The sequence below is a fragment of the Anopheles stephensi genome, chromosome 2 (assembly GCF_013141755.1).
Source record: "Anopheles stephensi strain Indian chromosome 2, UCI_ANSTEP_V1.0, whole genome shotgun sequence".
NCBI lineage: Eukaryota > Metazoa > Arthropoda > Insecta > Diptera > Culicidae > Anopheles > Anopheles stephensi.
Genome location: NC_050202.1, coordinates 52,506,602 through 52,563,161, shown reverse-complemented (window position 1 = coordinate 52,563,161; position 56,560 = coordinate 52,506,602). Strand labels below are relative to the sequence as shown.

Genomic DNA, 56,560 nt, shown 5'->3' with positions numbered 1-56,560 from the left:
TCCTTGTCTCGAGATGTTTTTTACCAGCAACAATATGTGTTACGAACGCGACAGCGCTAGGAAAAAAGGAAGGTAACCTTGGGCATAATCAAACCAAATCTTGATTAAACATGTTGCATGAAAGAAACACTTCTTTCGATAGAATGTCCCACACACCGAGAAGATTTCAGCTTAGGCAGCAAATCAGCGCGGATAAGGCACAAGCAGCGCGCGACCAATGTTTACGATACAGTGTGGCGTACACAACGCCATTAGCGCGGTGCTAGAGCATCGAGAGTGTTTACAGAACAAAGCGCGCCTCAACATACGCATTCAGCGCGATTAAAATTTACATTACAGCATGTGACAAACGGCAAGTGCGTCCAGCACGATGAATGTTTACCTTATGTGAAACGAAAGTCTTCCTGATCAATGAACAAACATTATAGCATTGGTTTGAACTGGTGGTTTGCGACCACGATAGTGAGTTAAACTTTAGCATAATGCGGCGTTAGCATAAAGGATACGCAAACACAAGCTGGAAAGGAAATAGTTAAACAAGAAAGAATGATCTTTCGTCTAGTTCTAAGGTACCCCAAAATTTGTATATAAGGAATCAACTTATTCAATAAAGAGGACACAATTCTTAACCGGCGAACCGAACACTTCGTAAGAGTTTCAGGGTTCTTTTCAGGCACGAGATCCGAAATAATCCTTCCCCCCGGAGAACGGATTCGACCCCTCAGCGGTGACTACTTCTCCGACAGAAATTACTAGGAATCGTGACTGTGAGAACCCTCCGAAAATCTCCCCTTGCTCCCCTCCGAAGACCGGATCCGACACCTCAGCGGTGTTTACCACTTCGTCGGAAGCTAGGAAAGAAGCCAGTGTCCAGGCGTTGGTTAGCGGAAGATTCGACCTCGTCCTCCCTACGGAATTCGGGCCGGTGCTCTAGTAGTACCAACTGCTCCGTCGGAGGAATTGGAAGAATCGCGACCGCCCCTCCCATCAGGTCCACTTTTGGAAGATCACCCGGTAATCCGGGAATGAAGCCACTTGTCTGACCTGTGCGAGGTACGTTGCATCCGTCGATTCAACACCCGAAGGAAGGTGCGCGACTCCTTTTCCGAATCGGCCATACCTTCGCGTGGCCGGTTCACCAACGGGGACGTTTTACGTCCATTGTTGTTCCCGTAGCAACAAAAATATGCGACACAAGCCTGCCTTCAGAAGCAGCTTGGAGATGTCGAAATAATCCGTTAAAGAAACGAAAAAGCTGTTTTAAAATCCAAAATAAATATGTTGTCATCACTATTCAGTAAGAACAATGTGCATTTTGTTTTCAATATTTATCATGTATATATTTATATATATATTCATAACATATCTTTTAAATATTCATTAATATTTTACCGTTTTTTTGTTTGTTTGTTGTTTACTTTTACTTTTCCATTCTTCATTTCTTCCAACCCCGCACTTTCTTACTCCGTTCAATTGTTCTCGTGTTTCGCATCAATGCTCCTTTTATGCGGGATTGATCGTGGTTGGTTGTAATTTTACGCGTTTCCTTTCCTTTTCTGAGTTTTCTTCTCACGTATTTCTTTTGCTATTGTTGTTTGGGTTTTTGCTGTTGTTTTCTTCTTCTTCCTTCTCGTTCGTTCTATTTCCTCCACTAGTTATGTTAATGTGTGTATGTAGCTGCTTGGGTTTAGGGTATTTCACTAATGTTTTTCACTGTGTTTCGCATTTCATTCACGTGGATTACTAGTGATTTTTGTTTTGCTTCAATCGTACAGCGGTATTTGTGTATGTGTTTCCTTTTTCCTCTCTCCTCTCATTTTGTTTCTCAATTTCTCTGCACACTTTCGCTCCTACAATACATTAGCCGTAGCAGTTTGCATGTACTGTGACGATCAATTTTACCACTTGTTCTAGCTTTCTCCTCCTGTCTTCTTATCTTCTTGCTCCAATTCGGTGTAATTTTGTTATCTTCTTTTATTTAATTTTGTTTCTGTTTTCTTTCTTTTGTTCCACTACTGCTGCTGCTGTATGACGATAAAGGGAATGACGATTTACTTTACCTACCTTTCCCCACTCGCTAACCCCATTCGCTCGCCAACTGGTGGTGGTGGTAAGGGTTAAGGGTTTCGTTTGTTTTTGTTTTGCTACATTAGTATTTTTTTTGCTCCTTTTTTTCTCTCGCAAGTCACAATTCGTTTCGGGAATGTTTTTTTTTTAAATTATTATTTTGGTTTTCGTTTTTGTAAGCTGCTTCTTTTACACGTTAATTATCTTCGTACGCTGTGGCAGTGGTTGAGACATGTAGAGTATTATCTCCTGCGTTCTGTTCTGTTCGCCCCCTGCTGTTCCTCTTGCTGGTCTGCGTTTCGTGCCAACGCAGTTCGAGCTTTAAGCTGTGTTCTGTTACCGAGTGTCTGTGTCTGTGTCTTTAAGAGTTTAGTTTTTTTTATTTCTATTCGCCTCTCGCCTTTTGTTTAAATGCATTTGAATGTGTCGATTTGTGGTACATTCCGTTTTTGGGGTACATTACATTCGCTTCTGTCCGTATGGCGGAATGGAACAGTTTTTGAAAGGGGAAAACATTGGTCAACAACTCAACGAAATGTGCTGCTTGGTTGGTGAGCATTTGAGCTTCGTTATTCGCTGTCGTGGAAGGATAACTGATAATAACGGAAAACGAACCATAGACGCCCTGAACCACATGTTCGGCCCATTCCAGCCCTGTTACCATGAACGATTCGATTTTGCTTTACAGTGTCGCGCCCCAGTGCATAAAGGGAAAAAATGGGAATAGGTCATTACGCCTACGATTCTTTTACAATTTGCGCTTTGAGTGTCATTTGTTCTCCTTCGTTTGCATCTTGTGTATGCAATTTTACGGCTTCTTTAGCATGATTTTAATGTTATTGATAGCGAGGGTTACGATAATGGTGATTCATTTTTTATGGGTGTCGTCGTATCGATTTTACGGTCGTAACATGTAGTTGCATTTCAAATCAAATCATTTATATAAAGTACGCGTGATTGTATTTTGTAACCCTCAAAAATTGAGTCAAAATATCTTTGTCTAACACTTTACACATTTTTGTGCAAAAAAAAGCCGAAAGAAAAATAAATTAATCGCTTCAAAGCGCTTTTGGTGCATAACCGTACAAAAGACTTCAATGCTTAAACAGACCAGAAACCTTTTTTATTTTCATCTTGGGGATTAATGAAAAATCGTTGTTTGAACATTATTACTCTAGCAAGTTTAATTTAAAAAAAGTATCAAAAAACGCGTAAAGGAAAATTCTTAAAAGAAACCGATTTGAATGTTCTGCCTCGTTTTTTTTTGCGATCTCACGGCTCACCATTCTCACCATAGTATGTACACACTAAAACGTGTTTCAAAAGCTGTAACTGTTGCACTCGCTCCCAAGCCTTCGCAAGGAACAAAAGAAGCAGATAGCTAACAAACCAAACCTACAAGCTCTCGGGCAGTTTGCCAAAAAGTTTTTCCGGCGCCTTGTTTTTCTTTTCGTGACTGAAATGTTGTGCCTGTTAAACGTTCTTGCTTTCTGTCGCTTGTCATTAGTTACCTAATTTGGTTCCTTTAGCTGTCCCTTTCACCCTGAAAACACTAGAAAGGATACTTGTACAGTGTGATGCTAACGTTTAATATTCTTCCTGCCTTCCTATCCGCCTCACCGTCTTCGCATATCCACTTGCACGAAACTAGAATGCTGCCGGACCCCTATCTGAATGCCGACAAATCGTTACCGGCTGTGGTCTGCTTTTCACAAAGCAATTGTGCTGCTGTTTTCTTTTTTACTAATCGCTTCACTATATTCTTTACCTTTCGTTTCACACACAACACTAGCGCTTGCTTTACCGCCAGTAGCCTAAGTTTGCTCCGCTTGAATGTGTGAGTGTAAGAGTGTGTATGTGTGTGCATATAAAAATGTACGAACAGTGTACAGGAAAATGTGTGCGCTGTCTAGAAAAGATAATGTTGGCAAAGTAAGACTTCCACCCAGGGCTTCCTTTTAGACACATTTGTTCGTGTGTCTCTGGGGACAAAAAGGCTCTAAACTCACAAATGGTTGCAATAGTTGTAATATTAGTAGTAGTAGTAGTAGTAGTTGTAGTATTTGTTGGTGAAGAAGATTCGTTGCAAAAAAGCAATGTCCTAGCCGTTTCAAAACAATTTCTCTATTCTATTGTGTGTTTCATTGTTTTCATTTTGGTTTTCTATTTGTGAATAGTTTTTTTGTTTCGTAAAAACAATACAAATAACGAATCTTTGGTGCTGTGGTAGTAGGTAGTAGGAAAAGCGTACCAGACAGTTTTAGGATGAGCGTGTAGATCATGCAAATAAGCTTCTAGCACGGGAACCATGAGAGGAAAATACCTGACCGAGGGCATGATCGAGACGCCCGTTAGCTTAGCAAATGAGCACACTGCATATTCAATAGAGACGCATGGTACTTCATGTATCGGGTGTACTGACTGAACGATGGAGACGCATGGTACTTCATGTGTTGAGTGTACTGACTGATCGATGGAGACGCATGGTACTTTATGTATCAAGTGTACTAAGAATAGACACATGATATTTGAGCGATCGAGTCTGCTTTACGTTTGATTGAAACGCCTGCTAACTCATCAATCGAACATATTTTAGTACAGTACTAGTAAAGTTATAGTAGTAGTAAGTATAAAACACAATGAATTGAATGTTCAACTAATATTGAAAGTTTTTCAATAAATGCTTATCAATAAAAAAGAATGTAACTTAAAAATTAAATTATCATTCGATTTATGACGCTTTTACATTCATGGTTTTAAACTTTACACCCAATTAAAATTCAATAACCAGGCCACCGCTCAAGATATTTTCCTCTCATATTAGCTCCTGTCCTTTGCTAAGAATAGTTCATTACAAACACAAAATCATTTTTCCATTACGCTACCTCCACCTCTCTTCCGTCTCAAAAATTTCTACCTCCTGAAACGCTAGCGAATAGCGAATTCACAATCGATTCGTTCCGCATTCGTTCCTGCTGCGGCGCAATGGCCAATCGTTCGTTTCGTTGCCCCATTGTTGGCCCCCTGCCATGCGCCATGGAACGTAGTGGTGTATGCGTGTGTCTTATCGTATTGTAAATTGTTATCAAAAAATAGGTTAGTTTCACTGACGCGCTCGCTTGTCGTGTGCAATGGCCAACCTACTTCCTTGCTTACTTCCATTCGCGCAACCCATTCACCTCGGAGTACTAGCTGTTCCTTCTTCCCCTAGCGGCGTCTGCGTTAGCGGTATTAGTCGTGTAAGTATGTTAAGAATGCCTACCTCTGCCTACCTGTCCTTGCTGCCCGCTGCTGCCCCATCGCTATGATATGCTTGTAAGTTAAAGCTCCCATCAAAACCGCATCAACCGGAACTGAGTGGGAAAGTGTGTGTGTGTGGGAGTATGTGTGGCTTGGGTTAAACCCCTCGAAGAGTTCGTTTCCCACAGCGCTTCTATGCACTGCCGCAGACGTAAGTGTAAATGTTTTGCGAGGGAATAAACGCGCTAGGCGGGGCGGATTGCAAACGATTCTGTGTATGTGTAAAATTGTAAGTGTAATTCCCTCCTTTTTAAAACAATGAGAAAAACAACTCACGATTTCTGCACCTCCCAGTTTGCTTAGCACTAAAATTCTTCTGATGGATGGATGTGAGTGGACACAAAAAGGAACTGAAGCGATTGTGGACTGTTAAACTCACGCCCTGCTTGCATACTCCTCAGGCGCTGTACCATCTGAATGTGCCCCTGAAGGTATGCAATCATTTGCCATCATAACATCCCTTACGTCCTATTTCCATCGGTTGTTCCTCGGACTGGTGGATCGATAGTTTGTAGAATCGTGTTTTTTTTTGGTGCAAATTTTTTGGTGGGATTGCAAAACCGACGCACGCGATTCGCTTTCACGTTTTCGGTGTTCCAAGATGGGATGCGTACGGCGCGAAATGTATCATGTAAACGTTTTAATGAAGTAAGTGCGACCGAGAGACAAAAAACCTAACGCAAGTCTTTACGATCCGTTGTACCGTGATTGCAACAACCCCCTGATTGCAAGATCCTTCAAAAGAAAGAAGTCGAATATTACTTATAGTTGTGTGTAGAAAAACGGTGTCCTTTTCTTGTGTGTTCTTGCGAGCTAATACTTCAAATGCAAAATTCAGTTGCTGTAGGCTGATTGTTCCGTTTTGTTTCCATGTGTTCGTTTGGTTGGTTTTTGGTTGGTTTGTTTGTTTGTTTCTTTGCTTTGCTTTCTCGTTTGCTCTGTTTTTGTATCCAACTTTTTCTTCGTTTTTCTTTTCCTTTATTTCGAGTTGCGCCAGCTGGATCAAAAGTTGTACATTGAAGCATGTTACCGATGCACACTCAGACAACACAGAAACAACGCTTCACCATTAACTTAAATGCTACCTGCATCAATACATCGGGTTGTTTCGTTTTGTGGTTTTTTTTCAATTTATTCCGTTTCTTCTGTTTTCTGCCACTACCAGAGCGTTGGTATACATCGAGTTGTAGTTTTTTCTCTGTTTTCCTCTGTTTTCTTGGTTAGTTATTGATGCTGTTTTGTGTTAGATTTCTTTAAGTAGTTAAGTACTGTAAGTTTTGCGCGGACAACTTATAGTTTGCTTCTTACCGGACCGTCTTACCCTAATAGCCGTGTGGGTTTGTTGTTTGTTCCATTAATTACAGTTTGAATTCTTTGGTTTTTGGAGTTAGATTTGCCCTTCAATAAATGCATTGTTTTGTGGCTGAAGTGTGAAAAAATGGAATGAAAAATGTTAAAATGATTTTCGAAAAACAATGAAACACGTCATTTGGTGCATAAATTGATGCCTCCGGAGTACATCAATTAAATGGCATGGAAGCATTGGCGGGTGCTGTTACCTATGGAGGAGAATGCGTGAATGTTTGTTTGTTAAGTATATTGTAAAAGGTTTGCCTGACTTTCCTTTCACCGCAGCGGTCTATTACACCTCAATTGCACAGGGTGTGGCTAGAAAAAATGCACAAACGCAATGCTACATAGTCTGGTATTTACGGTCGATTTAAACCAAATCACTCATAGTGTCCCTTGCTTTTTATCAATTTCAGATAACTGTTGGTAGAAATATTTTTAACGATTTCTTAAATCTTCACTCAAATTTATTTAAGGTTCAGGTCTTATCATGAGCCCGAACTGAAAAACCCAACGGATAGTGTTTGGATAGAGACCCTCTAATCCTTTAGCCAAAACTGGAATGAACGTTACACAAGTTGGCCTATAGGCAAGACAGGTGGTCTTTCACACTATGAGACTATTTCAAAATGTTTAAGGTCATCAAGCCAAACCTTGAGATGTTAGCTAGAAACTTTCTCAAGTAAGGCTGGTAAAATGATGCGATCATCACGATTGCCTTAATCATGTCACTTCATTACTGCACATTTCCACAAATTTTCAATCAATTATTTCAAACCCTCTCGAGTGCAGCTTTCAAGGAAGCACGAGCAAATAATTTGCTTTAAAAAGAGTCAATATTGACACAGGTTGACCGAAAGATTCACATTGGTTCGTGCCACACCCTGAAAGAGATGCGCCTGACCGGTATGCAATATGCTGGATACGTTGAGGACGATTTCAGAACGTTACGCATAGCATACCTTCAGGCGTAACTAAGTTAAAATTACAACCCCTCTCATGTAATTCTGCTGGTGCAGCTGATTTCGATTACTGCCAGTTCCCAGTTCCTTCAATGGTAAAAACAAAAGCCTTCCTCTCACCTTCTCACAAAGGAACCTTGTTAACGATAGCGACCTAATGTGCCTCTAACGTAAAAAACACGAGGTGCTTCTATCGATTAATGACTAACGAATGGTTTCAGTTTATGATCATTACTTCCCACCATTCATTCCCATACATTTTCCCTACCTATCTCTCTCTCTCTCTCTTTCTCTCACTGCTGTTGCTGCTGCTGCTGCTGCTAGAGGTGCATTTTAAAAAGCTCCTAAAACTGATAGCAAAAAATCTCTTTCCCCTTGTGTCCTTTATACCATTTTTTTTGCTACATTTTCCCCACCCTTATACTTTTGTTTCCCTCGTTTTGCGTGCATACCGAAATAGGAAATACGTATCGTTTCGCGCTTATAGTTTGCTGATTGGGGAGGTTTCCTTTCCTGGTTGTTCTTTAGTTGAATTTTTGCTTCTTTTTTGTTGCTAATATATTTATAATGTACGTTGGTGTATATATATATATATTATGTATATATATATATGTATATTTGATACCTATCATTCTCATCACCAGTTCGTTCGCAAAGGGAGTGTATGTGTAGATGTATGTATGTGTGTGTGTGTGTGTGTGTAAACGGTGTGTAAAGAATGTGATTTGTAGAGTTGACGATATGAAACGGTATGATATTCGGTGTGTATGTGTTTCCTCCTTTCTCTCTCACTTCCACCAAGAAAGTGGATTCTTTCCTTCTCCAGTTCGCTTTTCACTTGGGATTTAGATAGGTGGTGCACAGTTCTCTGCGGTCGGGACACTTACCATATTCAAAGGGGGTTTTGCTTCACTTACCAGCGTAAACTAAACACGTTTACCAGTAATTTTTCACGAGCACGAGCAACAACAACACACAGCAACAGCATGATGGAACAACGACGAAGCAGACAGGCAGACAGACGTTCACGGGGCTTTGGGCGATTTCGGAGCGACCGGTCTTCGATGGTAACACAGACAGACGGCACTAGTAACGACTTTTCAGCATTCAAATCGTGATGGCAGCTTCGAGTGAGCATCTCACAAATGGCAGCACACACGGTACACGGTTCTCCACATCGAATGCATCCTTAAGCATCCGGGACATACATTGGTACTGTGCGTGGATATCCCTGTTTGAGTTTTCATGATCCTTTCCCATCTATTTTCCCAGTCAGAATGATTTTGTGTTTTTTTTTTGTGAGTTCGATCGATGATGAATCGTTGTGCGAACAGGTTGTGTAAGTGATTGAATTGAGCTGTAATGGCACTCAATCACAAGTAGTAGTCAATCATTGGCAGTAGTAGAAACGTAAATACTGTTCAATAGCTCATCATTATCAAGTTCTTCTTATCCAACAACTTCCCCTCCTTCCCCATCCCTCTCTTCCACTCCCTCTCTCGCCCCTCCTCCTTTGCAAGCAGACAATATGTGAGATAAAAACTATTGCAAAAAACCTTTTGCACGACTTGTAACGGTAGTAACGGTAGTTGGGTTTTCTTTATGGAGTAGTAATGGTTATGCAGTTTTCAGTTTTAAATGGAGTTTCGCTTGTTTCTATGCGTTTTTGTTTTAGTCTTCCTTACCCTCGTTCGTTTCTTTACTTGGAATGATGTATGTTTTTGGTGTTAAGAGTCTGCCCTACAAACTACAAAACTCCACATAGCGCACGCAACAAAAATGGGATCATCTGACTTGTTTGTTCTTTGAAGAGTTAGTTAGTAGTTTGTTAAAATTGTAAGATGATGGATAGATGTTGTTTCTTGTTAGAGCTAGTTCGTAATTGCGTAAGTATGTTTGTTTGCCACTATCAAGATGGATTTTTCTTCCCTCTCTGTTGTTCTCTCTTTCTAATATCATTTCCGTCAGTCAGCGTATTTCTAAGAGTCCTATGTCCAATTTGTCTGTCCAGTTTGTCTATTTTTTTCCAGCACCGCAAGAAATTGCTCCTCAATTTCCGACGGTACACAATTCTAACGAAATTGACTCCATATTTACAGCTATCGATCGAGTGCGGATTAGTTCGTATAACGGCGAGGATACTAATGAGACGTACGATTATGGTGTTTAACGTGGGGTGGGGGATATTTTTCCCCCCATTTTCCATCCGAACCAGGGGAAGAAAGCACAATCAACAAGCGTCCAAGCATCGGTTCCAGGCTTCGGTGTTTCTTCTTCTGTGCTTGCTTTGCTTTGCCCTCATATTTTTCTCTCGATTAGTATTATTAGATTAGTGTTAATATTGTTAAAGCTTTTGCGTAATTGTAATGATCGTTCCGAACTTGGGGGGGGAGAGGTTGAGAAAATTTTGTCCACTGTAAAGTTTTCCCTTTCAACGTTTTCTATTTAAAAAAGGCGAAACATAAAACGATCATGCTTTAACATTCCTGTGTATATGTTAGCCACACACACACACACACATACTAACAGTTTAAAATCAAATCAACAGGAAAGCTTCAAGTGCCCTTAGTACACGGGATAAAAGTTGAAGAACAATTAGGATTAATAATTTTGATTCAAGACATTGCATTACTGCCGTTTGCTTACTGCTTACAAGACTGTGTGTGTGTGTGTGTGTCCTTCCTGGCCTTCCAGATGACTTCAACTAACCCCACGCCTTCAATTCCTTCGCCGCGGTTCAATTCTTAGGCAAAACTCCTTCAAAGTAACGCAAGACAACACATAACGCTTCAGAGTTATGATGAGATTCTCGCTCTCTCGCTCTCTCTATCTCTCTCTCTTTTAGTACTAAGAAACAAAACAACAATCTACCACCTTTCTTTTAATCATCCCTGTTCTTCCGCTGGCTGCTCTAAACACGACATAAAATTGACATTAAATGCGCAACATTAGTACGGTAGTGTATGGCAGCGATCTCGCCTTGGAGATGGTTTTAGAGGAAGCAAGTGGACAGAAAGATGTAGTGGTGGTGGTGGTGGTGGTGTGCGAATGTTCCATACGATTATCTATACGCTCAACACGTCCTCCGCCGACCATGACACCATAAGATAAGGGGAACAAGGGTCTGCATAATATGACTTTAGAATTACCATTCTTGCCTAGTATTCTTGTGCTATAAAAGTGTTCGCACAGTGCCATAAAACGAGTATCTCTGTGTTTAAATCTGAATTGTGGTTTGATTCGTTACGCCAAAATCACACACTGTTTTAAGCAAGTAGACACTTGTGTTATGGCCCCCGAGAAACACTGTACGAGAGATGATACAATGAGCGACTGATCCGTCTGGAGTAAATGTGTGTATGTATGTATTGTTTAACTGTTATTCGTTGCCTTGTTTTTTCTTCATTAGTTTCCTTCCATTTTCCCTCATTTCATGAGCTATTTACAGAGAGAGAGGAAAACCAAGGAGCAAAGGTACTAAAAACCAAAAAAACCTCAACATTGATACCGTCGTATTCGCTAGTCTATGTATGTAGTACACTAACAGAAACTGCCACACACACACAGTCACACACATACACCTACCGGGCGCTTTAACAAACTTAACACACGCACAACACGCATCGTGTTTGTGGCTTCGCTTTTGATCGAGATTACTAACTTTTGCTACTATTTTTACTAGACTGTCGCTACTAACTACGCATACTCATAAGACGAAACGAAAGCTCTATCTTCTGTTCTATATCTGCCTCTCTCTCTCTCTCTCTCTCTCTCTCTTTCTCTCTCTTTCACACACGCATTACGAATAAACCGTGCTGCAAGCAATGAGGGGATGTTTTCTTTTCTAACTGTAGGCTGATGGATTTAAAGCCAACGTTTAAAAAAGGTAAACAGTGTTTAGCATTGTAATTGTGTTTTGCTCAAGTCCGGCCAAGCCAAGTACCGCCCACGAGCGCCGGTGACGCAGGCAAATTGTGTTGTGTTAGTCTTGTTCGGTTTCACTTTATATTATTGTATGTGTCGCTTCTCCTAATTGTGTTTCGTTTTTTCTCTTTCTAATTTTTCCTGTTTGAATTTTCCTTTTCTCAGCGTACGCACGCTCTATTCTATTGCACTTTTGCCCTCTGTTTGCCTTTTTCTTCTTTTCTTCTTTTGTATATGACTATTACTATGGCGATGTCGCTAGAATTTTTTTTTCCGCAAGTTTTTTTTTGAATCAATATTGCCTTATATGCTCCCTTAATGGGCGTTAGGAAAAAGATGGTTCACGCGGCCATCCCGCAGCAAGCACATGGTTGCTACTGATTGCACACTAGTTAGTCCACATGGTCACGGTTAAAGCGTGTATCGAATATACGTGAAAATTTGTCTATGTGTTTTCGTATTAGCGATCGAATTTTGGTATTTTTTTTTTGTTGTTGCTTTGCTTTTCTTTACCACCTTATTTATGATTAAATGTTGTATGTGTTGTTTCGCTTTTCGACTATCGGAGACTTCCGTTTTTGAAGGGGGGAAAACGAACGATTTTCCTTACGATTTCGACTCGCATCAATCTTTGACGAGACAAAGTGTCACCTTAATTATGCTCAACAATTATAACACGAACATAACTCTTTTAGGTTTACAACGAAAGTAAACAACTAACAGTAATTGTATGTTGATGTGGATGTTTCGCTCCACCATTGGGAAAAATTCGAACTAGACGAACTTTCACTCCAAGAGCGGTAAGATCATTTAATAGAACTACAATGCTTTTTCTTACGGTTTGTTAGGTCAAACTGGGTTTTTTCGTCCACTCGTGTCCACTACCTCTCTTACACTATCGAAAGTAATTTAAAATAACGAATAATTGATTGTTTTGTCTTAATGTGCTCTATCTGAACGCAAAAATTCAAACATGTCCTAAGGGGGTTTGTCTTGGTAATACTGACTGTTGGTTCGCACCCTGCAACATTTACTTCATGTCAAATGGTTCATCGTCGATGGATGTCTTTGTGTCGCCACGACTACCGTTACTACCATCACTCGGCGGATTAAAGCTAGGCAGGAAAGGATTGGTGGAGGCATACTGGACCCGGTACGGGTTTGTGTCCGCGCCTTTCGTCCCAGCGCCACCGCCCGACACCGTAGCAAACGGGCTACTGTTACTTCCGGTGCTAAAGTACGACGAAGACAGACCACCACCGGATCCGATCGAGGCCCCACTCGTAGCCATTCCACTGTACGATGCGGACGAAAAGCCGGACGATTCGTAATCGTACCCGCTGCTTTCGAGATCACCGGCCGACGATCCGGCGGCGCCACTGTCGATGCTGGTCGAACCGGTGCCACCACCGTCGCCACCACCGTCGCCACCAACGCTACCACTGCCCGAAGTGAGCGCCCGAAGCCGCTCACTGATGCCGTACGAGCTGGTCGTACCGGACAGCAACCCTGAAAACCCACTGCCCGACGTGCTCACGGACGTACCCGAACCGACGCCGTACGACGAGTAGATGGACGAGTTCTTGGGCAGTGTGCCGTACAGGTTCATGCTCGTAACAGCGGCCGCTGTCGTTACCGAGCCGGACCCACCCGCCGACATGCCACCATCGAGCACGGACGCCCCACTACCGATGCCCGTGTACCCTAGCGAAGAACTCATCGTGCGAAGTCCACTGCCGCTGTTGCTGGTGTTGCTGGTGCTGCTGCCACCGATGCTGCTGCTAATGCTGCTGCTTATACTACCTATTCCGCTGCTACTAGAGTAAGCTCCCGCTGAGCTACTGCCAGCCGCGGCTGTTCCAGACGGCCCTGTTGAGGACAGTTCGGCCAGCTTTTCCCGACCCAACGACAACGGTAGAGTGCCCGTATTGCTCACGATCGTACGCGAAAGTGATGAGGTGAGCTTGCGCAACAGCGACGATGTACTGCCATCGTCCGACGTGTCCTGACCGGAAGATCCACTGCTCAGCTGACTGGTCAGCTTCAGATTCGTCGACGGGAACTGATAGCTTCCGAGCGTTTGAGATCTTAGCGACGACATAAACGAGCTACCACCGCTAGAGGAGGCCGCCGTCGTTGATGGTGCTGTCGCTGCAGCTGTGCCCGACGTGGACGCGGTAGACGTACCGGTAGCGGGCAAGCTATCAGCTCGATCGAGCGGATCCTGACGACGCAACGGGGAGGGCGATCCCGACTTGTTCGGTGACTTGTCACGCTGTATGCTTGAGGCTGGACTGGACGATCGGTACGATGACTCGGAAGCCGACGAAGGTGACGGTGATACTACCAAGTTGTTCTTCTCATCCAAACTGAACGTGGTGATGTTGAGCGTACTGGTCACCGGGGCAGAGGTTACTCCGGACGCCGAGCTTACCTTACCGTACAGACCGGCGGAAGAAGACGAAGCAGCGGCAGCGGCCGATGTGGCAGGCCCAGCACCTGCCGCTGACGATGCAACGGACGACGCGATCGACGATGTCGACGATAGGTAGTCGGACCCGGCAGACGCTGCAAACAGCGAGCTAGTACGGGCGTGGAGTAGATCCGTCGCGTACGACGTTGAAGCAGTCGTTCCGATGCCTCCGTTACTGCCCGATCCGTTCGAGTATTGGGAGGTGCCGGGCGGCTGGTGCTGTCTCGAGCTGGCCAAAATGCGGCTCTGTGTGTCAGACTTGAGTGAGTAGCTGCTGGTAGACTCCTTGAACTTGACCGAGGCAGGTGATGCTCCACGTTTAATTGTATCAGTACCTGGAAGAAGAGACTCGCATGAGAAAGAAGGCATGGCAAGACTTGCGCGAATACCTACCCGACCCCGAACCGGATGCGGACGAAGTGGAACTAGAGCTTGGGGAGGGTGTGGCGTGATGTGGCGATTGGACGCGCTCCGCCAAGCCCGCTGAGACCTCCGATTGATGGGGCTGCATGAGCGGGAAAGAGAATAAAGCCCACCGTTAGCAACGAGCAAACCCACACCAGGACAGCCGCCGCGTATGTCATTAAAGGGTGCTTGAGAGTGCTCGAGACCACGAGCAGATACGGAAAAACGAAAACAACAAGCCGGCAGCTACGGCCCATGAGAAGGATGGCAAGTTGTGTCAGTGTTGGTGTAGGTGTTTGTGTGTGTGTGAGTTTGTGAGGTGTGTGTGTGTGTGTGATTGTGTATCGTACACGAGCAGTAAGTGACCAGTCTCCAGACAAGGCAAACGGAGAGCGGAGAGAGTCGTCTCAGAGAGAAGTAGTAGTAGTAGTGGTAGTAGTAGTTGTTGTAGTAATAGTAGTTCGTAATGTTGGTTTGAATCGCTTCGTTTGGTTGTTAAGTACGTGTGGGATGTTGGTTACCTGTTGGCCCGCTTGTTGCAAGGCTCGATGCGATTGAGCTAACTGAGCCACTACTGATTGATACTGAAGAGTGCTGGGAGTGGCTGAGAGCAGATGCTGACCGAGCGTTGAGGATGTGGTTGATGGATTGTTGGCTGCTGAACGGGGCTGTATAGACGGTGGTACCGACGACTGGATGTTGCTGCTGCTGCTGCTGCTGGCCAGGGCGTGCGGGCTGCGGCTGCTGCTGATGGAGCTGATGGTGCCCGCCAAGTTGGTGCTGCTGCTGCTGTGCAGCTGATGCTGGATGTTGGAGCTGCTGCTGCTGCGGTGGCTGATGCTGCTGCTGCTGCTGGTGCCCAGCTGCTGCAGCGCCGCCGACGATGCCGCCGCCGCCGCCGCCGCCGATTTGCCCGCTGGCAACGCACTGGCTTTGTTTCCACGCGGCTCGACTGGCTCGCCGCGCCGACCTGTCTACATAGGACTCTGAATTAACCACGAGATATTGCGAGTTCGGTGTTGAGAAGAACAGTTTGGCTTCATCAGTGTGGTTGTCTTTGTCGGCAGTTCATTAGTATCGCGCTTTTGGGATTTTTTTTTTCTTTTTGGTGTTGTTTTCAGCATAGAATCGTTGTGAGTAAACGACGAAAGGAAGGTTGCTTCAAGGAACAGGCGAGGACTTTTGGATGTATTAGGGCGGTCGAAGTAGGTATAGGGAATAGAATAGATAAAAGGGACTTGCACATCGAGTCACAACGATTGGACACATGCTTTGGCACAGTGATGACATCATACTTCCACGCGCGCCCTTCTGATTCCCACCACCACGAGGTTGGGTAGTGCAAAACGGCAAGTCATGCGTCTTGTTTGCTCTCTGCTGTGTGTGATGCTTCCTACCAAACTTCCAACTACGACAGGGACATACACACACACATTATATTCCGTCAAGGATGGAGAGCTCTGCTACGATTAGACGTGTACTAAGAGGATGGCAACACAACAACACTTACGCTAGTCTTACGGGGAACACACGACAACATCACAAACAGGGCATTTGCAAGGAATAACGGAAAGCACAACAAACGTAACGAAAACGGTAACATGTAGAACTGATCCCGGACGGGCAGTAGTCGCTCGCAGCGTTCCAGCACCAGCCACCCAAACCTACGGACGAGTCCACACCCATTCCATCTCCATCTGTTCTCCAGGCTCAGGCTCGATCTCACTCACTCACGCTCAGTGTACGCATCGTCGACCTCACCGGAGACCTCACCACTTCCGCTCGATCTCCGCTCCAGGGGTAACAAGGTGTGATTTCGTGTGTACGCTCGTGTGTATTTTAGAGAGTCTCGTGTACTGTTTTGGCGAGTGAGTGCTGTGGAGATGATCCGGGTTTTTTTTATAGTGCATTTGTACTGTTTTTATCCAATCGCTATGTTTTGGCAAACAAACCAAAAAGGGTAACAGAACGGTAAAGGGAAACGTAAAGCACGCCCGCAGGCACCGTTCAGCCGGAAAGCATGGCGCAAACGAAAAAACAAAAAGAAGAAGGACTTTGTGGAGTGCGATTCAAATGGCTAGCGATTATGGGGTAGAAAGAGTTTTCTAGCACAGGTGGATGACACAGGTTTGCACGAGTGAATGTTGCGCTGGCAAATCTACAGTAAATCATACAACATCGCATTCCACTCGCAACCTCTATGCGTGCAACGCAATCGCCACGCAGTTACAAGATGTGCACGGTCAGTCAGGCTGGTGGTAACGGGCCAGAAATCTAATTCCACTTTCTTTTACAAACGAGCAGCCAGTTAAAAAAAAAGTGAGAGAACGTGTGTGCATTCCTCTAGCCTTCTAAAAGCAGAAGGAAATTGGTTGACGCGTGGTGAGAAGAAAATAGTAACGAACGTTAGAGTGGCTGTGATGTGGGAAAAAAAGGGGCATGTTGAAGAAGATGAGAGCAGACGGGTTGGTTTGGATGTATGTGTGAGTGTGTGGAGTTTCCCATGTTATTTGGCACGTCCAATAGTTTTGGCATCTTCCGGTTTCGGGGGTTCGCCTGTGTGGTTCGATGAGTGCGAGCATGAGCATGAGTGAGTGAGCGAGCGCCCAAAAACAAATTGAGACACGAACAACCGTATGCGGGTACGGCCCTCACCGGAAGCATGGTTGATCAGTATTTGCTGTCTATCGATCACTCTTTTATTACTTTTAATTTATCATTCTCGCACACACACTCGAGCAGTTGAATGATTTGGATGGTGAGATGGAACGTACGAAGGAAGCGATCGAATCCCAACACAATTCGGTAAGCCATACAGCAATAACAAGAAGAAAAAAAACTTATTGAATGAAACCCAACGCGTTCGACATTCGATTATGGAGGCATTATTTTATAAAGCGAACATTTGCTAAGATTAACACACACGCAAACAACACACAACTAAAAGCGAAACACTTAAACTGGAAACGTGACTATTTTTATGTAAAATGGTGGCGCATGCATAAACCAATAGATGAAAAAATGTGATTTGATTACGATTGTACATACAGATAAACTTAAGGGATCTGAACAAGATCTTCAATTCAAAAACAAAATCAACTCCTCAGAAGAAGCTTCACCTTTTTTTTTGAAGCTCTATCCTCGCTCAATACCTATGTTCTCACTGTAAAGCTTTGCTCTCGCCAGGGAGCACCAAATGGACAAAGTAGCTCTGCCCTGAGCGTCGATTCTCAAAAGTAAGAGAACAGATGCCTACTTCTCTTTAAAAAAAAGTTACTTCAAATAATACATCTCTTGGCCTGCCATTTCTGGTTTTCTGTGACTTGATTTTATCCCTAGCAAGGAAGTCAGCTCTGCGTACGGGGAGGTGGTCTGGATGGGATTTGAAACCCGATGCTGCCGTGTGAAGGTCGGTGTGAAGTCCGGCATAGTCTCGGCCACCGAACTAACCCCTAAATACTAGTTGATTGTAATTGGATACGAAAATATTATTTTTTGGACCCTGGCAGTCAAGTATGTCCCAGGGAGTATGGCTGGGAGGCACAAATTCTAATAGAAACTGGACATCTTAGTGAGTTTCACATGCAGATAATTTGGAGTGTCAAATGACCATTAACTCATCACACCAAGAACAACTCAGCAGCCTTTTAGGATGTCTATAGTTCTCACGGATATCTAATTATTGCATATGGTCTAAACACTGATCCTGTATATTCAAATTCGTTACTTGATGGTAAGACGAATTTAAGAAGCTACATTCACTCTTTTCTTGCTCAGTTTTTCGTTGAGATCTATGCATCCTCAAGCAATTATCTGACTTTATTATGGGGTTTCAAAACTCTCTTGGGGACATTCTTCTGAAACCCATCCCCATTACAGTACAAAGTATAAATAGAACATATTCGCTCCGGGTCTGTCTCCGCTTGCTGAGTACAGTTTGAATGTACAAATTATTTAGATGTCCACAATAGTTAAGAAAAAAAGGTGCAGTGCATTAAAAACAACGGCAAAATGCATGAAACTGGAAACCAAAATACATTAGCGATAAATTAGAACAACCATACTGCAGGTTACTGCACAGAAACAAAGAAGATAGATGATACGGTAGTGCTTACGGATGGTTCGGGTTACGGCTCAACACAACGAATAACAGCGAGATAACGAACAGTGTGTAATCTTTATGTGTGTTTAGCTGTGATTTCGGTATTTTGTTCTTGACGAAGGAGGGTAGCGGTTTGTTTACGGTTTGTTTTTTTTTTTTACTGTTTATGCTTGCTAACGGGGCGCATAAGAATTACGTTACCTGAAGTAGGTGCGCCCGTGCCCGAACCCGGCTGGGGCCAGATCTGCAGCAAGTACTTCAGCACCGCGATCGGTTGTGCGTGATCAATCTCCTCGTTAGCGCCGACGCTCGCCGAATGTAGCATCAGCGGTGGTCCGAGCGCGGTCGCCAACGCCTGGGCAGACATTTTGTTACGCTCGGACGCGGACACGACCAGCGACAGATGGTCGAGGAGAAACACGAGAGTGGCCTAAAAGCATAGGGTCGATTAGACGAGTGGCGGGTGAGGGAGTTTTTTTTCCCCCTTTCTACTTACCCTGTTCGCTCGTGGCAAGCAGTCCAGAATACTGAGCATAAGTTTGGCATTACCCTCGGGATCGTCCGGCAGGCAAACACCTGGTTGGGAAGAAGAAAACAGATTGTTAATACGGATGCTTTGCACTGAGCGACATCACTACCTAGGGCATCCACCGTCATCTGGAAGAGACACTTGGTGAACAGTGGCTCCGGCAGTTCCCTGAGATAGTCCTTCAACACGCCCGTGATGACGTTAATGTCGGGCACGTGTTCCGGTGTCAGTTCAACGGCACGACTATTCCGCTCGAATGCCTCGCTGCAAGGTGAAAAGCTTCATTAGAACCGACGAAGAACGAGAAGAGATCGGATATCTTGAACTTACCGTAGTAATCGCTTCTTGGTGGCAGAACCACACAGACGATACAGACCAATAATGTCCAAACCTCGTCGCTCTACCTCCTCGACGCAACGGCGCAGTATGATCGGGACCGGAGCACTTCCTGGCGCTCCCTTGGATTCTCGCGTTACCACCGTCTCCAGATCAGCACCGAACAGAGCCGGAACGTTGCCTCGGAGGCTTGGCAGACCGCGACGCCGGAACAGTTGGAATGGATCCGTGTGCCGGAGTCGCAGATAGATGGTGCCTCTCGGTTCAACCTGCGTTCAAGAAAGTTGGCGAGATCTTCACTACAGAGCCAAACGACTCAAACGTTTTCAAGACTCACCTTAAGCGCTAGCTGATGTATCGGTGATTGTCGTAGCAGAGTCGTGAGCGAAAGCGCACCACGATAGCACAGCTTGTGTCGGTGCTGCGGGTCCCACGAGTAAACGAGCACGTCCAGCTGCTTGTTGCACACGAGATCCAGCTCGAACGATTCGTCCCAGTCAAACTGCAGATCGCCCGACCGTACCACCGTGCGTGCCTTGTGGATGCGGTCACACTCCAGCACACAGTACAGATCGCGTATGAGCGGCTGCTGTATCTGGGACGTTTCCGACATCGCGCGCAGACCGCGTCCGGCCAGCAGATGTATCCACAGCATGCCCGACATGCCGACCGCATCCACGACCGGTTTGTCCAGCTTGTACTTGGTGTACTCCGCCGGATTGATGTCGATCTGGCGGTGCGCTCTTGGCAGTGTCGTACTGGGCGTTGGTGCCGGACTCTGATGTCCGGCCAGTGCCGCCATAACCGATCCCGGCACTCCACCCACACCGGCGCCCTGCGTTAGCTCCAACAGTTGTCTCATGCGCCGCACACTCGGAGACCGAATCGAGGACGGTCCACCGATGTGCTGCGAGGACAGTGAGCGTACTGGCAGGGAAGACATGCGAGGACCTCCGGCCGCCATCGAATGACGGTCCAGCGTACCACCAACGACTCCACCACCTCCGCCCACCCCCAGTCCCGTCCGGCTGCTGTAGATGTGCTCGGTGTTCTTCAGCACGTCGTGGATGTTCTCCGCACTGCACGAGAACCGGTGGGCTCGCTGCTGATTGAGCAGATCCCGCGAAGCACGCATCTGCTCACAGATGGCCGAACTGCTCGGTGCTCGCCTCAACCACGCCCGATACTCATCCGACGTAAAGATCGACGGGCTGGCCGTGATGCGATTGCGCAGGTCGCGAATATCTCGCCGGATCGGCAGTGAGTACTCCGGAGCGGACACATTACCATCCGCTTCGTCCTGCAGCCGGTCGGTGATGCGCCCCCGAAGACCCAACCGTGTCGCACCGGGTCGTTCGCGCGGTAACGAGTTAAACTTGGCAAACTCAGGACCTCCGCCGAGTGCCTGCGTACTGCCCCGTCCCATCGTACCGCTGGCCGCCATTGCCGGATGATTGTAGTAGTAGTAGCTGGGCCGCGGTCCGATAGTCGCCTCCGTGTCGCTGGAATAGTCTAGCGCGGGACGTGATCGGCGTTGCAGTGAGGCAGTCGCTCCCAGCGGCGATGGACCGTACTTGGGACCCCGAGGTTGCGGAGGCGCATCGTAGCGACCGTATCGTCCGAGTGTACCGCCAGCGATTGGAGCCGCTCCGACCAAATCCGACTTGAGACTGGAGCGTGCCAGCAGCGGATGCCGTCCGAGGGACGCGTAGTCAGCGTACTCCACACGCGGCAGATGCTGATCGGATCCGCTGCGTGGGAAACGCTGATGCGACTGGCTCATCGCAACCCCGGCCGGGCCCGCCGACATGCGGCGGTTAGTGGTGGCCGACGGGTAGAACGCGTGTACCTTCTCCGCGAGGCTTTCGAGCGTCCCGGCATTTTGATAATAGGAGTGCGATGTCTGGAAGCCACCGTGCATACCCTTCGGCTGCTCCGTAATCACCGACGATGGTGGTGCCGGTGGTTTGTAGCCCCAGCTCGGTGTCTCAACCGAACCTGGTCCACCGCCTGGACCACGGCCCGCGCCATAGTAAAGATCCAGCTGTTCGCTCTGTGGACTGTAATTGTTTAGGCCCAGTCCGAGTCGCGAGCGTGACTCCGTCATTTCGCGCCCATCCCCGGTGCGACGTTCGCGGGAAGATCGCGAGGAGCGTGGTGCCCGGTCCGAGTCGTCCAGATCTTCGTCCCGCAGGTCGCGCTTGATAACTACGACTGGAGGTGGTTTTTGCTCGGGCCGAGACATCTGTGGCGGACCGGGCGAGTTTGCACCACGATTGCCACGCCGCTGGCGGATGGCCAGTACGAGACGGCGCGGTATTGACATGATGATTACCACGTCATCCAGAGACATTCGCGTTACGTCGACCAGATTCACGGCCAGAATCTCATCACCAACCTACACGGAACGAAAGAACAAACACACGGTGTTAACATTGTCTAAGCTCGTCTGTTGCATACATTCAGGCGCTGTGTACAGTAACTTGATCGCTAATATAATCTCTTCAAAGCAAATGTTTCTGCTGCATTAGCTACCCTGCCAACTTCCAGGGCACGCTCATCATACATTACCTCCTTACAAAGCCCCATCGGTCTTATGTCACTTCCATGCGCCCTGACGCAACAGCCTTATCACTTCATGTGAAGCGAAGATAAACAAAAATGCAAAACATTCTTGGCCGTAGCCCGATGGACCGCTGGGAAGAGGATCCCCGGGCAGCAAGCATAAAAGTGCCTCCCAGCACAAAAGCTGCCCTTTTCTTGCTGTTTTCTGTCTTCCAACTAAAAGATATATGTGGGTGTGTGTGTGTGTGGAGCTGGCGTGTTGCTGGCGTGATGCCACCGTGTAAAGAAAGCATTTCTTTTCAAGTACCCTTCAAACTCACAGCGCGACCCTTCCCGGGTGGGATGGGCTGGGTATTTATGAAAAGAAAACATGCACACACACACATATCCGGATACAGAGCCTTCATATCAACAGCCTCAGTAACATTGTTGACGTGTTTTGTCATCATCTACTGACGCGAGGCCGTTGTTGAAACATTGCTTCAAGTTTCGTGCCTTGTTGCTACTTGTTGTCTCACATTACAACACCAGGGATTTGGTGAAACATTTACCGAAAGGTGTTGCGCTTGAGTTGTTATAGTATTAGAGAGTTCATTTTAAATGCTTCTTTTGTGTGATTTGCGTTTTTCTTCAGGGTAATGGAATAGTTTACATAAACTAACAAACCAGTGCCACTGGCATACCAAACACCATTCCATGCTAAAGGTTTTGCTACTTTCTGGCACTATTGTTGGTGTGTAGGAAGCGGCAGCAGCACTATCAAAAGAACATGCTCACCATTTATTCAATTGTCCGGCCATCTGCCACATGCACAAAAGGATACCGCTTCTTGCCGGTTCAGGCCAACGAGAATGTCCTTGCACAAAGCGGCCGTTACGAGTAATAGCTCTATTTATCTTTCGATTGCCGAAGCAGCTTCAATCCAATCAGTCCTCTCGCCTCTCTATTTCTCTCTCTCTCTCTCTCTCTCTCTCTGTCTTCAACAACCAACGGCACACTTGATAGGCCGCGCTTGGTAGATTATTACATTTTGTGCCTTACGCTGTCGTTTATCCGTGTTTTTTGCGTCTCCCATTTTCCAGGGGCCTTCTGGCATGCTCGTCTGGTGCTGGGTTCGGTGCTGCCAGGAGCAGAAAAAAACGCGATACGACGACGTATCGGGCATTATGTAATGCGATTGGACGTGAGCGTAAAAACCCTTTCAGCAAGAAACCAACCACATCGATGGAGACGCCTGGTCTTTCTCGTGGTCGGGCGTGTAGTAGCATGGACTATACGGTAAAAGAGAAGAAAAACAGAAACACCTTCTCCAGAGCGTGGCTTAAAGAAGTTGTGAAGCAACAATATAGATGCCCGAAATAGTGCCCATTAAAGTTTCCATTTTGGGCAAGCTTTTATTTCGTGAGTATCGCCATATTTGTACGGTTAACTATTTTATGGAAAAATTACAAATGTATCACAATAGAGCAAAGTACCACATGGAAAACTTCCACCGTCATTCCACTGCAAAAGCAATCAAACGTGAAAACCGCATACCGAGCGACCACATCAAATGAGAACCATTTGCAAACCCGAACCATATTCACCATCATCACAACAAAAACGGGACACGACCGAACGAACCGTCCACTTGCCACAACCACAAGGACTATGATACCATCATGGCGCTACCATGCAAGGTACCATTTGGTTGGAAAACTTTTAATTAATACTTTTATACCATCATAATGGTAGTATTATTGACTGCAATTACAATGTGCGAATGGTAGCGGCAAGTATTTGGCTTCTAGTAACAGACAGACTAAGCTACCCTCAAATCTTGGCCGGCGCCGGTGGGAGACGTTATTTGAAGTTGGGTTTTGTTGTGCACCGTTGGACAACCACGAATAATTACTATTATTACCGAACGGGAGAACGTATTCAATGTTTTAATGTTCGGTTTAAACTTTTATCGGTCGACGTTTTTGGAAAAAGGCTGCTGGTAACTTTTAGGCCAACTTTTGTGAGGAAAATTTGTGAGGCTTTCTTTAATTTAATTTTAAACCCTCTATATTCATTCGCTCTCTCTCTCTTCTTGGCCTAACGACCTCTGATAGGTCATGTCTGTCAATTCTGGCTTACTAGACTTAATTATACCTTGTACTGGGATAGTTAGCCCTCACTTAGAGGAGACGGCCCCGATGAGATTTGATCTCGGGTCTTGTCCTGTGAACATCGGCGCCGTTATTGCCTTCACCATCGGTTCGCTCCATTTACCCTTTAACACCTTAAACTCAACACTTTTGCGAGTGTAATTCGTCCACCATTCCATACCCGCGAATGTTAGGCTAAATGCTAATCTTTACATCAAAAACATAACTTTTCCGTATAAGGTACGAGTGGAACATTTAATGAAAATTACCATGTTAAAATTTCCGATCTTTCCACCAAATCCCACATCTCTGCTCACCTTGTTACCGAACAAGAAACTTTTACAGAACAAACACGTCGGAAATGAATACCCGATTTACAAGAAAACTATTTTCCCTCGTGTTTTATGCTAGTGTCAAGTTGAACGGTAGCTGACACTTGTTTGCCAAGGAACAAAGTATTTAATAATTTTCATCTTCAACACGGCTAATACATATTGCACGAGGTGAAGTGATTCATTTTGAAGGTTCTTTTAATTAAAATCTGGTCTGATTCGGGCACATTTTCATCTGCTCGAAATTATAACCCAAGCAACCAAACCCGTGTGGCCAGCAGATAGTCCGTCCGTCCGCGGCGTCGGATAGAATGTCAAAAATGTTCATTTTCCTCATTTTAGCAAAGTTTTTTTGTTGTGCTGGCAAAAACTTACTCTTTATGAATTCTTTCTTGATCGGTGCAATATGACCGACCGGGGTGGAAATATTTCACGAAAAATGTGATCGTTTGCCCATGCGCTGACGCTGATCTCAGCCTCAGAAGTACTATTTTGTTTTTTGCTTGACTGGTGCTCCTCAGTTTGTCCATCTCTAAGCAGATAAATACTAATTTAATGCCCGACAGCATTCGCACTTCCTTCGCTAATTGGCGTTTAATTGAAATTTCCATCCAACCGTAAGCCACGGTGTAGGACAGGTTTGTTCACCTCCGTTTCGTACTTACCCGCAGGCAACCGCTGTTGTAAACGGCCGACTCTAAAGCTATCCTAGATATGAACACGCCATCCGACCGGTCCGCACCGTTGCCTTCGCGGATGTACAGTCCCAGTGTTTGGCCCGGCCGTTTGACGATCTCCACCAGCTGTGAACAGTAGACAAGAGGAGCAAAAAATGGCAGTTGTTTTAGAAAAAGTTTTGCAAAAAAGGAATTCCTCACTGCTCCGCTTGACTTGCTCGAACCTACCTGAACAGTGTGCCTGGCGTCACTCTTGTTGAGGAACTTCTGCCCCGCATCGATGGCCTGCCGACTGCCCATACATCGAGGCTCCAGGATACGAACTATCATTTCGCCCCTTCGCTCCACCACCTAGACAACAGCGAGGTTGGAAAGAAGGAAAGAAATCAGGAAAACAAGAAAGCATTACTCAATGTTGGACCTTAGAAGCAGTGAAAAATATCCCGCACATCAATATGGCAACCTGGGAGACAGGCTAGAGGGAAAACGAGATTCATTTCTTTTCACTGTTTCCTTCTTCCACGAAACAGCAAAACTCAATTAGTGTCATCTTAAACTTTCGCTACGCACAAAAGCCTGTCAGTTTCTGTTCAGTCTACAAAAGAATGCCTGTACGATTTCCACCATTGGATGCATGACCTTGAGCTGCAAACCATCTTCAGCTGAAGAGCAAAACGCAAAACAAGCTCCCCACCACCATGCGATGTGTACGCCCGATAGTCGACTTTCGTTAAAGCATATCCTTATCTTAAGCATCCTTTTCATGTTTAGTTTTTTTTTTAACTGAGTTCAAAAGTTTAATCCAAACCGACTGACAGTATGTCTGTGGTCGACACGGTCAGCACTACATACGGTCGCTCGCGAAATAGAGCATGAAGTTGAATGGCTTTGATGTGGGCAAAAGGCCATCCAACGGTTGCTGATGAAGAGTGGAGCCAAATTTAACACAGGTCGCAAAACGGGCAAACCATAAACGAGAGGGAAACCAACAAAATGGCGTCAGTCAACCACTCGTCGGGCGAGCTATGTATAAGCATCACTCGAACGGGAAGGGACGGGTATGCTTTTGTTTTACGAACAATTATATTTCTGTCCAACGACAAAATAAGCATCTGCGCCTTCTACTCATGGCTTTAATAAAAAAGCTAAACTTTTACCACATTTACATTTTTTTATTTTCTACTGTTCTGTAAAAGGAAAATGTCAAAATTCTAGCAGACTTTTAGAACTGATGATAAACAATATAATTTAAAAAAAAGATTAATTCCTTGTTGTCTCAGAATCCTTATTAATTTTGTTGACTCAGAATCCTTATCAATCATACAGATTTCTCTTTCGTTTGTGAAAGCATTTTTTTTTCTTAATTTTAAAATCAGAATTTTAATGAATTATTAATCGCACAACATGCATCTCTAAACAAACCAATTAGAAAAATTAAATAAATACTATATCGTAGTATCGTATTATCTTTTCGATGGAGACGCCAGGTAGTTCACGATACAACAAAATCGATGGAGGCGCCTGGTTGCTAACAATTCATGTACAATAACGCCTTCTTTTCTGCCGCATCGAATTTTAACTGGTAAACATCTATTAACCATGCTCAGTCAAACTTTTTCCGTTTTCAGTGATGTTCTAAAGTGCTCAAAATTAATTCTTAAATTTATTTATTTTACGATTTAATTATGACGGCTTGTCGCCGTATTATAAACATCGCATGTGTTGACGCATTACAATTTCACCAAAACGTTACAAAAAAATAACATAAAATTAACAAGGCATTTCCTTCCTGTAATTATTAATTTTTAAATGAATCTTTTTTTAGAAAGCCTTGGCCAACACAGCCAAGAGAAAACCGCTGAAACACATTATTTCCGGTTAAAAGAAATCTTCAACTAAAAATAGACGAATCACCGTTCTTGTTTCCCGTATCATGCTTCCCTTTCCCGTCCTTTCCACCGAAAAAAACCTACTAATGGACACATTATCTCTGCATACACCTACCTCCAAAGCGGCCGCGGTGCTCGGATCGTGGTCATTCTCCACCGCCTCAATCTGCCGGAAGATCTCCGAACTGATGCCGGACACCTTCCGGAAGTCACCCTGCAGCAGGACCGGTTCCTTCGAACCCTGTCGCTGCTGCTGCTGCTGATGGTGTCCCTGCAGGCCCTGCTGCTGTTGCTGCTGGTGTTGCTGCTGCTGCTGCTGGAGAGCCTGCGCCTGGTGCGAAGGCATCGGACCCGGCGGTGCCCGCCCGGGGCTTGCAGTGAGGTCAGGCACAGATCTTCCATTTTCCTGTGAACGATAGGCATGATAAAAAAAAACGAAGACAGTGAATAGTGTGCAGCGAGCAGTACGTGAGTGTCGTATTAAGCCTATCACGATGATAAAATGTATACAAATTTTCCACCATTCGTACCCTTTCTAGGGCGTGAAATGTTTTCCCCGGTTTGCTCGTACGAAAAGGGGACACGAACCCTTTCCATTTTCTGTTCGCTATCGACGAGCCCTCGGGAAAATCGTCTTACGACGGGGTTTGGAAAACAGCGGAAATCGCGAACGATATTGAAAATTCACACCCCTTCGTTCCACTTTGCTCCAGCCTTTCCCGGAAGGATCCCGGGGATCCACGCATCCCTCAACCGCCGAACGGCGATGCGCCAACCGAGCGCGATGAACACAATCGATGATTAATAATTCAGCGCCTCCGTCACGCAAACATCCCTGTTTTCGGTGCCTTCTATTCATGCCAGAAAAGCGAAGGAAAGCTCGACCGTTAATGCAGCGGGCCGTAGTGGTTCCCTGGCTCGAAAGTTCGCTTTCACCAGCGATGGATGGTCTGCCGTTACATGATCACCTTTGCTCACTGACAGCGGCCGTTGAAAGGCAGATTGCATGTTTCGAAATGGGTTTCAACCATTTTGTTTTCTCACTCCGGGGAGTCTTCTTCTTTCTTTTTTCTATTGTATTCACCTTCCACCTTTCAACAGCTGTCTTCGCGTTTGCCAAAAGGGCACCCCGCGAGTACGGTTTCGCGTCTGCAAAACAAGTTTGTTTAAGAGTCCCGCAAGTTATTCGTTCCCTTTGGCACTTGACGTTGTTTTTCTTTTTCCGCTTCCGTTTTCTGCTGAGAAAGTAATTTTGTATTATTCATTTTTCAATCACAGACTGCCGGCGTTCCATTGAAAAAGGCGGATGCACAATCGATGCGAACAATGATGTACCCTTTTCCACGAACCGATAAAACGCACCATAATGCCCAATTAAAGCAATCAGGAGCGTAATTTTCATTCCAACGGATGATTCGATTCGAGTCGCTTGTGTGTGTGTGTGCCTCGCGTGCCTTCAAGCTGACGGCCAAGAGCGTACAGAAGCGTACGCCACTCTGCACATGGCACTAAATTCATCCACTTAGCTTCGTGTCGTTCATTCACCATCGAGCGGCCACTCTTTATCGCCCATCTCGGAACGCTTTGACATGCATGGGCCGAAAGTGCCTTTGCGCGCCTTTCCGGACCACCAAAGTGCGACCTTTAGCATCTGCTAAAGCCGGTGGGAAAAGCGCTGTTGGCCGATGTGTTGCGTACGGTAGTTTTGGTTTTATGCATCGGAAAACCATCTGCTAACGAGCCTAAACAAACAGCCTAGCTCATTCGCTCGGCATGGCACCAACAAGGAAAAGGTAAAATTGAATTTCTCGCCCCCCGTTCCCTGCTCTTCCTCCCGTTTCCTCCTAGCCCACCCGAGACAGTTTCCGGAGGATGAAAGTTGACCAGCGGTCCGGCCAATGGTCCGAGAAACTGGACGGCCCAGGGAAACGCAGCCACCGGAAAGAAGTGGCCGTGATTTGAATTGCTAATTCGCTTAAACGTCCTCTAATTGGGATACTTTTCCGGATTCAATTACTATCTAATCTGCGCCAGCAAACAGGCGGTCAGTGTACGGCGCGATCCGAGCCCGAACACCTCACGACGGAAGCACCAAGGTGACTGCACAATGCTGGCGTGTTCGCGTGCGCTCATTGCGATGCGTTGCGGATGAGCATCACGGGAAGCGTAAGTTGGCTATTTTGGGGTAATTCTATCTGGGCGTGCTGGGTTTGTTCGCACCACGCTATTAGCACTACCATTATCATCATCATCATCCATCCATCCATGATCATCGGCACCGTCATCGCCACGGTCGTCGTCTTGATGAAAAACGGCGACGAAAAATGACGGAGCTCGGCTGCTACATGGGTTTGCTGAATAAATATTGAATGGACAGCTGTGTACACATGCGTTAAACGAATGTTGACACATATTCTGCCACCAAACCTTTTGTCACACCAGAAACTTCCTGCTTCGTGTGTGTGTGTTAGTGGTGTGCGATGCTGATAAACGCGTGTGTGGAATATTTTAATTACCTTCCGAAAAGGATTTACATAGGTGTTATGACATTACCGTTGTTTAAGATTTTTGAGCTGTTGAAAATTCTTCTGAAGCATAATGAAAGTTTCGATCAAAAATATATTGATTTAGCTTTGATGATGCTTTTTACAAGCCTTGCAGTTCACAAGTATTTGTTGTAGAGAGATGTAGAAATATTCACCTTCATCAGTTAAATTATTCTTCTCAAATATGTCTTAAAGATAGTCAATCCACAAAAATTATTAATGATATCAAATTATGAAATGAAATTTTCACAGTAAACTAGACAGCCTTCGTTCAATTTTTAAAAGGTTTTTAAACGAACTAACACTACCAAATTACCATTACCAAAAAGGACTATCTGGTCTTTAGATAAGTTTAAAAAGATTTACCCATAGCATATAATATTGGCTGTTTTTATACTGTCGTGAAAATCTGAACTACAGAGATGGAAAATAAAATAAGACAACTGAATTTTAAAAAAACTCAATATTAGCCTTAAAAATTATTCTTTTTTTAACTTTTTGATCCACTCTTACTTACTTTCATCTTTCTTTATTTTCACCAGTCCTGTTTGGTTATTTAAGAAGAAAAATCAAAAGTTCTTTTGACTTTATTTATGTGTTTTTAGCTTTGCCTAATAATCAGTGGGGAATTTCCAATGAGGATAAGTGAGAAAATTCAGTCAACAAAAGACGTTTTAGTCTTAGGTTTATAAAAGAGGTAACAGTGATAAAGACCATAAAAGATCGTTAAGCCAATGAGGATAATTAACTAGATCTATCTGAGAAGAATAATACAAGAAAAAGACCCAAGAATATATACTTTTGAAGAGCTCAGCAGACCAATATCAGTACAAAGCACGACAGAGGAGAAGTTAAAAGTTATGAAAATGTCCAAGCACTGCATAGAAAGAATGCTTCATCACGAAGAAAATAATGTAGTAAAAAACACCCTTGAATATAAAGCTAGTGAATAAAATGTAAATATTATAAAATAATGTTACAGAATTAAGTTTAGAGAACTTTATTTAATTTTATTTAATTTTTAATTATTTTATAAAAAAAATACTTTTTTAGGAAAACAAAATCGATATTTAAAATATTTAATAGAAGTATTGAAAACATTAGATTCCAAATCGAATATTAAAGTGGTCTTATTGTATTGTCCAACACTTTAAATATTTCTCTATCACAATAGTCTTGTTTAACGAAAAATAATCAACTGTAATAACAAATGATTAAATTTTAGTGTAGTATAGGACATGAGTATTGAATATATTGTTTAAAATTTTCTTCTCTCTACACTGTTCGTTTTTTTTATTTTTTAATAGTATAATTCTTAATTCTCTTATCGAAATGCATATAAACTAATTGACACAACGAATCATCAAAGGAAATCTACAACTTGTCGTTATTACATCACGAACCTTTCATTTGTTAATCATTGAGGCAGTTGTGTTATGAGTAGAGAAATACTTTTTAAAGTTATTCTATACATTGGTAACAAGCAAAACTCAAGTCTTTATTATTCACTCACAATGAGAGTACAAAGAAACCGTTCCCGGCTGTCTCAAATGGACATCAAACCCAACTGACAGTCACTTCTACCTAGCTCACCCGGGACAAGGTGCATTTCAAGAGCAGGAGCAGCAAATATCTCCCACCAAAAAGAATTTATTTTTTACGAAATGTATCTGTTAGATTTTAAAATAGTCTTTGAAATAATAGGTTTGGCCATGATTAAAAAGTAAAAAAGATAATAATACACTCACAAAGCAATAACCTCAACACAACTTTCCAAATAGTCAGGAAATTTTGGTTTTAAAACGATCCAAATTGAAAATCAGTTTATTCTTTCTTATTTACTTCAATTATTAGACTTAGTCATCCATTAAATACCTCCTAACCACTCTCGTACACCGTAATCACTTAACCATGACACAACGTTTAGAATTGTTCGAAACTTACTTTGTAAGCCATTCCATTAACGTCCTGCGGGTCATGGTTTTTACGAGCTGCAGCTGCACCTGACGGTGTCAAGTGACCTCAGCCCAAACATCCATCATGTGGCACAGTGGAATATGTTTTTGCCTGCCTGCCACTTTGCCTTATCACTGTCCCACACGCTTAAGCCCTAATTACTGTCACAACTTTTTACCCGTCAAGTGCACGAGCGCGGTTGCTAGCGAAACAACAAAAACTGATTCACTGTCAAGAAAATCGTGAGCACTCGAGTAAAACATCAGTCATCAGTGATGCCATGGAAGGTAGCATTCGATGAACTGCTGAGCCGATTAAATTCAGCAACAATCATCAATGTTTTCTACCTGCAGCACTTTGCAGGGTTAATTTTGGCGAAAAAGAACTTTTAACTCATTTGCCAATTAAAACCCGACCTTTTCATTGTAAATGGATTTCAAAGTGTTCAGTTCATATGAAACGCCCAGTAGTTTGAATTAATTACAAATATTGCTTTAATTTCACCCTTTTTAAGGGGTCCATTTTACACCCTTCTGGAAACAAGTGTACTAAATTTTATGTTGGACGAACGAAGGAAAGGACCTTTTTGGTTATTCTGGAAACTGTTGTCACTTTGGAGAAAACTTTGAAAGGTAGTCTCAAAAATTCTTCGCAGGCTCGCAGACAATTCCATGAATCACCACTTACATTTTCCTTTAGCTCTCAGAATTAACCCGAATTTAAAAGGTTATTTTTGAAAAACGAGGAAACCTTTCCAAGACTTCAAATACTCAAATAAAGTCAGGCAACCATCCATTACCACAGTCACCAACTAGAGGAGCTCCTTCTCGGAACAAAACCTTTCACATGACACATTTACAACAAAAAAAAGGACCCCCAATTCGTGACACGTAAGCCGTGCAATGTGTACAGGATCGGTTTTTTAGGGGGTTGAAAAACGTGTTGGTGTTGGGGTTGGAGCGTAGCGGGGCGCAGGTAGCGGTGGTGTGAATGAAAATTCCACTGTTGAATAGAACCGTCATCATCGTCGTCGACGTCGCCGTCATCATTGTCGTCTCTGCGGACGGCACGAACACACGCAAGCGCGCTAGGAAGCTACTCGAATTTCCACGCTTTTCCCACACACACACACACACACACACACACTCATGCACGCACGGTAATAAAAGGAAAAATCGCGCGCATCCGTCGCTCATTTGTAGAACGTTCTTTGGAGACTGACGTGATTGGGAGAATGCGATGGCAAGAGAGAGAGAGAGAGAGAGAACGTTGACTCACACATACCAACGTGCCATCCTAATCACTACCACATGCGATTTCGAATGACGTTCCATTCTAAACGCGTCCTTTGCTCACTAGACGGTGAGAGAGATATCTCGTGAGCGAGAGAGATCCTTGCAAGGATGTGGAAGAGTTTCCCTTGCATGTGTTTGTGAGCGGGTGTAAAAAAAAGCCCCGAGCGGTACTGAATGTGCGTGACTGTGTCACACACTGGCATAGTTTTTCCAACGTTTTTCTTTCCCACACCCACCCACATTACGGTTTACAACCCCTTACAAGGACTTCCAGCAATTGTGGAATGGTGTAGAAAAATTGGATGAATAATGCAGCGTGGAGAACGCTACTCGTACAGCGTGGAGAAAATTGGTACAGCTTGCAGCTACACTTTTATTTCCGATTTGCCTGGGAACGCACGTAGAACGGAGCTTGGTCAATCCTCACCTTGCTGCTCCGCGAGAAAAAGCATCCGGTGGTGGCACTATCGCACATTTAATCCCCAAGTCACACTCGACGTCTTTCGCCTGCTTTGAATGCTATTCGTCTTCACCAAACACCGTCGGCTGCTTGCGAAACACTTCACTAGTTACTTGTTCCGATTTTTCCGATTAAAAAGCTACCGAATACTAGCTGTGTGCTACTACCACTACAAACCACACCACTACTGAGCACTCCGTTGATATGTCGTTGTTGGTTTGCTGGATATCCTTCTCCAGTCGATATCTTTGGCCCCCCGGATTACTTTCTGCACGATTTGTGCACGATTGTTGCGCGCTGCACACTACACTAGCTGCATCTGACACTGGCCTTATCCTGACGCTTCGCACCATTCGCTTGCCTTCCCCAGGCAGGAACAACGAACGATGGGGGACTCACGTGCATTACTTGCACGCACAAAACCCCTCACCAAACAAACAACACACAAACAAACTGCTACAACCGCTTGGCACACACGAATCGTTGCGAAATCGCACACACTCACTGGCCGTTCGCATTACACGCGGAGGATTGCTTCACCAAACCCACCGGAGGCACAAGGATTAGCGTGCGAACGTTACGGAGCCCTTGTCTGCAGACACCCTGCAAGCGGGTCACCTTCACACGCGGTTAAGGAACTTTCGGTGAGGCGGAATCTGGTTGGTCCCGCTTTTCTGGTTTTGTGGAACTGTGCTGTGTTCTACCCGCTATCTCTCCCCCCGCTTATACGTTAACGGATTGTGGACGGACACTGGACCTAACAGCTGAAGTCCAACAGGAAACCCCCGGAACACGGTTCGCTTTGCACCGTTTTTTTTTTTTGCTGTTGGAATATGGCGCTCACGCTCGGGCACTTCTAGAACCTGACCGACCGACCGACCGAGAGTGGATGAACTGGCAGCACTCCGGGTAGAAAGGATCTGTTCTCGGCACACACGGAGCCTACCCACACACTCGCGCTAGAACTTCGAGAACTTGTTTGAGGGAAAGCCCGGATGGAGCAACCGTGAGCTGGAGTTGGTGGGCGGCCTGGGACACGAAGTATCGCGTGTGTGCTGCACGAGCCGAAGCTAACAAACCACGACCACCATTCGTGTTACAGTAACCACCCACCAACACCAACCAACCAGCCAGACATTAAGGCTCTCTCGCTCTCCCAATTGCTCAGGACACTCTCCAAAGTTACAGACTAGCGACTGTATCCTTTCGCGTACCGTTGGACGAAGCAAAGGCTGCACGAAAAGTTCCTCAGCTATCAATCGCAGGCTTCTTACAAACACCACGCGATGTATCCGCGTTGTCAATGTGAAGGTGAGCGTAACTCACCGTGAGTGGGTGTTGGTGAAGGCGAGTAGACAAGAACCCCTCTCCCCCCCCCCCTCCCACTATCCCTTCCTTGGGGCCCAGTAATGAAGGTAGTATCCTGCTCCGGCAGCGTGTGTGCACTTCAAAATGGAGTGTTGCGTGCGTCCGTGGGCGTGTGTGCGTGTGTGCCGCGTGTCACGAGATACATTCGGAGCGAGCGTGACATTCGCATGCAAACGTCCCAGTCCCGCCTTCAGCAACTTACACAGACGTTGACATCGATACCGTGACCCTACCTAAACGTAATCTTGAAAACCTTTCTCGCTTCGATCCCCTCATTACCATTCCTTCTTCCCCCCTATTTCCAAACCGTCTCTGAAGTTCGAACACCGACGCTCGGTGTTTGTGTGTTGGCGGTAATCAAACAATCTTCTCATTTCGCAGAGGGCGTTTCGAAGTTCGTGTAAAGTGATGGATTTAAATGTCATGTCGGTGGGTGCATTACATGCCAATAAACTTCAGCCAGAATCCGAGTGGGCCGACACGGTCGGGGGTTTAATGCCACCGATTTCATTCACCCTTGTTGGTTTTACTTTTGATAGACAATCAAAAAGGCAGAAACATGGGACTGTGTAGGAGTGGGTATGGGGCAGCCAGCAAATCTTTGCATGATGTTAATGAAAGAAACAGCTGAATCAGGATAGAACATATCTCATTCACGACTATATTCATGGAAAGCGAAAGCTTATCGTTATGTTGTAATAAAAGAGGTTTGTTTGACGGTGCTATTTCTAGAATATTATTTTTGGAAGAGCCAATACCATTCAAATTTTTCTCGAAAATCATGAATTTTGTTTGTTATCACAAGGAGAAGCTTAAATCTGAACATAAAAGGTGGGAGACGCGTAATTCAACAGATTTTGAGGTCTCATTTTCAAGCCAAGGCTTGAGTCAGCTTTGGAGAACTGATTTTTTGCAACTGAGAATGACGGAAGAGGAATATGCCCATCACTACCTTAGGCCTTAATTATTTGTCGGGTGACAACGGTGGAGATTCTTAAGATGGATTATTGTGCTATTCAATATTTAAATTTTAAACTTTTAACAACTAAATCCTCCCAAGGACAAAATTTTGATAAATCTTAGTGAAAAAAATCCAGCCATCCAAACAAAAAAATCCATTTTTGCTTCTGTTTACTGTTGAGCATAGGAACTTGATACTGTTGATTGTCTTGGTTGTGCATGAGACTATCATCATCGGGACTGTCATCATTCAGATTCCCTCCTTCTTTCTGCCTTGAATTTAATGACTTGCATGCTTAATTTGTTGGTGGGTTCCTCGGTAGCCTTCGCTAAAAACACTTGTTTGTTCTATTTTCTTGTACTTTCCATCACAATATTCGATATTTCCTTCACGTACACTAAGACTAATATATTCTTGAGATAAAATATTCGAACAATGCTTCGATGTGAAACTTGAAAGGCGTTCTTGAAATTGGAAAAATTTATCTTTGCAAACTTTACCCCGGTCAACTACTAATCATGCTTGTGGGCGAATCTTTCAAATTGTATCCTATGTCGTTTAAAATCTTCTATTACGATTATTAGCTTTCTGTTCGATAGCAAATAGTATTTTTATAATGGCAATTTAACCTACAACTACTCAAACAGTTTATAGTGACGGTCAATTAGAAAAAGACCAGTATTTCCGATTTTTCAACTGCTTCTTTCGATGCTACAATAAGGTGCAATCAAACTAAAATTTAGCAAAAGCATCGTGAAACTTTGTACGACTTATAAAAATCTAACCTTTTCAATAGCAAAGCACCGTCTGGATTGTTTTAGAGTTTAAAAACAGAAAGAAGTGCTGCTCAAAATGATATAAATAGTTTGGTTTGCATGTTGTATTCGAATCAATCAATTATCCACTTAGAAATTTTATTTATCCAATACTCAGAAAAAAGCTCAGAATCAATTGTTCCTATAATCTGATAATAGGATCGTTTCACCAACATCTTAAACTAAACTAAAAAAACTAAGTCATATCGTTACAAATTGCCATCCTTACGCTTAACAATTAAATGGTCTTATTCTCCGTCAATTCTTATTGTCCGCCTCAGTAAAATCATTGTGACAGTCAAACGAAGATGTAGAATTGCAAAATGAATTTTCAAATTTCTTCAAGTGTCAAGTGTTGAGAGTGGGTAGCTCTCTAGGACTGTTATCTACATGTCTAAATTGTTGCCGCATAAGATTTGAACAGCATTGAAAATTTACAAATTTTGAAGAAGATATCAAACCTTTCAAAATACAATTCGAGCCAGACGTTCTTCATACATTAAACAAAAATTGCATAGCTCAAAGCATTTCAGGCCAAATAAAACAATTAATATTCCTGTTAAACATATTTCTTATGAAATGCAGTAAAATATCAATGAATCCACTACAACCATTGCCTATGAGGTACATTTTAGAAAAAAAAAACATGAAGAAAGCATCGCAATGGTTTGTGCTGTGCTGTAACAATTTCCAAAGAATCGCCTAAATACTTAATTCAAAACAACAGACTACATGTTTCCAGCTTTCCACGCAAAACAACAACACATCGATCCCCCGAAAGCCGAAAGGACAACCAAACATTAATCAGCATATTGGCGTGCTGGGGCAACATTTATGTTTCGGTGTTTGCAGCGTCCCTCGGTACGCTAATCGAGAGGCAAATTACAACGCTCGCACGGTTAATGGCATTATCGCTCTTCATCTTCACTGTCATGTGTCCCGCTGTGTCTTAACCCGGAACACAACCGCGCTTCTGTGCGAGCTGCCGCGCACCCATACAGACACCATTTGTCTGACCTTCGGGCTCTCTTGCCCACTCCAATCCATAAACCTCCTGAATCCTCCGGTTGGCCCAGGTTTTTCTACCACTCCCTCCCCTCCCCTCCTCCCCTGCCAGGCATTTTCCAATGCCAGCTAATTGACCGCCATCAATCAGATCGTTGGGCAGCGACTGATGCCGCTGCAGAGGAAATTATGCATTAACCATTAATGATCGCTGTGCGTGTCCGTGTCCATGTAGCGCGTGTTTTTCCATCCGAACAACAAGCGCCCGAACGCGAAGCAACGCAACAATGAAGAAAAAGCTCAAAAAGTGTAGCGCGAACAAAACAACGAACGCTCGCGGGATGCAGGAGGGAACAGAACGGATTTTACCCCGTTAATTAGTCGCTGATTATCAGTCATAAATTTCCCCGAGCCACGGGACGGGAGTGATTTTTGTGTTTTAATAAACATCGCTCTCACTCACCGAGCGTTGCGTTTCCATTGCCTAGCCCCTCCGGCAGGAAGGTTTATCGCAAGCATCCAATTCATGCTTACGCAACGTCAGCTGTCTGTCCCGCTCGAGAAGGCGCTGCGCCAAAGGAAAAAAAACCGATGGAAAATGACACCCACAACCGCAGCACAATCTTTAAACGCTTTATGGATGCAACTGCACAGCTGTGTTCGCATAATTTGCTCAGGGACATGGGCAGCTGGAGTCCTGCGCCGCATCCAGGTGCCGATATGTCGAACGAATCGCGGTTGCCCTACTTCAGCACACTTTACTTCGAGCAACAACATCAACAACAACGGCAGCATAAAAGACACCTGCCAAGGAGAGAAATGCGAACAAACAACCTCACACACACAAACACACGAAACGAGCGAAAGCAAACTATTCACACATTAAATCCCACTCGACCTCTTTCGCTATCAATTGCTCCAGTCCCAGGTTCTCCCGCGCTTGTGGACCGCGTCCTGCCAATCGCGTTTACGTTTCCACGTGAATGTGAGCCCAGCCAAAAAAAAAAAAAGAAAAACTGGGACTAAACAGCACCGAGAACCATCGTAATGATTATTGACCTGAGCTCTGTGTTGTTCACCGCCTCTGTTCCACACTCATTCGTCCGTGCACCGTAAGGATAGCTGGCCTTACGTTGAACCCCCGACGATGGAGGACATTCGATGTTTGGAGACGCTACACACACTCTCTTTTGGTCAGTAGAATCGGTGGGGGGGATGGTGAATATGAACACACACATACATGTGTGTGTGTGAGGGGGTGGCTGTACAATTGCTGAATACATTTTGCGTACAGGGAATACAACCGACCAAAAAAAAAAGGCCAGTGAGAAGAGAGTAAGACGATGAGAAATATCGATTACCGTCGCATCCCGTACAAATTGGAGCAAAACAGGCTGCGTTGGTGGAACGGTTTGTACCTTTGGGTCGGTTTAATTGTCACCTCGAAGGCCTCTTAATTAAATATCGTTTAATATAATTATTGAGATGATAAGAGCTCACTAAGCTATGTACTGAAAAATAACTCCAACATAGGAATGGGTTGTCTTTCAAAGCTTTATCGGTAGTGTACCAATAAATCAAACGAACACTGCAACACCACAGCTGCAAATCATCCTGCTGCCAAACGCTATCCCACCAGTCAGCCTTGTCCAGAATGTTATCCCGAACGCTGGGGGATCCGTTTTCTCGTGCATCAAGTGCGAGAGCATTCAGATCTCACTTCTAGCGAGACAGAGAGACCGTACAGGATCCGTTCAGCATAACTCTCCACGAATTCCAGAAAACTCTGGAGAGAGAGAGAGAGTGAGAGAACATGCGTATGTGTTTGTGTGTTGGTGTGTCGGGATGAAATTGGGATGATTTGGGAAGGACATGGGAACGGGACTAAGGCAGCAAGGCGAGTGACGAAAAGCGGAAGCGACTCGGTTGTACTACGCGCGGAACGGAATACTATCAAAAGTACGCTGCAGTCTACGTCAACGGTGGCAGGGTGGGTGGGCAGGATGGGGACGCAGGAGTGGGCTCGTTTGACAGTGTATTGCACACTACAAGCCAACCCATTTATTGCACCCGTGCCCAGTGCAGTGGCTAGGCCGGGAGTATGCGCTGGAGCTCGATTCATTGTGGGCGAGAGTTTGGAAACTGCAACTCAATCCCATTCTCTGTGCCGATGCTGCCGATGATGGGAAGAATGACCGAAATATCCTACTTGCGCGAGACAATCACACGTATGCCTCTTGCACACACACACACACGCACCACCAGCGGGGGGTGGGTACTTTCTGTACAATGTGCAGCAGTGCGGTACGATGTAATAATGCACCCATTTTTCCGAGAAAATCCTACCAAAACTCGGTTGGTCGGTCTGTCTCTCTTTCTCTCTCTCGCTCCCGTACATGCGTGTGGGTGGCACGTACGTACGATATAGTAGTACGGCGATTAGCGAATACGACAACGATCGGACAGTTTTCCCCGGCCCTGCAAACGAGCGTCAATCGATTCCGGGGCCCTTTTTTTCGTCGTTCATCTCTTCTTTTTTTTTCTTTGCTCGCCCCCATTCAATGAACATTCAGCAATCACGGGAAGAAGAGCAGCAGCGCGTGTGTGTGTTGGTGAGAGACACGACGTGATGTAGACGACGTAGCAGCAGTTTGGAATGAAATTCCTATGCATTTTTCATTTCGTGTCCTAATCTGAGCCGAGCATTCTTTGTGTCATTCCTTCACGGGTTTGGATCCTATCAGACGAGCTGTTTAACCGTGGCCAAAGTATGCTTGCTATGCTAATTTCAGTGCCCACACCGGAGACGGGAGCGATTTTTTGAAGAGATTCTTCACGAAAGCTCTTCTCTTTGCCCGAACAGCGTTCAAAGTTCGATCGGAGTTTTATTCATTTTTGATGCTTAAAATGCGATTGTTTACCATACCAGTCTGTGAGAAAAGAAGTCAGAAACGGTTTTTCATAACATTTTGGTCAAAAGTTTGGTAACTCTTGGCACCTTATCAAATATTATTCAAGTACTTTTTATTCTTCTTTTATTGGGTTGAAAGGGATGAACTGGATATGTTTGAATCATTTGTACTGTTACGTCCGAAGACGGCCTACGTTGTGTTTTTTTTTTTTTTTGTTGAAACCAATATTCTCTTTCAATTATTAGGTGGCTCTGAAAAGAGCCGATTGGATTGGCTTGGCTTCCCTCCGCGGTGTGATCGAGAATGACCGCGCTTTGCGATCAGCACCTCTTTTATAGCTTTCGGAAAAGAAGCCGAGTGTTCTAAATTTCTGCGACGAGCACTTTCTCGTCGCACGGCAGCTCACACTTTCTGGAACGCTTTGACAAAAGCGCTCCACACGGTTCGACTTCTTGGAAGCCGAGTATGGAAACGGCGGCACGTGTGGCGTGGATTCGTTATTGTTCTTATTGGTGCCTGTGTGCTCTGGATCCACTGTTGTTGTTATTTTAGTTCGGGATCGAACATACCGGCCACCTTTTGGGAATACATTTCCCAAAATTTACACTTCCTGATGACACTCCAATGCACAAATTTTGGAAACTGGACGTTTGATGATCCCATTCGCTGTACGAAGAGTCACGACACGTGTCACTGAATCTGGTCCAGGATGTTTTTCCACTATACGCGCCAAAGGCCACTTCACTGCTGGTAATTGCTCGTCTTTCACTATCACCAAATCACCTACATTCAGCTCCTGAATGCTCCGTTTGACGTTGCGATGACCGTTTAACGACTTCACATACTCGTTGCGCCAACGGTGCCAGAAACCCTGGGCATATCTCTGAACAAGCTGATACTGCGACAGGCGATTAAGCGGGAGATGGGATAGTTCAGGTTCGGGAATTACTTGTGGTTTCTTGAGCATCAAAAAATGTGCAGGAGTTAACGCCTCTAGGTCATTAGGATCTTGTGAAAGGGGGACAAGAGGTCTGGAATTCATATGGCCTTCTATCTTTGCTAAGATAGTAATCATAGCTTCGTAAGCCAACTGAGCTGCACCAAGCTGACGTACTAAGTGAGTTTTTGCCACCTTTACTGCAGCTTCCCATAAGCCGCCGAAGTTGGGAGCGCGAGGTGGAATCATATGCCACTGGATACTGTCTTTGGCCATATAGTCACTGATTTTTTCATTGTCACGCTGAAGAAGAACGTATAGTTCGTGCAAGGCATGTTTGGCACCTACGAAATTAGTGCCATTGTCGGAATACAAATGCTTCGGCTTGCCCCTTCTGGCCACAAATCTATCCAGCGCCATTAAGAAAGAAGGGGTACTCAGATCACTAACGAGTTCTAAATGAACAGCCTTTGTGCTCATACAAACAAACACTGACACGTAACACTTGGGAGAAGCTGCCTTACGGTGTGTTGGGCGCAAATAAAACGGTCCACAGTAATAGATTCCAACGCAAGCGAACACTTCGTTTACCGTAACACGTGACACTGGTAGCTGACCAATAGGTTGTGCTATTGGAACTGGATTGGCCCTTATGCACCGATAGCAGGTTCGAAGTACACTACGAACGGCCCGCATGCCATTCAGAATCCACACTTCATCACGCAGGGACGAAAGGGTCATTGTAACTCCACCGTGTAATGTTTTATGATGCTGATCCCTGATCAAAAGACGCGTAAATGGGTGAAATGCTGGCAAAAGAACTGGATGCTTCCCATCAAATGCCATATTTGATTCACGCAACCGGCCACCAACGCGTAATAATCCACAAGAATCGAGGAATGGATTCAACAATCGAATGGATGAGCTCTTTGTTAGACACTTTCCCTTTGTGATAGCGCGAATATCGTCTGAAAACACTTCTCTTTGCACCATATGGAACAGGATCGTTTTAGCCGACTGTAACTCTTTCACTGTTAACGAAGACGAAAACTGTTTTGGTTCACGCTTGCGAATATTGTTGATGAATCTAACACAGAATCCAAAAACCCTTAACAGCCGTTGAAACGATGAAAATCGCTTGAAGATTAGATCCGTCTCAGCAACTTGAGCCGTGAGAACGATGGCTCTTTTCTCCAACTCTGTTTCACCTTTCTCGCCGAAGTGTTGAGAAGGCCAAGATGATTTGACTCCGCCAAGCCACGAGGGACCATTTCTCCATAGATCACTGTTTAGAAGCTCGACTGTTGATATACCCCGAGAGATCATATCGGCTGGGTTTTCTTTTCCGGAGACATGTTGCCACTGCGCACCATGTGTTATGTCTTGTACTTCAGCTACCCGGTTGGCCACAAACGGTTTCCATGTTCTGGGAGCTGCCTTGAGCCAGTGAAGCGTAACAGTTGAATCAGACCAAAAGAAACACTCGTCGAATTTGGTGTCTAATGCATACACCACCTTTTGGTAGAGTCGAGCTCCAAGCAAGGCGGCAGACAGCTCTAATCGCGGAATTGTTAAAGGTTTCAGTGGAGCCACTCTTGATTTCGACGCTAATAATGTTATGCATATTGAACCGTTGCTGTCGATTGATCTGATGTATATGCATGCACCATAGGCCACTTCAGAAGCATCAACAAAGCAATGTAGCTCTGCATGCTGATGTTCTGGTATGAATGCAAACCTAGCTATGCGAAATTGTGCTAAGTTTGCTATTTGTTGCAGAAATTCTGTCCACTTTTCTTGCAACCTATGAGGAACTGGCACATCCCAGTCCAAGCTCTGCAACCACAATTGTTGCATGATGATTTTCGCACGTATAGTCACTGGTGTAATAAGACCGAGGGGATCATAGAGTTGAGCTATTGATGACAATATACTGCGTTTTGTGTGAATAGTGGACTTGTTTTCAATAGAGACATTCATACGAAATGAATCTGCTTCGGGTTCCCAGCAAATGCCCAGTGTCTTGATGCTTTCTTCAGCTTCAAACTTTATGGCGGATTGTGTTCCAAGAAGTTCTGCAGGGAGATCCGCTAGCACCTCTAGCGAATTGGAACACCACTTTCGAAGACAAAATCCACCTTTTTCGAGAAGAGCATTGAGTTGATCACGCAGTTCTTTTGCTTCTGCAATACTTCCCGCTCCTGCTAGTAGATCATCCACATACAGGTTTTGTTTCACAGCGGCACTGGCTTTGGGGTATTGTTTACCTTCATCATGAGCAAGCTGTAACAATGTGCGTGTTGCTAAGAATGCTGAGGGTGCCAAGCCATATGTCACTGTGCTTAGTTCGTATGATCGGATGGGCTGAGCATTGTCAAATCTCCATAAAATACGTTGCAGATGCCGATCATCTGGATGCATTGTTACTTGTCGGTACATCTTTGCTATGTCAGCGACAATAGCTACACGATATTTTCGGAAACGAATTACTAAAGTTAGCAACTCCTCCTGAACCACGGGACCAACTAGCAGAGCTTCGTTCAATGACTTTCCAGTCGTAGTTTTTGCAGAGGCGTCGAAAACAACTCTCAGTTTCGTAGTAGAACTGGACTCTTTCAACACCGGATGATGTGGAAGATAATATGCACCGATTTTTTCTTCTTGATTTTCAGAAACAACAGCCATGTGCCCCAGGTCTAAATATTCCTGCATGAAGTCGTGGTATTGGCTTTTGAGGCAAGCATCCTTCGACAATCTTTTCTCAAGAAGGTGAAATCTTTTCAATGCATTGGTTTTCGACTCACCTATTATTTCCTTGAAGTTGGGCTGCTTGGGCATTTGAACAATATAACGGCCGCTTCCATCACGCGAAACGGTTTGTTGAAAATGCCTTTCACACTCCTTTTCATCAAAAGAGTATTCGCTCACCTGGAGTTCCTCGATCTTCCAGAATCGCTCCAATTGTTCTTCGATCGTAGGACGGACGGCTACCACATTGCACCGAACCGCATCACTCGATATAGCAGGAATGTCACCGGTCATAATCCAGCCGAAAACACTTTCGACCAGCACGCCTTTGTTTGGTAGACTATATCTACCGTCACACAATAGTGAGTAGAAATACCCTGCTCCAATAATCATATCGATACGACCGGGCGTGCAGAAATGCGGGTCTGCGAGAGGATATGATGCAGGTATATTCCACTTTTGCACTGGGACTTCGTGGGATGGAGTATCACACGCCACTTTTCGCAACACTAAGAAGTCCATTTCCGCCGAATAGTTGGTAACGCGCGACTGTACCTTTGCACGAACTTCATGATTGGCACTGGATTCTATTCCGTCGACACCAACGATCAAAATGTTCACTTTTTTCCGCGGCAAATGCAATTGTTGACACAGCGACTCACTAATGGCGTTAGGTTGCGAACCATTGTCCAACAGCGCACGCACGAGATGCCTTTGTCCATATGCATCATTTACTTCCAACAACACAGTTGAAAGCAACACGTTTTTGGATACACGATCAACACTATTTACATGCGCAGCTGCCATAATGCTCGAATCAGACGAACCTTTTTCACAGGGCTGTTTAGCATCTTCCACGAAATGTAGCAATGTGTGATGCTTCTTTTTGCATTGCTGGCACGTATATCTTGATCGGCATGATTTTGCAAAATGCCCCTTTTGTAGGCAATTGCCACAAAGTTCTTTGCCATTAACAGCACTCTGTCGATCCTTAGGCTTAAGATCCAGAAATGCTTGGCATTGCCATAAATAATGGTCTTTAGAGCACAAAGCACAAGGAACCACATTGTTCCCTTTCATGCTTGCAGCATTGACACTAAGCCTTTTAGATGTTTTCTGGTTTGGTACCTTTGCGTTGGAAGAGCTAACACGATTTCCTACCTGCAACGCTAGAGACTCACTCGCTTGCGCTCTTTTAAGCAGAAATGCTGTCATGCTAGGATAGGTTAACAAAGCTTCCTCCTGAGCGTAGTGTTCTTCCCAAGCCTTCAACGATGCCTTGTCGAGCTTGCTGGCCAAAATTTCCATGATAATGCTACTATCATCCGAAACGGTTTCTCCTAGCTGTTTTAGAATGTCAATATGCAGCTGGAATTTGCTCACTAATTGTCGAAGCTCTTGCGCACCACTATTGATCATGGAAGGCAACCCAAATAATTCACGCGTGTGCATTTTACGTAGATACGGCTTGTTACCATACCGGTCAAGCAAAGCTTTCCATGCCACAGTATAATTTTCCGAAGAAATGGGAATTGGGTGCACTATTCCTGCCGCTTCCCCTTTCAATGACGCGCGCAGGTAATGAAACTTTTGTATAGGTGCGATATCGTCACAGTTGTGCACAAGAGAAACAAAAGTGTCATGAAATAACAACCATTGCGTTACCTCGCCACTAAAAACCGGCAACGATATAGTGGGTAGTTTCACGCTTACGAGCTTTGAGCGTGGTTGCTCTTCTTTCTCCTTTTTCACTAGCTTTGATAACGCAGCCTTGGTTTCGAAAAATAGATCTTCCGTTTGCGCTAGGATATCATCGTTGCTTCTGGTAGCGTTTTCCGATTCATCTAGCTCTTCACACTCTTCATGGATCGATTGGAAACATTCCCAACACTTCACCAATCTTGCAAGACGATCAGGCACTTGATCTTGTAGCTCGGGGGTGTAATCCACTGCGAACTGCAGTGAGCGTCGCATAGACTCAATCAGCGATCGCCTTTTGGCCTGCTTGGCCTTAAGCTTGTCCGCCTTGGTCATTTTGGACTAAAAACTACACTCACACGCAAAGTCACAGGCACGCGAGGGCACGAACTCGCGGCAACCACACACGCGCGCGAAAACACACTCGCGCAAAGTCACACGCACGCGAGGACACGAACTCACGGCGAATCACACACAACTGCAGAGTCACACACACACACGAGGACACGAACTCGCGGAGAGTAACACAATCACATACACGAGGACACAAAACTCGTGGTTAGCCACACAAGCGAGGATACAAACTCGCTGAATAAAAGAATGCACGCACTCGCACGAGGACACGAACTCGTGACAAGTCACACACACACGCACGATGAAGCACACTCACGGAGAGTCGCACATATACACACGAGGACACGAACTCGTGGTATATCACACCCGTACACGCGCGAGGACACAAACTCGCTTAATCGTTACACGCACGCACTTGCGCGACGACACGAAACGCGTGAGAAAAAATACGTACGCACTGTACTCACGGATCACAGGAGTGCTGAAGCCCGCCAATCCTGGTCACGGCACCAAATGTTACGTCCGAAGACGGCCTACGTTGTGTTTTTTTTTTTTTTTGTTGAAACCAATATTCTCTTTCAATTATTAGGTGGCTCTGAAAAGAGCCGATTGGATTGGCTTGGCTTCCCTCCGCGGTGTGATCGAGAATGACCGCGCTTTGCGATCAGCACCTCTTTTATAGCTTTCGGAAAAGAAGCCGAGTGTTCTAAATTTCTGCGACGAGCACTTTCTCGTCGCACGGCAGCTCACACTTTCTGGAACGCTTTGACAAAAGCGCTCCACACGGTTCGACTTCTTGGAAGCCGAGTATGGAAACGGCGGCACGTGTGGCGTGGATTCGTTATTGTTCTTATTGGTGCCTGTGTGCTCTGGATCCACTGTTGTTGTTATTTTAGTTCGGGATCGAACATGTACATTCTATTGAGGAAGCTAGGGGTGGTCCGGTGGCCGAGGCAAAATCGGTGGTCTTCACAAGACATGATCGGGGTTCAAATCTCATCCAGACCGCCTCCACGTACAAATTACTTTGCTACGGAAAAAATCAAGCCAAAAAATCCAGAAATGGCAGGCCGAGACATTTCGAGGTTGTAGAGAAGCTAAACATTTTCAAGTAGATTTAAATATGTTTCACTTAAGTGACTCTTTTCATGTGGAAATAAAATCCTTTCAAAGATTTTAGAAGTGAATTATGTGAGTTTTGTGATTGGTAAATCACCAACAATTGGATTTTTGCTATCTTATGATAAATCTAAAAGAAAATGTAGTTAAAGTAAAATGTTTACTGGTTATGACAATTGCACCACGTAAACAAAAAATCACATAATGTGAATCATATTCCTCTTGAGCAAACTCAATAAATGGCTCGAAAATAGAGAGTTGTTTGAAAAAATTCTGTTACGTGGTTTTTCTCTGTAAAAATAACTTTCAGTTCGTCAGGCATATAAATTATGAAAGAATCCTGACACATTTTAAAATTTTCTATCGTATAAAAGATGCATTGGATGAATTGAAAAAGTCTTCTTCTTCTTCCTTGACACAACAACCTCGAGGGGTCTCGCGGCCTGCCATTTCTGGCTTTCTGTGATTTGGTTTTCACCCATAGCAAAGTAGTCAGCCCTACGTACGGGGAGGCAGTCTGGATTGGATTTTGACCCCGGTCCCGCCTTGTGAAGACCGGCGTCGTAATCGCCTCGGCCACCGGACCACCCTATTAAATAGTGGAGGATATCAAACTACAACAAAAAATTCAATGAACTAAATTTTGTTTGAATCCTACATCCAACATCTCAACCACTCGCGAGGTAGACTTAGAGCAGCTAGTCGGCCCTATGATAATGGCTTCCTTAACAATAAATATTGCTCATATAATCTGTGGTTTCTGTAGCGTGATGATTATAAGCTCAAGCTTCTTCGTCTTATTTACTTTTAACAGAAGATTTGTAGCACGTGGCAGAGTTAAATTGGCGAGTCTCTTCGATGGGCAATGCGCTCATTGACGCACTAGCTATTATATTCTGTCAACTATTGATTTTGATTGATTGTCTCGTGAATGTCCTAGTCTAAGATGTGAGCGGTGTTTTTTTCCCATTAAAAAGTCCATCTTGTTCAGAATATTTGTCACAATTAGGACGGATGCTCTGACACCTCGATCCGAGTTTTGAAGTGATTTAACTACCGGGTCTCACAATTGAGATTTCATCATCTACAAAATCTATCCCACGAACTAGTCTTCAGTCTTTGACAATTTAATTTCTTTGACACTTTGGCCTTTGCGGCACCAAATCAACTAATAACTCTGTTCAACTAATAGGCTGACTGTATTTAAAATATATAATAAAAAAGACGCCGGACAGTTGGCTGGATCGCTAGGACACAAGGCCATCGCTTGAAACTTGAAATGCAATCGGAAATTGATTTTCGCTTCACTGTCTCGTATGGGCGGGTACGGAAGTTGCGTGAGTATGTGCAACATTGGGCACAAAAAGTATGAAAGTATAAAACTGTAGCACCACTTGGGGGTTTCGCCTTACGGGCAGGGCGACGGACACCCTCGGGCACTAATGTCTGCCAGTGACAGATGTATCGGATATTATTTTTCATCTTCTTCTGTATTCTCTTCCCGTGGTATTCACCAATTGAGTGAGCTCTTTGCTGGTGAGCAAGAGTTGATTAAAAGCACATGCCGAGACGAGACAAATTTGCAGCTGGGCGATCTAAATCGATACCGATTTGGGAGGAATCCTTGCAGACTACGGACGGTAATGAGCAACAAAGAGTTCATTATCCTATGAAAGCCTCGGACCACAAACCAGATATATCTGGAGGAATTGATTCCTGAATATGTGATCCCCACTAATGTGATAATGATAAAGACTTAATAAAGCAGCTAGATTTTATGTTACATTCTATTCCAGCATTAGTAGCACCATTGCAAAGCTTTAATACAGGCTGTTTTTGTGTCTAAGCAGAAGATGCTAGTGCTTGAACTTTTAACACCTCTTATAGTACTCGCCGTTTTAATTACTTTCCTCTCATTGCCCCTGGGCGGCACACTCAAGACCATCGTACGCTCAAGCCGCTCGAAGGCTTCTGGCCGTTCGAATCGTTCAAAACCATTTCACTCTACCGTGCTGGCACACTTCAAACGGGAGACCCTTCAACGGGTGGATCCATCATGGCCGGACTGCATCGATCACAAACCCTTCTAAGCTCCTCAATCGCAAACACACATACACAGCGGACCTCGGGCACGACCAGGGACCGACCTACTCAACCAGTCCATTACCGAACGATTATTATCACCATTGTTATTATTATTATTACTATCATTATGGCCATGAGGCTCTCCCCCCCCCCTCCCCTTTTTTGCGCGAAAAAAAGCCAGCAGTCCGGCTGATTTCACACCCACCCGGCGCGTGATATTGAACTCTGGACATGACTTGAATGTTCGCGTAAGGAATTTTACCTTCCTTCCTGCAGTGGCTCGGCTCGGCAGTGGAAACGGAGGTACGAAATTTGCGCAAGAACTCCCGTCCTGGGTCGATGGGGTGCTCGGTGCTACCGAGAAGACAAGAATCCTTTCATCGAACCGGACCGTCCTCGTGCAGCATACGAAACATTCGTTCCATGGTGGTGCCGCTGAAGGTTCACGATCGGTTCGAACGTTGGGGCGATTTCCTCGGAATGATGGAAAATTTATGGTAATAAAATCGGCGTTTAATCCCCGATGACATAACATACTTTTACACTTTCGCCATTTTGCTATTGAGCGAATGGGATGGGGTGCTTTCGTAGGTTGAACGCCGTTTGTGGACAAGCTCCATCAATTTAAATATGGTCGCCCTTTTTTTTGCCTTTTCATTCTTTTTGCTTGGGCCAAACCAAGGTGATAAGTGACGATCAGAGAAGTATCGATTTGCTTCGCCCACTTACACGACACTTACAATTATTGCTACAAGGGAAAAGCTCATTTATTGATGGATCAGTACAGCTTTATTTGTGTAAAATGGACGACTTTTTAAAGTGAACCTTAATTTAAACAAACAACGATATTCAAGACATACTTATTTCTTTGTGGCGGTGGGTCAGTAAACTTAAAACCGCAAAAACACACAAAACGACAATGTTCACCAGATTCCCACCACTCCCAAAGACAACGTCTCCAGGCGTCTCCATTTTAATGGAGCCAAAAATGGAACAAACGCGGGCGTTTTCCGAGGACCGAGCGGACCGAAGAAATTCTGAATCTGGCTGTCAGATTCTAGGCAAAACTCGTTAGTGCCCAAGAGCCGGGAGAATCCGAAAGCCCAACTACTACAACGGATGAAGTCGCAAAAATCGATGTCCCATAACGTTGCTCCAAAGCATAATTCTCGCAAGCTTGGCCAACAGTACAGTGTCGCTGCCGTGTTGCTGCCGTGTCCTCCGGGCCAGGATCCAATTTCGCACACAAATGTGCACAGAAAACACACACACACACACACATACACAGTCTCGCATGCATCCACACATAAGCGCAATCGGGGCGACATAACGACCCATGTTGGGTGGGAACCTACCCAAAGCCACCCTATTCGAACTCGAACAGTACGGAGAAATATGGATGTCGTTCAATTCGTTGTTTATCCATATAAATTATGTTTTCCCAGTGGCCCATTGCTACACCACCGTCTTCTGGCCCATTGTCCTACTTTTTTGTCTGCCCGCAGCAGCGGCTGCTCCACACTTCCACTTTTCATTTTATGCCCTTTTTCCTTCGGTTGAAAATTTTGCTCCACACGACAACAATGCGCGCAGAGCGAGTCGTTGTCACCAGTGCGATTTGGCCTTGTAAGCCTGCTGTTCGCAGTGTTGGAGAAAATTTTCATTTCCTTAATCTTTGAGCATGAGCGTCTTATGGGACAGAACCAGATTTAGTTTCTTCTTGAAACAAAAGCCATCCGACGGGTAAATGAAGCCTTGGTGGAATCAGATAATATGTTTGTTATCTAAACACCACATGTGACCACAAAAAAGCACAACATATTACGTACTAATAAGTTATTCTAAATTTGAAAGAGCGTTTTGGTTGACATTCGACTGTAGTTCTTTATGCCTATGAACAGAATAAAAGAAAGTAGAGTTCTTTAAAAGGAGATAAAGATGATCATATTTAATGTACCTCATCTTCTTCTTAGGTCCTATTGCCACCTTAAGGATTCATAGCCTGTCATTTGTGACATCTTTTACCTAGATCACTTGTAGTATAATAATGTCCTAAGTCAAATGTTGTTCGCCACTTACAAGCACGATGTCAGTAACGTGCTTCCCAATGATTTAATATACGAGTTTCGTAAACATCTATCAACCTGTCTAAGCAAGTGGGCTTAAGTCCCTTACTTCTTATGCTTCTTATTGTAACAGACGACCCAGTAGGTCATACCGGCCATCCTTATTGCTGACAAGCCTTATTGGCACCACGTATTTGAGCAGTCAGTTTTCACTTGTCAGCTTGTCATCCAAGTCACAAAACGCAAAGACTTAGATATCTGATTGGACAATGCTCTCTTCTTCAATTAACAAATGGATTCCGTGGTTAGTAAAATCTAGCCGACTTTCAACTTAGACAGACTGATCGTCACTTTTAAAAATCCTTATGCATTAAGAAGATTCACTGATTACTGGTCGGATTAATTATGGATTACTGCTCAGGATGTTTGCTCATGGAATTATCCAGTAGGTGCAGCGATATTCCAGGTCTATTCTTCTTATTGGGATCTACAACCCCGAGAGGTGCTGGGTTCCCTGCCTCTCGACAGCTCGAGCTGCGAAATCCTGCGTACGGGAAAGCAATTCGGCCAGGATTGGTGTTCAGACTAGACCGCCCCATGTTTGATGTACGCGAATTCCTCGGTGTAGTATCCCACCATGGAGGACCTCCAATGCCACGCACAATCCTTCTTCATTAGCGCACTCCTTCTCGGTCCAACCGAAACTCCATCACTGCTCTCATCCCTTCTCGGTGTACTTCTCTAATCACCAACACTTGGCTGGTCTCAAGCACATTCTTGAATGTCCCATCCGTCACTTTGTTAAGTTGTATTGGCTTGTGGAGACTTCAAGTCCATATATACTATAATCAACTCATTGTATACAATTAACAACCAAGTCAAACTACACTAAAACTACACTCACCTTTCTTCGGCCACAACAAAGCATTCTTCGCGTGCGCGAATGTCCGGTAGCAGTCGTTTTCAGCCGTGCGAACTTCCGCCACTGCATTAGTCTACGTCGAGCGCGTGAAACGACGACAAGCTTCGGGCTGTGGCTGTTGGCAGCGCCGTTCCGGCCGTGCTATGAGGCGCAACCGGCCCGGACCCGCGTGCGCCGTAGTGCAAGAAATCCCTGCCCAACAACACCGCCCACCGCCGCAACAAACCCCCGTCCCCCGACACCCCCACTACAGCCGCTCGCGCCCCCTACTTGCACCCCAGCCGACCGTCGCCGAACCGATGGACCGGATCCGGGCCCTAGGTAGTGCTGGTTCTGCTGCAGCTGCTGCTGGAGTAGCTGTTGCTGGTGCAACCGTACCACTTCCTCGATGGAGTCCTCGTCCTCCTGTTGCTGGTGTTGCCGCGGCTGTTGCCGCAGCTGCTGCGACGACCTTGACCGGTCCTCGCTACTACGCTCACTGCTACCACGGTACCACTCCTCGCGTTCCTGCTGCCACTCCTGCTCGTACGGCTCCTGAAGTCTCTGGTTGGAACGAACGTGACTCATTGACGGCTTGTGATTCGATTGCGCACACACCCAATGGTCGCGGGACGTCGGGCGACACGCTGGACGCCACCTACAGCTACGAACGCACTGGGAAGCTTCACACCACCGCACACCACCGAGCCCGGTTCCGACCGACGCGACTGATGCTGCTGCGCACTCTTCTGCACTCGGCACGGGTCCTTCCTCATTCTGAGCTGCGCGTTCCTCGCGTACATTGCGTGCAGCTGCCACAGCTGGTCGGCACACGATACCCGCACATCACATCCACACGAGCCTCACGCTTTCGTCGTCAGCACACGTCACACGGATCGCCAGTCACTGCTAATCGAAGACACAAATCACTCGCTCGGCCGTGATAGGCAGACCCTCTGCTTTGCGTTGCAAGTAGTGGTGCTGGAAATGCTAGTACACATACACGAGGACACAAATAGTTGGCTTGTTAGTCGAACGGTCGGGGAGGACTTTAATTATTTAATCTGATTGTGGTATTTTAGGACATTTCTATTCCTGTCTCGCAGCAATCGTTCCGGTGAAAGAATCCTTGAAGACGACGCGGTTCAATTGTAAGTACGATCAGAAATAATGAGCCAAACGATTTAATTGATAGAATTGGGAATTGGCTAATTGGGAAGTACCATCCATCTGCTACCCCTTGACGTTGGAGCGAATCAACAACCTAATGGCCGTTCGATAGCCACCGGCCAGTTAAGCAGCAACCAAGTAGATGGTCGCACCAAAAGGAAATGATGTCACATGATGCACCCACACAGCCTGGCACTGGATCTATTTTTACGTACCAAGCAGGCTCGCTCTGGAGAGAAAAAATAGAACGCTAAAGATAAACTATTGCTCATCTTCCTACACGCAGCAGATTGCTGCTTTCCGTTCTCCAGGACTTAATCCCCATTTGCTTCGTGCTTTGGACTGCGTCCTAGTTGGAGCAACAAATCCTCAAACAAATCCTCGAGCAAAAAGCAAAAAAAGACGACATGACATAAACCATCCCACCTGTCCATTAAGTTCGCATTTTCGCAGAACGATTTATGGGCAGCAACAAAAAAAAAACAAACAAACTTCCATCTCCTAATGTTGGGCAGATGCTGTCTGACGGACGGCGCTCCACGGCTCGTACCACGGTAACAATGGTCGCCCATGCCGCGTGTTGTTACTTCAGATAATTGGCAAATAAAAACTTCCCGGTGCGAGTGCGAAGCGAAGCGTCCGGGAACTCCAGGCACATCAACTCCTGGATGGAGGCGCCCAGTAAGTGTATGCTTTTCGTTACCAGGTGTTGTTCTGTGGCCTACATCTCTTGCATTATAGTTCCCGTTCCGGTTGTTTTTTTTTTTTTTGTTGTCGGATGCAGCGGCCGAGCTCTTCTTCCGGACTTTCGTACGCTATTCTGTACGCGTCCTGGTGCATCACAGCACCAAAAGGGTAAGCTAGCTGAGGCACGTGACTCCATCCTGTGGAAGACGGCAGAGCTTCGGTTGCTTGGCACCTTTACTAGCAAAAAGGGGTCCTTCCTATGGTTTTTTTTCTTACCATACCTCACGTTCTCTGTCGCTCACTCTCCCTCTCTTTCTCTGTCTAACGATTTTCTCTTATAGTTTCGCTCTCTCCCTCTCTCACGGATAGCCTACTCTCATCGGTGAGAGCATCTTTGCCACAATTCGAGTTTTCTTCGTTTTCTCTCGCCCGAGAAACGTTTCTTATCAGACATTCTTCTTTCAAAACAGGCTGGCGTGCATGCGCGCCGGAAAGTCCATCCATTCCCGACGCCCACTAACACATATGCTCTGACCTGAGAGAGGGAGCAAACTAGGCCCCCGATAATCACACCGACACACACACACACGGGCACATTAACCACACCGTCAACGACCTTTTCGTTTCGCTGCTGCAGCAATACACTCCCGCACGGACAGTTGGCTTAGTGGTGGGGGGGGGGGGTGGTGGAATCATCGGAAAGCCCTTTAGGCTTTCACGTGAATGAGATAGTACCATTTCGCATTGGTACGCGTACGTCTGTATACGTTTGTGTGTAAATGTGATGGGCCGAGTGAGTGTTTCTGTGCGAGTCGTGTGAGTGCGTACACGTTCGCTTTTCCATGGCAAATACCGTTTTGAAGAGAGAGAGAGAGCGAGCAAACTGAAGCAAAGGGACAGAGAGAAGAAGAAAAAAATCGTCCGCGATCGATATTTAACTGCTGTCTGCCGTTCCTTCTCCTGCTCCACGAAAGCTTCTGCTATTCATCTTGCTCCAGTTCTTTGAACTATTAGTTTCTTGGAGAATTTATTTTTGCTTAGGATATTTAACTTAACAGAAGGGTTTGTTTTTTTTTTAGTTGTCAAGCAGAGAAGGAAAATTTGTGTATAAAGTTCTAAAACACTAGGAAAATTAATTCTATAAACTGTTGGATACACTTGTCACAATAAAGCCTCAAATTGGCAACACATACATTAACACGACTACATATGCATCACATCTTCTTCTCCAACAGAGCTAAATCCCCAGTTTTCCCGACGTACCGTTCAACCAGTAGCTGAAAATTCTCTAACCAAATCACTAGCTCACAATAGCCCACTGCCTGGAATGACTGACTGACTGGGGCCAGAAACTGTAGGGATTCCTCCAAATTCACCAAACGTGTCGCACACATGCACATTAACACACCCACTCACACACACACGCACAGAGGAGCCCCATGGGGGAGCCTAATGTTCCAACTTCACTGTACTGTACATAACATTTTCTCACGAATCTTGCAACCATTTTCAAGGGATCTCGGAACTTCCGGCCCGAACTCAAACGATGACCGAACTATATATTCCACCAGTACGGACCACCAACCGGACCAACCCAAATCCAACAGCAGCAATTATCACGGAAGAAAGCTGGTTACTAGGGTCTTCTCGGGATAGCAACGCACACCACACACGTACTAGATGGAATATCACACACCAGGAAACTTGGCTGCTACTTCCTGTGCGTGCGCCTCTTAACCAAAGCTCTTTAGCATACCTTTTTTGCCCACTACGGTTCCGCACAGCTTCACACACGAACCCAGAACACACACGCAATATGAGTCTAATCTTCTTGTGATTTTATTCGCTTTTTTAACGGTTTTCCCTACTGATGAAAAACCCTTCAACTCCGGGAGGCTCCACGGGCCATGGGAAAATTTGTCTGTTAGCAGAATCGGCAGAAAGCCCACTACCGGAAGGTTATAAAAATAACCGGAGCATGAGAGCGCTCCCAGCGGTGGTGACCGAATGCGAACCCGTCGGGCCAGTGAAAATTCACTCAGTCTCGAACTTGCCGAATACGCTGGTCGGGCGGGCTTTCTCTGCACCGTGAGCTTTCTCCCGGTATGGTGTGCTCTCGCTCAGTTCTGTGCGATGGTGGTCCCCACAGGACCAGCACGCTTTCCCGCCCAATTTCCTCGTTAATCCGTGTGCTCGCGTTAAGAAAAGGGAGAAAGTTTCAAGCGGGCGTTCCCATGGGGTAGAGTAGGATAGTGACTGTGGCATCACATTTTGGGGACAGTATTTTCTCAGATTTTCCTTCGTTTTTCATTCACTCTCAGTACCCTGTACTCTTGGCTGCTACTTCAACGGGAGAGTTTTCTTGGTCCAGCACCTCAGTTCTCAGCAGCTCTCTCGGCTCTCGCACGCACGAGACCGAGTCGATTGATGGACA

At 45.1% G+C, this 56,560-nt stretch overlaps 2 protein-coding genes across 7 annotated transcripts; both read right to left on the bottom strand.

Annotated features, from left to right (window-relative positions):
- Positions 1–1,313: 1,313 nt before the first annotated feature.
- On the bottom strand, positions 1,314–56,124 carry LOC118502670 (rho GTPase-activating protein 100F). Of its 6 annotated transcripts, none has more exons than XM_036035142.1 (13): positions 55,883–56,124; positions 52,273–53,259; positions 27,159–27,449; positions 25,383–25,505; positions 25,143–25,280; positions 19,786–21,846; positions 19,443–19,717; positions 19,219–19,376; positions 19,080–19,159; positions 18,785–19,013; positions 15,003–15,451; positions 14,470–14,581; positions 1,314–14,411 (listed from the first exon to the last, which is right to left on the bottom strand). In XM_036035142.1, the coding sequence occupies exons 2-13, from the start codon at positions 52,357–52,359 to the stop codon at positions 12,634–12,636; spliced, it is 5,781 nt and encodes a 1,926-aa protein (XP_035891035.1). In that variant the 5' UTR covers positions 52,360–53,259; positions 55,883–56,124; the 3' UTR covers positions 1,314–12,633. The 6 variants fall into 6 exon arrangements, with proteins under 6 accessions (XP_035891035.1, XP_035891036.1, XP_035891038.1 ...); XM_036035143.1 differs by having other exon boundaries at positions 19,222–19,376; XM_036035147.1 differs by having other exon boundaries at positions 13,132–14,411; positions 15,003–15,467; positions 19,222–19,376.
- Positions 52,432–53,045, bottom strand: LOC118502415 (mediator of RNA polymerase II transcription subunit 25-like). The gene is made up of 2 exons (XM_036034640.1): positions 52,932–53,045; positions 52,432–52,833 (listed from the first exon to the last, which is right to left on the bottom strand). The coding sequence occupies exons 1-2, from the start codon at positions 53,043–53,045 to the stop codon at positions 52,432–52,434; spliced, it is 516 nt and encodes a 171-aa protein (XP_035890533.1).
- Positions 56,125–56,560: the final 436 nt, after the last annotated feature.

Excerpts from the sequence above, each read along its gene's own strand:
- LOC118502670 (XM_036035142.1), bottom strand. The coding sequence starts at position 52,359 with ATGCAGTGGCGGAAGTTCGCACGGCTGAAAACGACTGCTACCGGACAT. Across the intron at positions 19,014-19,079 it reads GCTTGCCACGAGCGAACAGG|GCCACTCTCGTGTTTCTCCT; the intron begins GTAAGTAGAAAG and ends CTATGCTTTTAG. Across the intron at positions 15,452-18,784 it reads CACGGGCGCACCTACTTCAG|GTCGGCGCGGCGAGCCAGTC; the intron begins GTAACGTAATTC and ends CTATGTAGACAG.
- LOC118502415 (XM_036034640.1), bottom strand. The coding sequence starts at position 53,045 with ATGAGGAAGGACCCGTGCCGAGTGCAGAAGAGTGCGCAGCAGCATCAG. Across the intron at positions 52,834-52,931 it reads TTCCCAGTGCGTTCGTAGCT|AGACTTCAGGAGCCGTACGA; the intron begins GTAGGTGGCGTC and ends CGTTCCAACCAG.